The sequence below is a fragment of the Primulina eburnea genome, chromosome 6 (assembly GCF_022965805.1).
Source record: "Primulina eburnea isolate SZY01 chromosome 6, ASM2296580v1, whole genome shotgun sequence".
NCBI classification, from domain to species: Eukaryota; Viridiplantae; Streptophyta; class Magnoliopsida; order Lamiales; family Gesneriaceae; genus Primulina; species Primulina eburnea.
In genome coordinates, this window is record NC_133106.1 from 37,073,522 (window position 1) to 37,134,469 (window position 60,948).

The 60,948-nt window shown below is 32.6% G+C and overlaps 9 protein-coding genes across 19 annotated transcripts; 6 read left to right on the forward strand and 3 right to left on the reverse strand.

Moving 5' to 3' along the window:
- Positions 1-4,773: 4,773 nt before the first annotated feature.
- LOC140834965 (triphosphate tunnel metalloenzyme 3-like) lies at positions 4,774-7,160 on the forward strand. Of its 11 annotated transcripts, none has more exons than XR_012118795.1 (4): positions 4,774-5,451; positions 6,063-6,213; positions 6,750-6,825; positions 6,906-7,159. XR_012118795.1 is itself a non-coding variant. In XM_073200209.1 (3 exons), exon 1 carries the CDS (start codon positions 4,835-4,837, stop codon positions 5,447-5,449), a length of 615 nt encoding a protein of 204 aa, XP_073056310.1. In that variant the 5' UTR covers positions 4,774-4,834; the 3' UTR covers positions 5,450-5,467; positions 5,501-5,522; positions 6,063-6,310. The 11 variants fall into 11 exon arrangements, 3 of the variants coding, with proteins under 3 accessions (XP_073056310.1, XP_073056312.1, XP_073056309.1); XR_012118796.1 differs by having other exon boundaries at positions 6,063-6,209; XR_012118792.1 differs by having other exon boundaries at positions 6,694-7,160.
- Positions 7,161-8,350: 1,190 nt separating this feature from the next.
- On the reverse strand, positions 8,351-15,899 carry LOC140834967 (topless-related protein 1-like). The gene is given in 27 exon segments (XM_073200212.1): positions 8,351-8,904; positions 9,083-9,249; positions 9,331-9,522; positions 9,645-9,740; positions 9,844-9,972; positions 10,149-10,328; positions 10,428-10,538; positions 10,757-10,903; positions 11,011-11,058; positions 11,060-11,098; positions 11,191-11,349; positions 11,432-11,666; positions 11,750-11,877; positions 11,978-12,073; positions 12,151-12,246; positions 12,324-12,397; positions 12,487-12,556; positions 12,668-12,777; positions 12,890-13,058; positions 13,146-13,255; positions 13,523-13,646; positions 13,723-13,900; positions 14,203-14,361; positions 14,442-14,555; positions 14,631-14,810; positions 14,916-15,053; positions 15,725-15,899. Coding segments are annotated over 26 exon segments (3,414 nt in total). The 5' UTR covers positions 14,996-15,053; positions 15,725-15,899; the 3' UTR covers positions 8,351-8,681.
- Positions 15,900-26,316: 10,417 nt separating this feature from the next.
- LOC140834968 (amino acid transporter AVT6E) lies at positions 26,317-28,123 on the forward strand. Its single transcript, XM_073200213.1, has one exon. The coding sequence runs from the start codon at positions 26,619-26,621 to the stop codon at positions 28,050-28,052; it is 1,434 nt and encodes a 477-aa protein (XP_073056314.1). The 5' UTR covers positions 26,317-26,618; the 3' UTR covers positions 28,053-28,123.
- A 2,478-nt stretch (positions 28,124-30,601) lies between these two features.
- Positions 30,602-31,177, forward strand: LOC140835537 (uncharacterized). The gene has a single exon (XM_073201024.1). The coding sequence runs from the start codon at positions 30,602-30,604 to the stop codon at positions 31,175-31,177; it is 576 nt and encodes a 191-aa protein (XP_073057125.1).
- Positions 31,178-32,471: 1,294 nt separating this feature from the next.
- LOC140835538 (uncharacterized) lies at positions 32,472-33,122 on the forward strand. The gene has a single exon (XM_073201025.1). It carries the CDS (start codon positions 32,472-32,474, stop codon positions 33,120-33,122), a length of 651 nt encoding a protein of 216 aa, XP_073057126.1.
- Positions 33,123-34,499: 1,377 nt separating this feature from the next.
- LOC140835539 (uncharacterized) lies at positions 34,500-35,138 on the reverse strand. Its single transcript, XM_073201026.1, has one exon. The coding sequence runs from the start codon at positions 35,136-35,138 to the stop codon at positions 34,500-34,502; it is 639 nt and encodes a 212-aa protein (XP_073057127.1).
- A 9,087-nt stretch (positions 35,139-44,225) lies between these two features.
- On the forward strand, positions 44,226-48,700 carry LOC140834969 (BRAP2 RING ZnF UBP domain-containing protein 2-like). The gene is made up of 12 exons (XM_073200215.1): positions 44,226-44,565; positions 45,055-45,170; positions 45,247-45,355; positions 45,460-45,574; positions 45,986-46,083; positions 46,170-46,276; positions 46,406-46,640; positions 46,711-46,764; positions 46,854-47,003; positions 47,160-47,224; positions 47,928-47,982; positions 48,262-48,700. Exons 1-12 carry the CDS (start codon positions 44,350-44,352, stop codon positions 48,433-48,435), a joined length of 1,494 nt encoding a protein of 497 aa, XP_073056316.1. The 5' UTR covers positions 44,226-44,349; the 3' UTR covers positions 48,436-48,700.
- A 139-nt stretch (positions 48,701-48,839) lies between these two features.
- On the forward strand, positions 48,840-51,826 carry LOC140834970 (acetylornithine aminotransferase, chloroplastic/mitochondrial). Its single transcript, XM_073200216.1, has 3 exons — positions 48,840-49,358; positions 50,372-50,803; positions 51,148-51,826. Exons 1-3 carry the CDS (start codon positions 48,951-48,953, stop codon positions 51,685-51,687), a joined length of 1,380 nt encoding a protein of 459 aa, XP_073056317.1. The 5' UTR covers positions 48,840-48,950; the 3' UTR covers positions 51,688-51,826.
- A 442-nt stretch (positions 51,827-52,268) lies between these two features.
- On the reverse strand, positions 52,269-57,471 carry LOC140834971 (uncharacterized). Its single transcript, XM_073200217.1, has 5 exons — positions 57,013-57,471; positions 54,286-54,336; positions 53,687-53,749; positions 53,522-53,590; positions 52,269-52,757 (listed from the first exon to the last, which is right to left on the reverse strand). The coding sequence occupies exons 1-5, from the start codon at positions 57,361-57,363 to the stop codon at positions 52,494-52,496; spliced, it is 798 nt and encodes a 265-aa protein (XP_073056318.1). The 5' UTR covers positions 57,364-57,471; the 3' UTR covers positions 52,269-52,493.
- Positions 57,472-60,948: the final 3,477 nt, after the last annotated feature.

A 60,948-nucleotide genomic window follows, 5' to 3' on the forward strand; every position in this document is an offset into this window, starting at 1 on the left:
TAAACATGGACCATATATGTAAACCTCGAAAGTCTTTAACCATTAGACTAATTATAGATACTTAAAATTTTGATGGGTTAAATAATATATGTACTAAATAATAAAATATATCTTACATAGTAAAAAAAAAAATTAAAAAAATTCAGGGGGGCCATGGCCCCCTCCGGCCCTACAGTGGATCCGCCCCTGTCTTTGTCGTAGTTTGTTATAATATGCATATAACTATTTTGGTATGCTCAGCAAATATCTGATCGTCTATAGCTATAAGATTAATAAATTTTCAACAATTATTTCTAAATCACTGTGAGAAAAATTACTTGAAATCTCTTCAAATGACTATATATTAGAATTGTGTCCTCATTTAATTTGACAAAATTCAAGAAAATCATCTTTGATCGTCATTTTTTGGAAGCTTTGCAATAATGATTGCGTGCATCATGTCATGAGGATGATATAGTTTCAATCTCATTTGTTGCGTTTAGAACATAATATTATATTATTCATTGAAACAAAACAAATTTTCTTCTAGCGAGTTTATATTTTATTTTATAATATTTTATCTTGTAGAACGACATACAAAATTATTTATTGTATTTTAAAAATCTTGAGAATAGATACGAATAATGTAATTAAAATATGCATATGAGATATCATTCTAATATATGTCAAAGTATTTGTTTTATTCAATATCTCATCTAATAATATAACCATTTAGATTTCATGAGCATTTTACGATAGTCAAAATTAATTTGATGAAATATTGTAGAATTTTATTTGAATTTCAATATTTGGCTAAGTGAATTTATTTGACAAGAGTTTTCTATGCTACATCATATATGTTATAAATTAGCTGGTTAGACACTTTGACTAAAAAAAGAGACAAAAACAATCTTGTATCACCTCGAAATATATTGAGATAATATTGGAGGAAATAAAGTGAAACTGGCTCGATGTCTCAATAAAATGCACAGAATTCATCTATTATATTGTGTCAACAAAGCTTTAGAATTGTTCTCACTTCTCATACCATTATAAATAAAATGAAAATTATGTACAATTTGTTTTTCATGTATTTTTTTTCTGAATGAATAATATTTTTCTTTTTGAAAAACTATTTTATTGAGAAATATTGACATTTATATGTCGCACAACCATGAAGTAGCAACATAATCATTATATAACACTTAATGTACACATACAATTCTTCAATTTCTTCTTCATTGTGCTTCGTTGAAATTTAAATCTGAATCATTCTCGATCTTAAAATTTTGCTTTAAATATGATTTAATATATATGTATATGTTTCATGTTACTTAGTTGGACCTAATTTCAAATATATATAAAAAAATGTGCTTGAATTATATCATACAGAAATTAGGACATAGTATGTAGGACTGAGCACTTGCCGTTTTACCAAAAGTTATAGCTAGTAGTAATGGTACAACTCAAATCTTTTAAACCGCGCAACAGCTCAAGTACCACGGTTCGGCCGCTCAACCAAGTAGGGACAATTATTGCACCCAACAATCTTCCTCCTATAATTGCACTCATTGCAATAAATGAGAATCGAACCCGTGACCTTGGCTCTGATACCAATTTTAAGACTGAGCGTTTGTCGCTTTACCAAAAACTATAGCTAGTAGTAATTGTGCAACTCAAATCTGTTAAACGGCACGACAGCTCAAGCATCACGGTTCGACCGCTCTACCAAACAGGGACAATTATCGCACCCAACATAGTAACACACAACATATTTTTTTTATTTAACATGTCTTTTTTTTCATCCTATATTTGTCGAAACTTTTTTGTTTAAAATTTGACGCATTTCATAGACTATATATATGAAAAACCAAGAAATTATATAATTCACAGAAACCATTTATTATTCTCTTCATAGAACAGAAGACCCAAAATACGTGGTTTGATTGGTGTACTCTCATACTTATTTTTATATAAACAACAAGACACATCATATAATATCAGAAAAATCAATTACCGCCAACAATACTAACCAAAACGAATAAAAAAATCATAACACAAACAATCTCGATAAGGAAAAAAATGATAACTCAAAGTTTAAAAATAATTTATTTAGTACAATAACAAAGAAATTGAAGTATATACGAACAATAAAAAGCATAAATCACTCTCAAATTAAATATTAACCCATATTATTTACAATTTGTATAAATTTTCCAATGTTTTTTTTAAATAAAGAGAAGACGTCTTATTAATGTCATCGTTTTATAGATATTCATTCCACTTCTTTAAAAAACACAAATGAAAAATGGTGTCTTGAAATCATAATAAAACCATTTAGAAAAGCAGCTGTAAAAATATAATACAAAGTCACACAATTTTTCTTAAACCATAGAAAAATATTAGACTATTGACAAAATATATGTAGCAACAACAAAACATGCGTTAACTTGTAATATAATGAAAATTTATAATCATGCATAATCATTGGATTAGAACAAAATCGCATGCCAAAAATCTACTGGATATTATATATTTTAATAATTTATCCATATTTGTCGTTTACGTGAGGACTCTTAGACCTACCAATTTTTGTAGTTCACCTATTATTTTCATAACAAATAATATTACAAAAATAATATAAACAAGAACATAAAAACTCAAATTAAAATGCCTTCTATCAATCTAAGTAAAAAAATTGATTAGATAATATAATAATGTCGTAAAAAATTTAAATATTGATTTATAGACAGAAGTTTGGAAATATATTTGTCCCAATAAATAAAAAATATTATCTCTTGATATTCTGAGACATAAGGTAAAAACGAAGAAATATTTCAATTTTTTAATATTTTTTAAGTCACTTTAAACTAAATAATATAAACAAACAGAAAACATGCATTATGTGTTTAAAAAATAACAAAATATCTTAATAATAAAAAATTGAAAAATAATCATTTTTGTTGGATATTTGATTTTGTTTTCTCTTTTCTTTGTGCAAACAAACAAATAACAAAAACAATCCAAACACAATTACATGATCAATACAAATGACATATAACAATCAAACATGTTAACGCTAGTGTAAAAAAACTCCTCTCATTGCAAGAACAAAAAATGATCAAATAGAGCATATTATTTAGTAATATTTATTTAGCAGCATTTATAAAAAAATTGACTAAATAACTTAAAAACAATGTTTGAAATCTATTACAGAAAAATATTTCTCTCAATCGTATATTTCTATTGACACATGAGGAGTCTGAAAATATTTTTATTCTAAATGAGAGAAAGAAATTTTGTATGACCTTAATATTTATTAATACTTTATTTTTATTCAATCCGACTCATCTCTTTTGTCTTCCTATTATTATTTGACGGCAATGTATAAATTTAAGTATTTAAAAATTAAATTTAAAGTAAATTAAAATAATAGTTAGTTTGATTGAGTTAAATACACTATTAATGATCTTATTAAACTAAAATAAAAAATGACTTAAATAACACCATTAATATGACAAATTGTAATATAAAAAAATAAAGTGATTTTCTGTGAATTTGAAAAAAAAATAAAGTGATTTTGTGTGAATTTGATGTCAATGTAATCACAATTCACATTCATATAAAGATATCAGTATAGATTAGTATAGATAGATAGATTAATTTAATTTTAATTAATTTTAAATTTTAATTAATTAATTTTAATTTTATGAAATAGAAAATGAAAAAGAAAACATGTATTCAATTCACATATTTATATTAGTATGGTATAGATATAGATATAGATAGATTTTAATTAATTAATTTTAATTTTATGAAATAGAAAATGAAAAAGAAAATATTTATTAATGATTAATATGAAAATATGTATTAATGATTAATATTAAATGAAAGTAAGGATATTTTTGTAAATTCACAATTCAATTCATATATTTATATTAGTATAGATTTTTTTAAAAAAATTTCACCCCCCATGATTGAATCTTGACCCTTGATTGGGTGTGGGGCACTGCCCCCACACCCAGGATCGACTTTACCGAGTTGACTATGATAATTGTTGTGATGAGGATGTTGGTGCAAATCAGCATCCTTCACAGGACAAGAGTGAGAGATCAAATACATATTTTTTTTTTATTTTTTGTCACCCCTTAGAATTACAGTTTTTCTTAATTAAAAAAATACTAATGTTTTTCGTGTTGACTTCGTAATTTCTGCAACTATTTTTGTTTAGATTTAGGCTTTAGTTCAACAATTGAATTTTGAAGTCACGCACAGGCCAAAACTCTGCGCAGGGTGGTATTTTCTAAGAACAACTAAACCTTGTTGCATCCTAAATAGCCTAAATCGTCCCAGAAGACTTACAATAACCTACCTGATTAGATTAAAAAGTTCTTATGTAATGACTTTTAATTGTAATTTAAATAATGCTTAACTAAATCAATTAAAAATTAACTAATATAGAATTCTCGACTTTAATTAAATAATAATGAGATTATATAAAAAAAACATTTTTTAGAAAGATTTACATACCGTCTTTTTATATATTTTTAATTTAACCATAATGATATTGTTCATGCCCAAAAGTTTGTGTATTATATTGGAATGATATATACAGGTATATCTAAAGAATAAAAGTTTTATATAATTTTAATTTAAACAGAGGTAATATTCTTGATCTCCATTGTTCGATGTGTTTTATTTATTTTATAATATTAAAAGTTCGTAAGTTCTAATAAGAAAAAAGTTCCGTTCAAAAAAAATAATAATAATAAGAAAAAAGTTTTATATAATATTTCGTTTTTTGGCGTAAAATTTATCATATTATCTATGAGCTGAAAATCAGTCGCCGCCCACAATGGAAGTTGAAGTGAAGCTCCGCCTCCTCTCCTCAGCCGCCCACGAGCACCTCTCCACCGTTCTCTCCCCTCACCACCGCCAAACCCACCTCCAAGAAAACATCTTCTTCGACGGTCCCAACTCCGAGCTCTCCTCCAAACTCGCCGCCCTCCGCCTCCGCTTCTACGACCTCGACTGCCGCTGCATCCTCTCTCTCAAATCCAAACCCAATATATCTGCCGGAATCAGCCGTATAGAAGAACAAGAGGAGCCCTTTGATCCCATCATCGCCCGGCAATGCGCTGCGGAGCCCTGGCGTCTCCTCCGCTTCGACTCATCCTCCGACATTATTCGACTGGTGAAGGAGGAGTTTGAAGTCACGGAAGACCAGGGTCTGGTGTGTTTGGGGGGTTTCAGGAATGTGAGAGCTGTTTATGAGTGGAACGGGTTGAAATTGGAGCTGGATGAAACGCAGTATGATTTCGGGACTTGTTATGAAATTGAATGTGAGACGCCGGAGCCGGAGATTGCTAAGAATTTGCTTGAAGGGTTGTTGAAGAGTAATGGGATTGAGTATAAGTACTCGGAGGTCTCGAAGTTTGCCATATTCCGAGCTCGGAAATTGCCTCTGTGAGGGTAAACTCTGTTTTTTTTTCCTGACCTTAAGCTTTGAAAATTTAGCTGCTTCCTGACCTTCAGCTTTGAAGGTAAGTCATTGATTCTTTCGATGCATTAGCTTGGGAGTTATTGAATTATCAACTTTAAACAATTAAGTAAAAGACTCTGAATATATGTCGTTGCGATGGTAACAGTGTGCACTCACATCTTCCGGTATATACTATATAGGCAAACACAGAGAATGATCGATGCTATTATATAGACAAACGCAGAGAATGATCGATGCTATCTTTGATAATTGTTCCAACTCATGAAACCCCAACACATAACTTTGATTTTGATGGCAATTGTAGAATCGAGATAGTACCTCTCAAAACCTGTAAATCGAAAGCAATCAAAGCAGCACCTTTAATTGAGTTCAATCTCAACATCACATGGACAATCATATAAAACAGAGGACACGAATGTTGCTATCTAACGACATTGTATCTCTAATTTTCCCTCTTATCTGGAGATTAGAAGAATTTGCATGCAAGCATTGGACGTAATTGAGATTGTTGCTGTAAATATTGTCGGTCAGTATCTGTCCATTGCATCATATGAAATTTTGTGTGTCCATGCTATTGCAGGAGGCCGATATACTTTGAGGAATCAGTGCACTGTTCTGTTTCACGTTGGAAATGGCTTCTGTGACATCCAAGAATGTATTTTGACCTGCAAGCAACCCAAGGGATTTGAAATGGTTGGGAAGTGTGAATCCATAGATACATGTTTGTGTAGGTATCCATTTAAGTTTATTGTGTTTGCTGTTGTAAAATTAAATTTTGAGATTAGAACTTTGAAATAAAGTGTGAATGTAGACATGTAGTATACCGTAAACGGTTAATTTTTTCAATAGAAATATCGTTTCTTATTCATATCCTGTATTCTTCCGATCCTCCCATTTGTGTACTTTTCGTAATATGGAATCTGAATCTTGAGATTAATTCGTAGCGGCCAGATTTTGCTCTTCAAGTCTCAAGTTTACTTGTTTATATCTAAATTAATCTTAGTCTTCCAATAGCTTGTTGTAATCTTTGCAACAAATTTTCTATGATATGTAATCATATGCGTTCAAATTGATCTGTCTCTGTATCTGACTAGCATAAAGGGGTTTGGCTGACATTTACAGAAACTCGAAACTTTCTGCACATTTTTGCTGTAATCTTCCCATTTTTTGTAATCTTTGAATGGGATTATATATCTTGCATGTTCTCAAAGTTAGATGAATCTACTTGCTATAAGGGTGTCGTTTTCCACTTTGAATACAAAAACAGAAGAAGCTGATCGATTGTGTGAAGCTGGTCAGCGCTGCTTCCATGAATCTCCTTCCTGTTCTCCTAGTTCTTCCAGGTTAAACCATTCCATTTGTTCAGTTTCTGAATTGCTAATGTCGAAGGTCCAAATAAAATGTTGTTTTCATAAACTTGCAGGTTGGGGGATGCTTTGCCAGGTCAGTACACCATTCAAGTTTCGGATACGAGCCGATTCTGTGACGAAGGAGAATGTGATACGAGGTGCAAACAGATGAAAGGAAGTGCTGCACCTGCGTATACTAAATAGATACATGTTATGTAGGTATCCATGTTGAATATGTTAATGCTGGTGTCTTGTAAAAGTTAAACGAGTTATTTGTTAATGTGATGAAGACTGATATTGGAGCTTTTAAATAAAGTGAAATTAGATTTATATGTATTACAAGAACTTGATTGCATTACAGTATAATTTTCTGATGCACACTCAAAACCCATGAAATAAGTTTTATTTGTTTCAAATAATTTGCTTAAAAAATCTATATGTCGAAAAGTTATTTTCTCCTTGTTACTTGGCAGCCCAACGAATTCGTCCATCACCACATGCTTTCAAACACCAAAATTAAGATAAAATCCTTCTATTTTCTAACAACAATTTAACGAAAAAACTAATTATTTAGACACATTTTATTAAAAAAATGAAAGCTATTTTCTTCAAGAACTTCATCGTCTTCGTCTCATCGAGAATATCAGTCAAGTTCTTGGTATACCGAAGCTAATGGCAAGAAACATAGCATCAACAACAGTCACAGAGGTTGCATCATAATAGACAGGCTTTAAATCCTCTCTTTATCCCTTTTGCATACAGATTATTTCCTATGAACACGACCCCGTTTTGTAATAAACCTTTAAAGTTATGTTTCATATGATATTTTGGTAAATTTAACTAACCATATTTTATGGATAATCTAAATTATTCTGCGAGTCTAAAAAATATTAAAAGAAAGTAGATGAAAAAATTGAAGCATTATGCTTATCTAATATATTAAAACTTACCTAGGGAAATTGTGTGTCCTTTGTAAACAAAGGACGTTTGGCATACCTTCGTCGCAGAATGTACGTAGCTTTGAGTAAATGGTTTGGACAAACGTTAAAAAAAATTCTTACATCAAACTTGCTTACATTCCGATTCCATTATTGTAATAATTTCACTACTTAGACCTTCGAACTTCTCCGATATTGGCAAATATTATCTCCTAATGACTCCAGCAAAGCATCTCTTTTTCTCTCTTCCTCAAAACTTCATGTATTAAACATAACCAACGAAGAAAAAATAAATTTAGTTGCAAACTCTAACTTCATTTCTCTTGTGCCATGGAATATATACATGTTTCATTTCTCTTAATGTTCATGCTGATAAGTCTTCTTTTTCAATGCATGATTCGTAAAAGACTAAAGATTCAGTGGGATGAAACAAATTGTGTGGAATATCTCGACAAGGCATAAAATCTATCGAAAGGCTAAAAAATCAGTTCTCCAGAAACAAATTCTAAGACGGGAATTTGATGCCAAATAAAAAGCAGTAGGTTCAAGAAACATGAAACAAAAATATCTCATCATTGATGTAAAAATAAAAAATCGATCATTGAAGCTACCTGAATGGTTCATCTTACATAACATCTATTCAGTCAAACTGTTAGTAATCAAAATGTTTCGAGTCACAGACCGAATTTAATTACAAGTCCAGCTCCCTAAACTGCATGTCTTCAAAGAGAAGTATAACAGAATGCCAAAAAAAAAACAGTCCGACTAACAGTCGGATGCATGTTTATTTATCAGTTTAATTTGCAAAAAGGAAGCTGTTTACTACCAAATATAGACAATGCAATAGATAAAGAAACACACTGTAGGAAGGGAGGTGGGTGGTGTAAAGCTTGTGCATTGACAGCCAATAGATTATCTTTGTGCCTGATCTGAAGCAGAGACTCCAACTAAAGGCGTATTTGGTACACTACTCGAGGACCCGTTTTCATTGGGTGGTGACACACCCCATTTGCCTTCAGATTCAAGGGGTTCAATAACATGAACTGAACCATCCGACAAACCTAATGCAAATTGGTTCGGTTCTTGTGGATGGGCCGCGACCACAAGTGGGTGCTGGGGGTGCACGCTTGAATTGCTAGATGAAAGAAAAGAATGCTTTGGGTTAGGCATTAAAGATAATAAATTAACAAAATTCAAAATCCAGGTGAAATGTGTAGTTGAAATAATAAATTAATTTGTTATTTTATTCTGAAGATCATCAAGTCGAGACTAGAATGTAAATATTTCGAAATTCGTTAGCTTGACAGACTTGCCTGACACTTGAAGTGAGATAAGCAGTAGGATTTATTCGACATCTTAAGCGGAGGTGTGCAGCGGTGAAAATGCAGACAGTAGAATCTAGGAAACTGGCATATATCAGTTGGCTATCACATGAAAATGTAGCATGAGATATAAGGGCTGCTGATTCACGTGGGATCCACTGAAATGAAAAAAATTACAAATCAAATATTCGCAAGTAAATGTGTTTTCATTGATCAAGTTTTCATGGGGTAAAATATACCTGCTTTATGCATTCTAATTTAGTTGTCTCGTATATAGCAAGCTGAGTCTCATGTATAACCAGAAAGTGCATCTGGTCCTGATGAAACTGGACGCGTGTTTCAGATTGTGACATTGGTGGTGATCTTCCAGAAGGAAGTTGCAAATATTTTGATTTCTGTTTTTCCCATCCATCGGAGTTCCATACAATAAGCTGGAGAGGAACGATGTTAGAAGAATAATTCAATAAAGATGGGCGAATGACTCGCAAAAATCCTCAACACCATTAAGCTTCAGAAAAAAATCAATAAAGGCCAAATAATAAAAGTCGTCCACCTGAGAATCTGCTCCTGACGAAACTAGAACATTCAATGCATGTGAGAAAGCCAGACCTGTAATTCTTTTAGAATGGCCTTTAAGCTTGCTTTTGACCTGTAAAATTTTAGATTAATAAGGCCACTTTGACTCTTAACGTTTAGGCATAAGAATACCATTCACCAGAAAACAAACTATCAAGTGCCCTTATGTTATATACCTCATCTACACGAACATTATATATCTGTATAGTAGAATCATCCATGCCAATAGCAATTATATTATTATCTTGGGGATGAAATGCCAAAAATGTTGCGGCCGGTGGTGGAGGCATAAAAGTTGTCATGGTCTGACCTCGTCCATAAGAAATAGAAAGAAATGAGTATGTGCGCAATGTAAAAAAAATGTGTGTATTTATATATACAGGCTCTTTGTTTGCTACAATGGTGATATACAGCAAGTGACGGATGGCTACATCCAGTGCAATAACCACATATAGCAAAGAAATAATCGATAAAACTTTACCTTGAAAGTCATCATATTGAACAAAGAGATCTTTCCTCCAGATGCTGACATAACATAAGAGTCATTTTTGGACAAAGCAAAACAAGAAACAGCCTCCTCGGGGTTCGTGTCTGTGATATCATTTGTCATCAAAATGCCACTTGATGGTTGCCATAATTGAGGTGAAACACTAGCTGTTGCCTACAGATGAAATGCCCGATATCAAGATGATTTTATATTCCAAATGTGGCTGAATCAACTTTGTGAAATGCTGTGAAGTAAATTTGAACCAACTCCTACCTTTCCACTTGAATTACGATCATTTCGTTGCCATTTCCAAAGTAAATGGATCGCATTTGAAGCTAAGGCTAGTATAGCATTACCTGAATTAGTATATATCAACCTCGATATCTGAGATCAACACAAGAAAAACCTTGTTATACCAAACACATATAAGCTAATCGAGGTACACTAATATGGGTGAAAACAATAAGGGTGGAATTGGTAAATACATACAATTGTTAATGGAAGTGCTTAATGAATATTTATCTTATCGAATAATAATAATATTAATAATAATAAATACATAAATATATCAGATGAAGAAATGCACTTGAAAAAGGATTCACCTTTGTTACTCGTAGATTCTCAGGGAGTCTCAACGACCGACATTGTGAGGGTTCACTAATTTCAGTGAGCTTCCAAATCTTTGATTTGTCATTAGTTTCTTCAGCTATTCTAGGTTTCACGTCTCCAAGAATTTTTGCATCCCCATTCTAACATTAACCCAGACATATTTTATGAATGAAAGACGATAAACAAAATTCTTCAATACAGCTAAAACTGACAAAAATATGCCCGCAGAAAGCAAAACAAGAGATACCATTGCAGGGATACCAGCAGAGGCAACCCTGTCGGCAAGGCTAGCAGCACCAGCTACTGGGAGATGTTAGAATTGGGATTAGCGTAGGCTGCCACACTGATAAACGAGTATGAAAAGCTTTTAATTATTATCAACTCGGTGAGGTGGCTCTGAAGATATTTAAACAATAGAAGCAAATACCCTTGAAGCTTCAGATGATCTGGAAGCATCGAAAGCAAGATTTTCAAACTGGCGTAGTAATCGAAGACCATCAGCGTTTGCCAAAACTTTTATTCCATTTTCATTTGCAGAAACAGCCAACAGGCTACCATCTTTGTTGAAGCGTATTCGAGGACTTGCCTTGAATGTGTACAAGTAAAATCAAGATTTCACGCACACTTACACACAAGCATATAAAATCACATAATCAAAGAAATCTCACAGGAAGACCTCCATCAGCATCAATACTGGTCAACAACTGAGTATTGTCCATATCCCAAATTTTGATGGAAAAATCATCACCAGCAGCCAAGAACCTATTTTTAGTCGTGTCAAACTGCACAACCCCCATAGATCGTTTTCGGAAACCTTGATACGTTCTTTTGACTGCTCCTTCACTTTCATTCCATTCAACAATGTGCGATTCACCTTCTTTACTGGTCCCACAAGAGAACAACCTATACAATAAAGTTGCCAACTTAAAATCTGGTCGTAAGAGAAACAATTCCACATGATATCATCCTTGTAGCAGGTGATCGACCTTGTTCCATCAGCACTATAGGCCATGGTGGTGCAAAAACGACCAGGAGCATCATAATCAACTCGAGATCCCAAATTGTCATACAACCATGCTTTAATCTTTCCATCAGAAGCAGTGGAAAAGATAAACTGAAGATCATGGAAAAACTTCATAATCAATAGGAAACTCAAAAAAGCAAGATGATTATGCCTCATCTTTTTAATAAATGTAATATGATGGATCCATTACCTGAATGCTCTCTTTATGGTGAGGGCAAACAGAATATACAGGAGCTTCATGACCTTCAAAAGTAAATTGTTTTGCACCATTTGTGGCATCCCAAACCTAGAACAAACCGATACATTGTTCCCTAATATCAGTGTATTTTTAAAAAAAAGTATAGAAATTTATCTTTAACCAACCTTGATGAGCTTATCATCCCCACATGTCACCACGGAAAGCTGCTTATTGGGGTGTGAGAATGCAAGATCATTAACTCCACCAACATGAGCATCAATCTACAATAGCAGCAGTTGGTGCCAAAAAATTATAAAAGTGAAACTTCAAGTTAATAAAAAAGAACACTGGACTATACCTCCAAATGCTGACGAACATCATCGTTTCCATTATATGAATAAATATGTACAAGGTGTCTGGAGTATGCAACTCCTATATGGAAGAACAGATAAACAACGATTTACGTCATATTAAGCCATTAATTTTCTAATTATACGCATTCTTTATTTAATCGCAAATACCAAACAAAGAACCATCAGGGCTCCAAATCACACGATTCACCAAGACCCCTGGATCTTTCACGAGAGCAGCCTAAGATAAACAACAAAACTTTGTGTTTCAAAAACAAGTGCCTCAAAGATTTAGTTGGGATGAAATTGTAGTATATCGGAAATTAATTTAATAATGAGAATAGGTGGGCACCTGTAAAGGCATTGTACATGCACTCAAATCCCAAACTTTGAAGTTTTTCTGAACCAGCCTCTCTCTTGAACCAACTTCCCACAATCCAATATCTCCCATATTAGTACCAACTGGATTATAGCACAGCAAACACCGTAAAGAGAATAAAAATCTTTAAACTTTTCACGTCAAAATTTTGTGAAAAAAAAAAGTCCAAGGATGTTGTGTTATCGGAGACCAAACCTAGAAGTAGACTCTGCTGGATAGGATGGAAATCCATGCTTGTGGGAGATGATCCTTGGATCAAATTCCGTGCCACGGTCTTGGGAAGGTCATCTGGCACATTGAAAGACTGGCTATGTGCATGCCCGGGAAATGATACAGGAAGAACATTTACCGGTAGACTTACCTGCTAATCAAAAATAAAGATTACAATATGAAAGCATTATCGGGAAAAAAATTCAGGGCCCAAGATTGTATCTACCACTTATCCAAATACCTCGTCAGAAATTCCCATAGGCCTGATTCTTTTACTTATATGATCAGAATCGCCCAATGGAAAATCAACAGAAGGATTTGCAGATGGAGTTCTTGGATTCTTCATGCCAGCTGCAACAAGAACATAATCATCATTAATAGAACAGCAGGGACCTATAGCAAGAAAATACTTCGACTCACATTATCGCTTGAATATCAGAGCATCGAAAAAAATGTCAAAAGTCCGCATAATAAAAATTCGACTTCTTTCCACAGTTCTAGAGGAAAATTAGTCTACTTCCAAGACAATTTTTCAACAGTACTGCAGTCTAAATGTAATCTTCAACATGTGAAACTCCATGACAAGATTTAGATCTCTAACTTCAAAAGGAAAGCTACCAGCAATTGATGGACCACCAAGACCTAAAGGTCCTCCAGAAACAGACGGATGAGATCCAGTGGGGGGATTCGACATCCAACCAGCAAGAGGGGTCTGAACTGAGGCTGGAGTTGTTTGAAATGGCTGCCGTATCAATCACAGGTCGGTAAGCAAGAAGTAACTATAAGACAAGATAACAACTGCAGAAAATAATCCCAACCACGTGTGCACCCAGAGGAGAAAAGCCTCCGGGTTTTGGTACTGCACCAAGTAGAGGATTGTTAGCTGGAGAAGGAGCATGAACGCCATTTGACTGTCCACATGAGTGATCCACAAATAAAGTTTTGATATCCGGGTTTGGCCGAGGATTCTTACAAAGTTGGTGCTGCCAATTTAAGCTGCAGAATTAGCAGGTGTGAGTTTCTTCTTTGCATAGTAGTGAAAACTAGAAAATATGAGTCCTACAATGTGAATTTATCTGGTATAATATAATATCAACAATTGATGTGACAAGAAACTAAACTCGAGGAGCATTTCAAATCACCGTGTAACTGTTGAGACAGTTTTTTCCAAGTCACGCATATGAAATATATTTCCTCACCACATCAAGAAAATGGGACATAATCAGCAACTAAAAATGTTGTGCAACAAAGAAAAACCAATTTATGACTAATTAAATTTGTCACACATAAAAGTCTACCTTTGGTTGATGAGAGTACGGAGCCTTGAATTCTTGAGGTTTGGGAATTGTAACTTGTCCCGAAACAAGGGATTCGCTTCAATAAGCTTCTTCAGTTCAACCAGCATAATGGCACGGGCAGATTTTGTATCTCCGTATTTTGATAGTTGTTCATTCTCCCTAAGCAACAATGAACTTGCATAAAAGGCATTCCAATAAATGTAATGGCAAACATCAACAAATAACAACTTCATCAATACCTGAAATTTTCTAATGTCAACAGCTGTGTAATCTCCTTGAAAAGGTCTTCATTGAAAGATGCAAAAACTTTAAGATCCTTAACAAGGATTTCAACAGCTTTGGACCGATCCTGCCTGATTATGACAAACTCATGTAAGTTTCTATGTTGCACTCCATTTAAATTCATCAAAATTAAAGTAAAATCTCACTTATCCAAAGCTTCAAGATACTTCTGTTTCCTAATTTCGAAAAATATCTTCATTGAATATCTATTGTCATCCACTTTGGTGAAACCCGAAAGGTATCTTTCAACCTCATCCCAGTTCCCATTGTGCACTTCATCCTCGAAATACTTCATGTTAAAGAAAAATCCAGATTCTTGCTCAAGCCTATAATTAGGAACACTTCTATTTAATAAAAAGCTTATCCATCACAAATAACCAGAGAAGACAAAATACACACATGGGCACATGTATGATAAAAAATCAACCTACTTGTGAACAGTCTCTTTAAATTTCTCCTCATCCAAGAACTGTAGGATCAGGAATACAAGCTCTCTACTGAGAGAAGACATTATACCAAACACTTCTTCAAGCCAGGGGAAATTTTCAAATGCTAATTTAGTCGCAGATCTGTAAAACCCACGAAAAATACTAAATATAAATCAAATAAAATATAAAAGAAGAGGGTCATGTAACCTACCCACTAGACTTATTTAATTTTCAAACAGAGCATCTATTTAATAATTGCTTGACACAAGAATCAAAATATCAAGAAAATATGCAAAGATCAAACAACCACGAAAAAGTACTCAAAAATCAAACCAGGCAAAAAAATCATCAACAAGACTTAACATAGACCTAGATCTTATGTCATCATCGATCGGAAAACTCAAAAAACAAAAAAAATCCTTATTTTCCTTCGGTATCAACACAAGGGTTGGAACATGCACCGACAAAATACGAATAAAAAAGATTTTTAAAGAAAAAATCCGAGGTTAATTGAATGGATCAGAGAAATGAAAGCTACTTTAAAAACAACAAGAGGAATCCGAGATGCACAGAAAAAGGGAAACAAATGGAAAAATGAGAAAAGCAGATACAAACCCCCTAAAAAGCGAAGTCAAGAATCAATATTATGCGTCTACACTTGGAGAAGAAATAAAGTTTTCCACTTTTCAGTGGTAAGAAAAAAAACACCAGAACCCCCTTTGAAAAAAACATACACACACACTCCAACACACGGATACACACATATATATAAATATATATGCAGAGGAAAAAACAAAGGTAAGAGAGTATACTTTCCAAAAGGGAAGTGATAGATCGATCTGTGGAGAGAAACGGCGAACCCGGGGTGAAGATGAGAGGGATCTCTCTTGCTTTCTCTCTCTACATATACTGATTGTATGTATTATACGTACATACATTTACTTACACGGTCTGTCAGTTTCTCTCTACTTTCTCTCTCCATTCTATCGTTGTTGATGGGAAAAAAAACTAAGAGGTTAGGAAATAGTGGAAATGATAAGCAGCTCTACTTATCATTCTGATAACTACGATACGTTATTGTGCTTATTTTTAAGAGGTTCATTGAACGTATCAATCAAGGTGGGGCCTATCAAGCCGGCCCCCTTATTATTGTTTTCGGCTCGGGATTCTCAGCTGGGCTTCGTGGGATTTGCTGAGCGTAAGGTTTTTATTTTTTTATTTGTCTTCTATCCCAATATAATTCAATTAAATAATATTTAATTTAAAAAATTATGATTTATCCTTCTTCTTTTCTACAGTATAGACAGCAAATATTTGGTATATTAACAATTATCGTCACAAATATTTCAATTTAATTTTGATCCGATATGATTTTACAAAAAAATTAATGCTTAAAAAATTATTTATGAACACAAAATTTGACGTGATTCATTTAATGCATGTAATGGTCCATTGGATATTTATATAAATAAGGGTGTCATTAGTGTGCTGCTGGGAATCTGGTCATGAGTTAGTCTTGAAAATAAAATTAAAAGAGTTTAGTTTTGAAATTAAAGAATGTGTTGCCATAAAAGATAAAATTTATTTATTTTATTGATGCTTTTATTTAATAATAATGATATACATCGAAATTGAGTTTTGTTGATGATAATATATCTGAATATAATTTTTTTTATTTAAAAAAAATTATTTCCTTATAAAAATATAGTTTTCATATTTTGTAAGCATCTCTACTAAAAAAATATATATATGTAAGATAAAATTTGTATATATAAAAAAAATTGTGGAAAAGGGTGTGGATAGTAGGGCGAGAGAAATATGTGAACAGGGCGAGAAACATGTGTGTTACATTTGAATCTCGATGTTGTTGTTGTGTTGAAGTTTCAATCTTGTTGTTGTGTTGAAGTCTCAATCACAACATCTAATCAAAATTATTATTAGAGAGTTGTTTATTGAACTTGATTTCGGATTCACAAAAGTTTGCATTAATTGTTATTTAGTTATTTTCAGTGATAAAAGTTCAAGATGAACTATACTCTCTCATGTTAAGGAAATTGGCTTTTTATTATTCATTAGTATTTTTATTATGTGTAAACTGACTATTTATTTTGTGAATTTTTTGTCCCGATGCACCATAATTGTTTGTTTCTTATTTCATTTACATAAAATCTCTGTGTGTTTGGACTATTATGCTGCATGTTGTGTTAGGCGTCACAACACCGCACACAACACTTAAATCTGAAACACACAAATATTTAATTATACAATTATTTTATGTTAAACAATTCTTTTAGTTTTGATGCTGATTTTTTTTTATGGATTGACATATTTGTTTTTTATGTATTGCTTTTTATTTCAAATTATTCCGAAAATAATAATTGTATAATATTTTTTATGTCGATGGAACCCACGGTTGTTACCCTTCAATACGCATTGGATAACCCTTCAATTCAACACAATAGCATGCAAACATATTTGATAATTGATAAAAAATTGTGTGAGACGGCTAACAGATCGTATTTTGTGAGACGTCTCTCTTATTTGGGTCATTCACGAAATTTTTTATTTTTTATGCTAAAACTATTACTTTTTATTATGAATATCGGTAAGGTTTATCCATCTCACAGATAAAGATTCGTGAGATTAGTCTCACAAGAGAGTTAGTCTTGATAATTTAGTCTGAAAAGTTTTGATAAATAAATTAAACTAACGACCATTGGTGTGTGTTGTATGTGTCTATAATGAACCTCTTAAATTTCACAATATATTTGAATACAATAATAGGCATTGAATGTGTCATGTTTTCGAACGTCCTGCTTGGCCACGAGCCGTTGGGACATTTAATATTCCATCTAAACAATTAAATAATCTATAAATTATTTATTGTTCCGTAGCTGTTCTCGTCTAAACATTTTATGCATGCTCTTCTTATTAAATGGGCCATTTCGTACACTAAAAACTTCTATATATTTTTATATTTTAAAAATATGTTTAGATTTTATAAATGCATATCATATCTAAAACCATTAACTGAAAAATTGAAGTTGTTTTAAATGAGTTATGAGAGAATGCCTGCAACATCTTCTTCTTTCAAGTTTTAATATATAAAGTAATTAAATTTACAAGTTATAAAAAAAGCGAGAAAAAAATCATAAGCTAACAATAGTTTTTCAAAACAGAAATAGAAAACTGAAAATCAGATTTTGATCATTGAGTGATTATAATGTTACTTTATTATTATGATTGTAGAAGTCAAATTTTGATCCATCATATTATAGATTTTAATTAAAAAACTAACACATGATCTGAATTTAAGAAACTCACAATATGAATATTTTTGAAACCAAAAATTGATATTTTGTTAAGAATGACAAAAACTTGTGTGAGACGGTTTCACGAGTCGTATTTTGTGAGGTTGATATCTTATTTGAGTCATTCATGAAAAATTATTACTTTTTATGCTAAGAATATTATTTTTTATTGTGAATATCGGTAAGATTCACCCGTCTCACAGATAAAATATTTGTGAGACCGTCTCACAAAAGACATACTATTAAGAATAAAGCTTTTATAAGATGGTTTGACAGATCTTTATTCGTGAGACGCGTCAAAATTATCTATATTTACAATAAAAAAATATATTAATTTTTACAAATAACTCAAATAAAATATTCATCTCACATTTACAAAGGCTCGATAAACAGTATCCACACTCATTCTATCCAAATAATTTAATTAATTTTTATGATATGATTGGTGCGCAATAACTTTATTAGCTGAGCAGATATTTTATCAATATTTTTTACTGTCACTCGTTGGCCCCACCTTACCACTTCGACAATTCAGTTGAGCATTACCCGACAGTCTTTGCTTTCGTGATTATTATAAATAGTAAATTGCAGTACTCTATATTCATATGTATTTAGAGCAATAATATCAAATACCACGATATTTCATATAAAAATATCGCGAGAAAGTGAGCGTTTGGTCTCGGCAGGGAACGAATACAATGTCAAGTTGTCAGCGTCGGATTTGCGTTTTCAATAAAAATATTACGGTTTGTTCATACTTATGGTCGTGTGGTTCTCCCTGCTTCAATATCAAAACTAGCCTATGCCAACCTATCCTATATTTCTTTTTAAATTAAATAAATAAATAAGTATTAGTTTTTTAGAAAAAAAATGGCTTAATTTAATAATAACACTACGTAAAACATGAGATCGAGAAAGAAAATCTGTCCACTAAAATTTACATGACTTTTGCTATTTTTTTTAGTAAACAGTTTTGCTTTGATCGATTCGATATTCGACACACTCAGATCACGTTCGTACGCATGTATACAAGTCGAATTTTTTTCGGTTGATAGATTGTTTACAAGATATATATATAAGAATAGGGACCACGATAATAATGTGAATTGCTTACCAAACGAAATTGGATGGTAGCTGAATTAGAATACCCCCGTGAGGCGAGTCTTGTAATATTGTGGGTCAACTTAAAACACAGCTTCAACACAATTCCAGTCCAATATTATTTTATTTAATTATGTGTGCTTATGGTATATAATAAGGATCTAATTGCATCTACTCTGGGTCTCCAGATAAGACTATTTTTCGAAAGCTACGTTTGATTTTAATATGCTTATAATGGATTAAAATGATTTTTTTCAAAATATGATGGATTATTATATTGATAAAATGCATGTTTATCCAATTTGTGACCGGAAAGTATTTAATTATATGAACCATGTTAGGAGAGTACTGATCGAATAATGATGTTTGAGTCGATGTACGATTTAAAAATAATTTAAGTTTTATTGTTATCGACTTCAATTCGTTTGCGAAATGACACATAAATAAATGTAAATTTTTTATTTAATCAGGTCATTTTTTATATCGTCGAAATAATCAATTACATGATTTTATTTTGGATGGTCGACAATTATACACACATCACCGCGTGGAAAACACTTGTTTACCTTCAGAGTCATAAATTTGGTTTGTGTTCATCGGGTCTGCTCGTCTCACCACACAATTTAAGTGTGTTGGGTTAAAAAAAATTCAACCAATTTAAAGGCGGGCCAACCATTGCAAGTCGTGGGCATAGTCGGGCTTGGGTTTGACTGCGAGTCTGAAATTTTTTTATACTATTGATTTATGTTGAAACATGTATTTTTTTAATGAATTTTTTTTATTAATTACTTTTTAAAAAATGTTGACGTGTGAAATCATTAGTTAGAAATTTCATTGATATTTTTTATAAATATTTATTTATTTATGAAATGAAAATTTTAATTAATTATAATGACCTTTTAAATTTATTATATTTTTTTAGGTTAACTCGCCTAACAACCCACATTGGGGCTGGAGCCACTCCTTACCAAGTCAAATTGTTGGTTTTTCTGTTTGACAACTGTATTTATCTCAAGAAGGAATTCCGTTGATGAAGTAAGTAAGCGTTCGATCAATTACAGTAAATCGACTATCCCTCTTCTCGGACAAGCTTATCACATAGAACTTGCTCGGTGTAGTTTACTTGACTAGCATGATTTACAAGTTATTACGTTAGCACGAGAGTTTATCCAGTGTGAATCATAGAGTAATGACAACGTTTACCAACTTAATTTAAAAAAAAAAACAATTATTTGCCATGGCATTAGAGACCGAATTTAGGGACCACAAATAATTTTGTTCTGTAGTTTGCATGATCTAGATAATTACATGGATTCAACATATGTGGCTAGAAAAAAATCAACTGAATAATAAAGAAACTCGTTTGATTTTTTGTATCTCCTCATCCTACATGTGTTGTTGTGCTTGGAATTTTTATTAATGCCCGTGATTCGTTTCAACATCAAAGAACGCTCACATACTCATCATTCTTGACACGCAAAATGGGATGCTCTATCGAATTATACATACATACATACATACATATATATATATATATATATATATATATATATATATATATATATAATATTAGTTATAAAGAGTTGATATCGGTAGATATATAATTTAAAAAAATTGATATATATAGATAATTTATGTAGCCATAAAAATGCATCTGTTTTTTTTTTTATAATTGAAATTAAGATCATTGTTTGAGAGAACCATGGCTACACTGTAGCATGTGCAGTGAAGATTATGCCCATGCTGAAACAGCAAGTGGTTTCAAATATTGTACAAGTTCGTAGAAACTCCAATAAAGTAGTCCATAATATTGCTCATTTTGCTTATTATTACCCTTAATCTTTTGTTTGAGTTAATGACGAGTTTCCTTCTTGGTTGAGTAGACTTATAATGGATGACTTTAAATAATAAAATTACGAGTTTTCCGTAAAAAAAAACATTATCATTTTTTAAAATATATGTATTTCGATATTTCGCAAAATAATTGTTTTAAAAAGTGGAGTCTAATCAACAGATATATAAAAATAAAAGTCTCGTTAAAGTAAAATCTATCGTATTAAAGAAAGGGTATCAAGGCTCTTTTTCTTTCAAAAAAGAGAAAAAAAGAAGAAGAAAAAAGAGCATAATTGATGGAACCACTAGCTGCCACGTCCTGCTCGTCGTCGTATCAATGCACTGGGAAATGAAAATCCTTTTTTCAGACGAAAAGATATATAAATCCACGATATATTTTTAGACGAGATGATAAAATATCAAAGAATTCAAAAATATTACTTTTTATCTTATAAAAAAATAAATATATTAATAGCCTTTTAAAAATTAAAGATGAATTGGTGGAGGAAAGTGATGGATGGGGCCCACGTATGAATATAATAAAAAAAATATATGCGGTGTAAAATAAAAGAAATAAAATATATATTTTTTATTACTTTTTTAAAAAGGAAGTAAATAAATGAAGAGCGGCTGCTGTCGACTGGTTAAGCTGGCTTGGCCGAGTTCAGTGGAGCCCCCCATTTCGGGTTTGATTCGTTCAGAGACCAAATCCACTTTATAGATGGACATTATATACTAGCATGTAAAATATTAAAAATCTATATAATTTATATTTTATTTTATAAAATTTATCATAAAAATTATGATGTTTATAAAAGATTATGTCATCTATACTATTATATTAATATACTATTATATTAAGTGTGAGAGCACTTAAGGATAAACCAGATTACATCGGATTCTCTGATGACAGTGCAAGCAGTCATTAACCCAGCAGATGACTATGGATACAATGGGGTCTTTGCAACAAAGACTAGGAATTTTTGGCTTCTCATGCCCATTTAAAATTAGAACATGTCTTGCGCACCGCAAATGGTGTTGCGCACTCGTTAGCCTCTTTTGCTGTTTCCTCTCCCTCACCTTTCGTGTGGATTTGTAGAGAGTTTCCTATTTGGTTAGTAAAGCTTGTAATCGAGGATCTTACTCCGATTTGAATAAAATTACATGTTTTTCTGTCAAAAAAAAAAGTGTGAGGGTCTCATAGTAACTACCTAGAGAGGACACCAACCTTTTTTTTCCACTTTTACCCTTATATGATATTAATATTACATTTTTGTTTTTTGTTTTTTGTTTTATTTCAACACACACTTTTATTTTTATTTTTTTCATTTCAACCATTAAATATAAATTTATTCCCTCCATAATTTGTCAAATTTCATTTTAGTACATCGATAATAATAAAAAAGATTGTAAACACACGCAACGCGTGTGCATAATAACTGGTATAAATTAGGATAAAATATTTATTTCCAATGTTTTTTCTTTATCTAGCGATTTACTGTTTATCGTCATCACGAGTTAGGTTTTAAATTTCGAGTTTTTTATGTCTTATATTGACATAATTATCCTTCATATTGACATATGACATCTTATATGAAAAAAAATCAAGATAAATCCACGAAGATACAAAATTGACTTATTTTATTCAAATTTAAACATAAGAAAATTTGTTGACATCGTATCCAACTTTAAACAAGAGGATATAAGAATTTTCAATCATCATTAAATTGGTATTTATTTTTTTTAAAAAAAAACTATTGTCTTCGTTCAAATTTGTGATAAAGATTCTAATCCGACTATACTCATAAAAAAAATTATTTTTTTATCAAACTTATTATTCTTCATGTCCAATATGCATTGAATCGATATTAACTCTTACACACACATATATACTAGTTACTCTGCACACGTGTTTCGTGTGTGTACAATATTTTTTATCATTATTGATGGACTAAAGTGAAATTTGACGAAGTATAGAGGGATTAATTGATATTTGAATGGTTGAAATAAAAAAATAAAAATAAAAAGCGTTTGTTGAAATTTAAAAAAACAAAAACAAAAGTGTAATATTAATATCATATGAGGGTAAAACTGGAAAAAAAGTTGGTGTTAGTTATTATCATATATTCACACTTAATAATATAGTAAATATCCGTGAGACTGTATCATAAAAAAATTAATTTTATTTTATTTTAGAATATATATAAATGGTTAGCAACGACGATATAAAGTTTAGAAACGAATCAAAACACAATCGTCAGTTCAAGATTTTGTTAGATCTTTGAAGAGGTAAAACATACAGACCCAAAATCCCTACCTTCCCAACATTTTCTGAGACCGGATTTCAAATCCTTCTAGTTTATCTATTTAGTTTTCCTCTCACGTCCGCCTAAATCCATCTCATCTCGAGTCACACACATCCTTGAACGATTCAATGAGAATCACCCAAAAAATATTTTACGAGAAAATGTAAGAGATATCGGCTTTCGACATTATGAAGGGATCTCACGAGTTCATCACGCAGCATGAGATCATGACATGAAGTCATTTTCTTGACTAACATATCCTAATAAAATCAATGAGTTTAACACACGTTAAGTTTTAATTATAAGTGCAATTTTATTTTTTATTATGAAAGCAATAGCTTCGCCAACTTTTCCCGATAAATTAAGTGAATCCGATATGAAACATTGGAATTATTCGCGACTGATTTAGTACCTGAAACCAATTAAAATACTTCTGATTGGTTATAATTTGAATCATTCGTTTATATCGTACGAATATTATTGGTAGGAATATATATACTTTTAAATTACTTCTATTTTTTCTTTCTTTCTTTTTTAGATTAAAAACGCGTGAATTTTAATGTAAAATACCTATGGATCAACTTTTTTTTTACCAGGATAATAAAAAATTCGTAAGAAGAAAATAAATAACTATGTAACAATAAAGACCTCAATTTATTATATCTGTCTGTATTTTTTTTCTTCAAAAGGTGAAATCGTTCACTTTAAGCGTCCCTCACCTCCGACCCGACAGAATTATGAGAAGCTACTCGTTGAGAGCATTGGCGGAGCCACATGCCCATGTACCCGGGCTAGCTCGGGTGACCTAATTTTTTTTAAAAATTTATATGTAACTTTTGTATAATTTTGGAATAATATGATATTAGTTCAGATAGATTAATTTAAAATAATAAAAAATTTTAGAGTTTAAAATTCTAGTATGGACATAACTATATTTATAGCTATGTCACTGGTTGAGAGCATTTATGATATCATATTCTTTTTAAAGTTTATGTTACATTTTAATTATAATAAAAATTGTTTAGGAGTATTTTGTCATTTTGTACGTCTAGCCCCCTCTCCCTCTTTATATATAGTACAAATAACATCAACATTATATGACTGATATGCATATTCCAAATAAGTACGTGTCTGATTTTATTTTATTTTTAAAAATATTTGATTATTTATCTTTTCATCCCAAAAGAATATTTATATTATATTTTATGGAAAGAAACTACAACTTAAGATGTTTTTATATGCAATCTTTAAGCAATACAAACTTTAACATGTATACTAAGTCACCGATTATTAAAAGTAGCTCAATACTTTTTTGGACCGTCCCGTCGTTTATATAATGTTATTTACTTGATTAACATGATTTGCAAGTTTTTGTGTCGAAAAATATTGATAGCGAGTTTTTATATCATTAAAAAAATCGATACCTTTCATTTGAAGTTAAAAATTCGGGGCCGGCAAGGTTGTAGCCTGTAATTGGTACGGATTAAGCCCAGTTTCCATTCTATAACTAATTGGAGTGGCAGCCTAAGGAGAGTGATAAGACCTAAGGAGAGTGACAAGAGTAGATACCCTATGACCCAAACAGTATCCAATCAAAATTGTAACAAAAAAGAAATCATATACAATGGTCCTATCTCACTATATATTGTTATGTTATTTATATGTAGAACCGTAAATTCGAATTTGGCCTATTGCGTCAACATGTCCTGCCATTAAAAAATCGGATTGACTTGTGATTTTTATTGCTCGTTTTGAGGTGACCGACACGAGTCAATGTGAGGTTTTGAATTTTGAAAGCGTCTTCAATTGAATGTTTATGTGATGTCGAAAAATATTGATGTAGAATCAAAAATACTATTCACATCAATATTTTCCAATTCTACGTTATCATTCCGTGAAAAAGACTAAAAATCAAATCATAACTTACATTATATTACTGAAACACAAAATTGAATACTAACAAGATCAAAACACAAAACAAGCTAACTTAGCTAACATTTTGATTATTTTCCTATATTTAATGTTGATTTTGTTTACGGTAATAATTTTGTAGTTTTAGTTCATGTTTTTTTGTCATAATTAATCGTAGTCTATAACTTTCTTTCATACACTTATTTATTTTATTACACGATATTGGATCTATGATCTTTTTATAATAATATTTATAAAAATGGTATGTTTTTATTATTTTGTTTAACGTATATTACTAGACATCGGTAATTCTATTTAACAATATTATACCATCGAGAGAAAGGAACCAATTTTTAACTTTTGACTAGATCTCTTGTGATATGGTCTCACGAATTTTTATCTGTGAGTAATACTTTTTCATGGATGACTCTAATAAGAGATACTGTCTTCCAAAATACTTTTTACAATAAAAAGTATCGATATTTACAATAAAAAATTTGAGTAGGTCTCTTGTGATACGGTTAACCCTATCGATATTTACAATAAAAAGTAATACTTTTTTATGGATGACTCAAATAAGATATCTGTCTTCCAAAATACGACCTGTGAAAACGTCTCACACAGTTTTTACATTAACTTTTATCTCAAAGTATATCTTAATAGGATCTCATAATGTCAAGCTCAATGATGATAATCCGAGAGGTGAAAGCAAAAATTTGCATTTTAAAAACTTCTCCGTTTTTTAAAAAAAAATATTACATAATTATATAAATCTTTATTTAAATAATAACTCTTGATGTAATAATAATTTAATATTTTAAATGTTTTTTTTTCATTAATCAAAAAACACCCTTTTATTATTTATCTGTTTGTTCAAAAACGATAAAACTATTTATCCAAAAGATAATATATTTAAATAAAAGATGTGATTTTTCCCAACTATCAAGAAGTATAAACAAAAGTTCGCAAAACGCAAATTCATAGCTGAGACGTCGTAAATTCATTATTTCGTAGATTAATATCCTCAAATGAGGAACCATAGAACCCCAGTTATATGGATTTCGTGTTTTATACGGATTTGGTCTACCATACAAAGGATGAAAGTCAACAATTAACCTGAGATCTAGAGCCCCTTCAGAAAATGCAATAGATTACAGAAATCCCATATCGAACTTGTCATCGATTCTTCCGTGAGTATCTCCTTCTCTCTATTGATTTTGTGTGCATATAGCGGAAAACAATAGATGGATAGCAATTACGCGAGATTAGATGTGAAAGATGGAAACTTCAGATTCAAGAATCCATTGGGATTAGGTTCTTTAGATGAAGAAAAACATGGGTATTTACATCCCAATACAGGGGATGATTTAGATGTTGATGATGTGCTAGACTTTGATGATTTACCCCTTATATTTGGGGAAAGAAAATCTGGGTCGGATATTTATGGGGCTGTTTTTAATCTCACCACTTCTATTATTGGGGCTGGAATTATGGCTTTGCCTGCCACAATGAAAGTCTTGGGCTTGGTTTTGGGTGTGATCTTGATTGTCTTAATGGGTATTTTGTCGGAAATTAGTGTCGAAATGCTGGTACGTTTTTCAGTTCAATGTAAGGCTTCGTCATATGGTGAAGTTGTTCAGGCTGCATTGGGTAGGACAGCAAGAGTTTTATCTGAAATTTGCATTATTGTTAATAATGCTGGAGTTTTAGTCGTTTATTTGATCATCATTGGTGATGTTATGTCGGGTTCGATTCGGCATATCGGTGTTTTTGATCAATGGCTGGGACATGGTGTTTGGGATCACAGGAAGCTAGTTATTCTTATAGTGTTGGTGCTTTTTCTTGCTCCCCTTTGTACTTTAGACAAGATCGATTCATTGAGCATGACATCGGCTGCTTCTGTGGCACTCGCAGTGGTGTTTGTTATTGTCGCATTTGTAATTGCTTTCATTAAACTCGTACAAGGGAAAATCGAGCCTCCAAGGATGTCACCCGACTTTGGATCCAAGAAAGCTATTCTTGATTTACTTGTTGTGATTCCCATCATGTCAAATGCTTATGTATGTCACTTTAATGTGCAACCTATTTATAACGAGCTTGAAGGGCGCACCCCTCACAAAATGTATCGTGTAGGAAGGATCACAACGGTTATTTGTGTTCTGGTTTATGTTTCAACTGCTATTGCCGGTTACTTACTTTTCGGAAAGGATACCGAATCTGATGTGCTCACCAACTTTGACAAGGATCTTGGAATTCGGTTTAGCACAGCTTTGAGTTACATTGTACGCATTGGGTATGTTTTTCATTTGATTTTGGTGTTCCCCGTGATTCATTTCTCGTTAAGGCAAACGGTAGACACAGTATTGTTTGAGGGACTAAATCCGCTTTCTGAGAGCAGGAAAAGGTGTTTGGTTCTTACTGTAGTTCTCTTGGCACTTGTGTATTTAGGTTCGACTATGATTCCAAATATTTGGACTGCTTTTAAGTTTACGGGAGCAACAACAGCAGTCTCGTTGGGTTTCACTTTCCCGGCTCTAATTGCGTTAAGGTTAAGCAGAGAAGGGAATGGGTTGAGCCGCAAGGAGGTGGTGTTATCTTGGTTTATGTTAACATTGGCAACCATAGTTAGCATTGCCGGAGTTATTGGCAATATCTATGGCCTTAAAAGCGAATCATAACGGCCCTTTTTTTTTTGGTTTCTGTTTGTTAAAGGTCCATCTTCTGTCGAAATGCAATGATTATTTCCTGATGCATGCTCTACATTTTCGTTTCCGCCACAATGATATTTGGTCGGGTCAAGATATACAGCAATACAGCTTTTTGTTGTAATTATTTAAAGCGAGGAACAAAGAAAAGAAATTTTGGTTATTTTAAGATAATGTCGAGACACGAAAACCAAAAATTGTTTCTTAAAGTAACAGCTCTAATGGCAAGGTACGAGGATTGAGGAGCCAAGAAAGTCGATTTCTTGTTTCAGTGACGGGTATGTGACAAGAAACTCTTTCATTAACCCTTTATACTAGAGTAAATTGCAAAAAATTCACCCTTTTGTGAATTATATAAGTAAACTTATTAAAATATGGGAGTTTCAGCTTCAAATTTTAAAATACAAACGAAACATTTAACTTGTTTATTGTAGATCTTAACATATTTAAAAAAGCACAGAGTTGATTTTTGCAAGATACTCCCTTTTATTCCCTTTCTTTAGTGTCTACGCTACGTTCTACTATGCGTGTCGAGGTTTACTTTCAAGAAACTATTTTCCATGAAATTTTAGTATGCTTTTGGACATTTTTGTGTTTTTTGGAGCTGGTAGAGGAAATTTGTTACTTGAGTATCGAACCATAGATTTCGTCTCAAATTTAGGATATCGGTGTCAAATGTTAAACGACAATTGATTTTGGATGATTTTCATTGTGAAAGAGGTGTGCTTTGTTTTACCTCAATTCCTGGTACACTTGGGGGGGTCGAGCCTAAATCATGCGAGTTAATAGCGATTCAAAGCTGCTTAAAACTGGCGGGCACCAAATTTTGGTTTACTCGAAATAATCAATCAAAATAAATATAGTCATAGCGTAGGCTTGTTTTATCGGTAAATTATTAATATTTATTTGAATATCCAACGCCTTTGGTTAGTTTGATTTGATTCAATTTCAATCATTTTTCCTTTTTAAAAAGAAATCTAATATATAAGTGGAATAGATCAATAAATTGATTTTAAAATTTGAATTTTATGGAAATTTGGCTTAACTAGTTTGAATATTTTGAAAAATCGGTTTATATATTATTTAATGTCAAGTAACCAAAATTAGATAAGGACAGTCTCTCTAATTTCACATCCCTTATCAAATTTTCACTTCACGATCATTTTTAAGACAAAAATTTGTGTGAGACGGTTTCACGGGTCGTATCTGTGAGATATATTTTATTTGGGTCATCAATTAAAAAGTATTATTTTTTATACTAAGAGTATTATTTTTTATTGTGAAAGGTATGGTTGACCCGTCTCACAAATTAAGATCCGTAAGACGGTCTCACATGAGACCCACTCCATTTTTAATATCACAATTTGCAGTCTCGGATCTCCAAATTATTATATCTCGACTTATCTCTTTTATTCTCCTTTATTTACTAACGAATTTGATACAAAAATTTTGATCTCGAATGGTTGCGCTAAATTTCAATAATTAAGAGAGTGTTTGCATCTAGAAAAGATATCAAATATATGGATACTGAAGAAGTGAAGAAAAACCATAAATGAGTAATATTTGAAAACAAAAGTGAAAAAAATCATAAACGACTAGTGTTCGATAAAAAAATGTTTCTAATATTAATTTTTTTACAGAACCATTTTTGTTGAAGTAGAATAAATATCCTACAGTTTTCATATTTCAACTAAATTAAGCTGAAGTAATGCATAATATGAATTTAAAACACACAATCTGAATTTTTAAGTGAAAAACGAATAATTTGAAATTGTGATTAAAATAAACTTAAAAGAGAGAAGGAAAGGCAAAAAAGATTGCTGGACGGCGTGCAGCGAATCTAGTTGGGCCCGCGCACTTTGTATCGCCCATAATTTTTCGGCCCAAGAACAAAAGTTATATTTCTATGTTTATTATTGTTTTCCCCTCCAAATGTTACCATGAAAATGGCCAAATCAATTGCTTTATTTGCTGTCTTTCGCCTTTCCCACGGAATGCGCTTCCCGAAAGCGTGATTGATGGTGATGAAATCCAATACTTGTTTTTGCTCGATCATACGAAAAGGGGCAAATAAATTATTGGTTAAGGTATGGGTTTTTTTAGCCTAATTCAAAGTTGTAAAACAGTTTTTAATTTATTATTTTTTTCAAAAAAAATCCACAGACTAAAGTAACCCCCTTCTTATATTGATATACTACCATCATAGTGTAAAACAAATCAAATATATTTGGAAGAGTTTTTTTTTAAACATTTTTTTGACAAGAATCGGTTCCAAAATCCCCCTATAGTTTTGTAACAACATGTATCATTAGCCTCGAAATCCCCGAATCTCAGTTGAGCACTAAAATACAGACTCCCACCCATTAAAGCAAAATCGCACTTTGAGAAAAAGAAAGTGAGTGGATGTAACTATCAAATCCGTCTTGTGCAGTTCTCTACATCCATATATGATGGTTCCAACCCATACTCTAAAGCATACCCTCAATATTACAAAGGCACGCACAAACCCCATTAATTAGGCCATGGATTGGTTCTCTTGGCTGTCAAAGACAAGCTTAGACCCCTTTCTTGTCTACGAATATGCCCTGGCTTTCGCACAAAATGAGCTTGAAAAAGAAGACATTTTTTACTTCAACCACGACTTCCTCCAAAGCATGGGGATTTCCATAGCAAAACATAGGCTAGAAATCCTAAAACTTGCTACAAAAGAAAAAGAAAGCCCCCCACATCTCGTGTCAAGGTTACTCATCGCGATCAAGCAAAAGAAGTCCAAGTTTTCAACAAATTTTCAATCTTGGGCGTGTCGTGATGTGTCGGCACTAGCCGTCATGCCTAGTTTAAGATACAAGAATGCTAAGGCAAAGAAAAGCAAGAGGCTGATTGAGCCTAATAAGATCAGCGAAGCTCCACTTTTGATCACGAATGGTAGATGCCCTACACTTTTGCCTAGTTCGATGATGGACAAGTCTCTGCACAATGCTTTGCAAGATATCGAAAGGGATGATGAGAAATTGAGTGAAGATTATGATGATTATTGGTCTTGTGTTGTTGAAGATATCAAGTGGGATTCAATGTTTCAAAACTTGAAACCAACTTGAAATTAGCCTGATTTTTTTTCCTTATTTTTTCCCTCGTGGCCTGTCTTCTTGTGTGATGAAAGATTGCTCATAGGTTCTTATGCCGATGTTAAAATTACATCGCGTACTTATTGAAGATCATGTTAAAACTTGTATATTTATATATTGTTTTGGTAGTGTTGTTTGTAGGATGCTTGCATTGTGCTAGTTTCCATTGATTTCATCCTTGGCCAGTTAGTAAGCAAGCCCGTGTGAAATAAAATAGGCCCAACTATTCTCGAAATTTCATCGACTGTTTTACTCCATGGCTACCTAAATTACTCACGGAAGTTCATTTTTCAAAGTTTGAGAATAAAATTTAAACGAATTTCGTCTGTTAGATCACTAGAATTTTAGATGAACATCGATATATGTCGAAAATACAGTGATTCTCAAAAAATATTAGTAGTTGATTGACAACACTGGATATGAAACCAAATGCATAGAGGTGCACCTTTTTCGAAAACGAACACCCATGGGATCCTTGCCCAACTGCGCGATGGTGAAAAACCCAGAGTCATCCATCTTGCTATGAAAAAAGGACTTTATTTTAACATATACATAATACACAAATAATTTTCATATCACAAAGTATATTTTATTAGATATATTTCAAACACGACTCCATTCATTAAAAAATAGTACTTTTAATTAGATATATGGAGAGAGACAAACCGTCACTCTACATAGTAGATCTTTTTCTCTCAAAACCAAATTCTGGTCGAAAACTATTATACAAAACTTATAAGACATAAAATACTATGTTTGGATTTGTAAAAAGTAACATTTAAAACCACATCCCTTTTATTTTGGAAACAAATTGCCTTATAAACAACAATTTGAGACAATATTGTTTTTCTCTCTCTGTCATATTCTACAATGAATGATTCACATATTATTATTACAGATATGCCAAGAATGTATATATTTTACCTTAAAAGTTGCGATTATGTTTTTATTAATTAAGCAATACATGACTCCAATCTAAATAAAAGCAGTTGCGCAGAAGTTGCCAATTTTCCATACGGGGACATTGCATTAATTAGGCCAAAGCATACAGTTTGATTTGTCACTCTCAATTCCAACTACCAACCAATTTTATTCGGGCCAATTAATTACTAAGTGATCTGATCTACTTCCCAAAACACATCAAATAGCACACAGTATGAGCAGTCCTCGACCCTTTTGGAAATGAATATTTTTTGTAATTTTTTGGTTCTGTGTACTCTCAGAATGCTCTAAATCACCCCTGCATTTGCAAAAATCAAACCAAGTCATGGATTGGTTCGATTGGCTATCGAAAACCAGCCTCGATCCATCTCATGTCTATGACTACGCTGTGATTTTCACTTACAACGAGCTTGAAGAAGACGACATGCTCTATTTCAACCATGAATTTCTTCAGAGCATGGGCATTGCCGTAGCCAAACATCGACTCGAGATTCTCAAGGTAGCGAGAAAAGAAAAGGGAGGAAAAATAATCCACCCAATGCTGTGGATCATTCTCGCGATCAAGAAAACCAAGAATTACGTATTCAAGAAAGTCGAAGCTCTAACTCATCGCAACGATTCGTCTCTCTCACTTGTTAAAGTCCGAAACAACAGTTTGAGGTGGAAGGTATCGATGTTACAAAGGAACAAAAGGTTCTTGAGGGCAGGTATGGAAGAAACCAGGCCAACTAGGGAAAGAAATGAAAGCCACAAAATTGGGTTTGGTCAAAAGATTTTGATGCTTGGATACAAGGATATGCACGAGACAGATCACGAAAGCTCGAGCTCGATTCGAACTCCCAGCAGTACCGCTGAAACTAAGGTGAATAGTAGCTTTTCAAGCACATTGGGTCAGTCCGTAGATGGTGATTACTGGTCTAGTTGTATGGAAGAAAGCAAGTGGGATTCAATGTTTACAGACTTGAAACCTACATGATAAGGAGCAAAAATGGTCACAGTTTACCAAAGTGGTCTGCAAGTTAGTCCAAGAACGTATAAGTACGCGTCGAAAGATAACGACAACAACATTTATGGAAACAAGAAAAAGTGGTCACAGATTTCTTGGGGTTCTTTATTTAATTTAATTTATATTGTTTTGTTATTTTCGTAATAATCTTGTGATGGCTCGTACACAAATAATTATATCAGTAGTAATAGGCATCACATGTAAGTGTCAAATCATAGGTCTCGAGCAACATTTGGTGAGAGTGACCTTTTAAATATTTATCTTTTTATAGACAAAAATTTGTGTTAGACGGTCTTACGATCATATTTATTAAACGGATTTTTTATTCGGATTATCCACGAAAAAGTATTATTTTTTAATCTAAGAATACTACTTTTTATTGTAAATATGAGTAAGATTGACCCGTCTCACATGAAACTCACTCTTTCATATATCTCGTGACTGGCTTGTGAGGACATATATAATGAATTATGTGTAGTAATTATGATAATTTTCTTGGTTTATGCGATATTCACAAACAAATTGGTTAGATCTGATAATATTCGACAAATAATGAAAAAAACAGTTGTTAAAACTTAATTTAATTGTTAATCATTTGGAAAAAAGATATTGGTTAGGGCCATGGTGAATATTTAGGAATTTGGACTAGTGGCCAACTAAAAGCTAGCATATAAAAATTTAATATGTCAGACAAGGGAAAAATAGTATTTTTAAAGTACAAAAGGTTTTACCGGCTCTTTTTATTTCAAGCTCACACTAATATATGTTTCTATCATTTAAATTGTATCTAAAAAACATTCTCACATAAAAAGATGAACTAACACCCAATTTTTTTCAAAATAATCAAAATGTAGAAATTTAATCATATAATCTGAACGAATGGAAAACCAAATAACTTACGAAAATAAAACAATTTACAATATTTCATAATTCTTGCGATCAATAATCATATACCATCCGTCATAGCCAACCCGTGAACTGATCATAAATATACTAATCATATTTCCGTAAAACTGAATAAAAAATATCTTACAAGCAGAAGAATATAATAAATACCCAGTTGTGCAATTTAAGCAGTCAATTTTTTTGTCAATCTAGAAGATCAAATTGAGGAAATCAAAATGACAATCAAAATTTACCTTCTAAATAGAAATAAACACAACTAATCATCGACAGATTTCGGTTTACAAATAACGAAACTTGAAATTTCCCACTTAAAAATTGAGGAAATAAAACAAAGACTCTCCACGAAATATTTATATCTACAATAAAAAATTAATTCCTCATATCGTAAAAAGAAAATAATAATGCGAGCCCTTCACTAAAACGCAGAACTCTATATTCCACTCAGCGAGTCAACGCACTGAGTTCATACTCACTCAGAACTGTACAGAATTCCGAAACCTTCACGCTTCCAGATTCTTCGTTCCTAGAGAGTGTGGATAACCGGCTCGGCCGCGGCTTGAAATTCTCACGGCGGCGCTGACTATGCGAGGACGGACGAATCAAAGATGCCAGAGCTCTCTTTACCAAATCGCCTTCAACGGTTCCGATTCGAACCAAGGAATTCGTCATCGCAGATCTCCGCATATTCAATTGATGATTAGTGGACCTATACGACTGTGTCTGGTTATTGACATGCCCCGGGGAAAGGCTTTTCTTGTGTAAACTGCACCTGAAGGATCCAGGATGCGTCGTAGGAGAGCACGCACACGTCTTCCTCGGAGCTGATCCTAGCGGCCTGGGGTTCGACTTCTGGTTGTGCTGGCGGTGGTTGGAGGTGGGAAATCGAACAGTCGGGGAATCTGATCGGCCTAGACTGATACGGGTGGGGCTGGTGGAGCGGGCGAGGACTGGAGAGGGTCGGGAAACGAAATTGGATCCGGAGATGGAGGAGTAGCAGTAGCGGTTGGGCGAAAGGGATCGGTGGAAGTGGCTGTAGAGTGTGGTACCGTGAGAGGTCCTTGATTTCGCAGACGATGCCATTGATTACGACTTTTCGATTGTAGAAACTAAAGAACGTTTGTATCAAGGGACAATTTATAGGAGGAGGAGGAGATGGCAGTTGCGTAAATATTACGCGAGGGAGATTCCATTGCAGTTGGTTAAGGATTTGTAAGGGGTTTGGTTTCCTGTGGGCACCCACAACAAAAGTATGGGATTGTGGAATAATCAGTTTAGGATTCTCACGTCTCCAACAGCGCGTTACTGCGACGTGTTCCGTGGAAAAAACTGGTGGGCTGTGCGTGTTCCTCACGGAATGATGGCCCCTGGGGTGGGACATGTATTTATAGACTGACACGTGCGACGATAATGCTTGTGCTGGTGAAACTAGAGGCGGCGATTTGCTGGTTTCGATACATTGGCCAGCGTTCCACGACTCTTAACACTTGGACAGAGTCTTATACACCCAAGCAATTCTATCATCAATCGACAGATGCCGAATTTCTAAAATAAAAACAAATGTGAAAATTTGTGTGAGACGATTTAATGAGTTGTATTTTGTGAGACATATATCTTATTTGGGTCATCTATAAAAAAATATTACTTTTTATGCTGAAAATCGGTAGGGTTGATCCGTCACAGATAAAGATTCGTGATATTGTCTCACAAAAACTACTCAAAACAAATTTACCAATGACGTTAGAACAGGAAAACACATTAAAATTTCGGGATATACCTCAAAATATTTATTCTCAATTTGAATATCCAGTGCTGCCTAAAATGCAAAAAAATAAAATAAAATAATTCAGTGGTTCATCAATCTTTTTATAGATAATAAAGTGGACCGAAGGACTAAACCTTTGAATCGAAAGAGACAATTCAAGACAAACCGAAATGATATCACACGTTGATTTTATTGCCATAATTTCATATTCTTCGCCTTTATTTCTTGCAACGCCGGGAGAGAGTTGCGGGCTTTTTTCGATTGGAACTCGATCGGATGGGCCTCCACAAATATCCTTTGTGTTTTCTAAAATACATCATTCATCTAATTATTGGAATAGTTTTTTATAAACTGAAAAGAAATGGGATTACCTTGATAAGTTCCTATTATACCTGTTTCATCAACATGAGTTAAAGGATAAATTTGATAAATAAAAGGAAGACCAAGTATTAGTTGGCTAGAAATGTCTTTAGCTAATAAAAAACTGGTTTGAATACAGTTTTTATCTTTGCAAATATAAGCTTTAGGTAATTTGTAATTAATTTCTAAAGGTTCTCCTCCTGCATGAGAAAGAGAATGAGTAGTTTTATGAAAATATTTTGTAGGAATTAATCCTTCCTGTATAACATTTAAATCTGCACCACTATCTATCATAGCAATAAATTCTTTTTATAAGAATTATCAATTAATAAAGTAATATTAGTATACCATTTTTGAGATATAATCATACTCAAAACAGATAAATGTTTCTGATTATTATCAGGAAATGAAATATCTTGAATATTTTCAAAACTTTCAGAAATTGAATTATTATGATTTTCAATGACTGAAATACGATAATTTAAACTATTATTATTATCATGTAAAAATTTTATTTGTTGTTTAAGATTATCAATCTCTTTAACTAAATCATGTATAGTAACTGGATTTTGTTGACTATATTTTTTCTGTAAAAGATTTTTAATTTCTTTCATAGAATAAGGTTGTTCTTGTTTAACAAGAATGTTATTATCATTATTGCTTGTTGAAGCAGTATTCTCCATTTGATCTATGATAGTGGATTTTAATATTGGATCCTTAATCATCTTAAGGAATTCTAGAATATTATTGTTAGTTAAAACATTAATATTTAAATCTTGAAATTGAGACATAAGTTTATAAAACTCATCATTTTTATTATTATCCTCTATAGGATTAATACAAGATTTTCCTTGTATACAATTATTGCATTCTTCTAAATCAGAAATGTCTGATTCATTATCCAGAATTTCTTCTGAATTATAGGATTCTGAGGAATTCTCAGTTTCACTATCAGAATTATTATTAGAATCCATTATTATTTTAAATAATGTTTCTTTTAGATTATCATTTATTTCTAAATTATTAATTTTGTTTTTAGCCCAACATTGATTAGCATAATGTCCTGGCTTTTTACATTTTCTACAAATTATTAATTTGTTTTTGTATTTATCTTTTTTCCTATCAGCTTTAGCTGATTCACGAATTTCTTTTCTTTTCATTTTTCTTTCTTTTTGTCTTTCAGACAAATGTCTTTTCTTATAAATCTTATCATCCTTATCTTTAATTTTCTTCTTACCTTTATTAGGTAAGTCCATACCAAATTGATCACAAAATTTTCCTAACTGTTTTTTCTCTAGTAAATTTTGTCTCTTAATTTGATTATTTAATTTTAATTCATTACAGAGAGCTAAACCCTCTTGAATACAAGTATTAATCAAATTACCATAAGTATAATTATCATAAGAGATATTTATATCATCTTTTCTTAATACTTTTCTAACCCTTTCAGCAAATAAGAAAGGTAAGCCATCTATGAATTTAGCTTTCCACAGACTATTATTACAGTCTGGAATCTCATAAATTCGAGATAAGAAAGTATCTTTATACCATCTAAAATCAGTAAGTGTTTTACATTTTAGATTACTTAATAAAGTTCTAATTTGTTCACTATTATCAGTGAATTTTCCTGTGAAATGTTCAATCATAGTTAATATTAATGTATACACTACATTTTCTAATTGAATATTATTTTCCATTTTTATGGAATTAAAGATTTCATCTTTTTGAGAATAATTTAAATAATTATCCCACCAACCTTTAAGTTGGCCAGTAAATCCTGCTGTTATCATTTTAGCAATATTCTTATCAGTATTACCTGATGATTTACACACAGTACTATACATTAACATTCTGTGAGCAGTATTATAAATTTGCCTATCACTATAACCATCAATATTCCATTCATAAATATTTTTCCCATTATAACTATTAGAATAAATATATTCATTTTCTTCAATGAGAACATCCATGGGAGTAGGTTTATTATAGTAATATTTGGATGTAGTAGGTCTATCAGCCCATTTGATTTTATTAATTTCATTATCAGAATGATTATTAATCTTATCTAAATCTTCAGACTCTTCATTAAGAGTATTTAAATTAAGATTTCTAAATTTTTCTTCTAATAATTTTTCTATATCAGAAACAGAAGATTTAAATTTAAAATCTTTAATATCAGGAGGGGATTGAATGGATGATGTAGCAACAGAAACAATATTATTTTCTGGTTCTTCTATATGAACATCAGGTTTAATTTTATTAATAGCTAAAATAATTTTATCAATACGATCTTTAAGAGAATTAATCTCTTCTTCTATAATCGTAAGATATAAATTTGTGTAATTCTGTTTTTCTATTATCTGATTAATATGTTTAACAGTGATTTGTAACATATCATTCTCAAATAATTTTGAAAAAGCAGTAAAATTTAAAATTTTATTATTCTTTTCTATAATAAAAGATTGTTGAGGAGGATAAACAGATTTTTGAATCTGTCCTGAAGAAAGTTTATAATTTCTTTCAAGAATAGAAATATAATCTATAATAAATGTTTTAAAAAACCAAGGAACAAAATGTATAAGTTTATTCTGGTTTTCACAATATTTATAAAATGTTGAAACAATATATTCAAACTCTTCTTCAGAAAAACTTTTAAAGTACCAATTTCTGAAAGATTCCCATTTGGGTAAATAAAATTCTGCATTGATCTTTGCTCTAGCAGAAGATCCTTTAGTAAAATCAATCTTTGATTTACTATCCATTAAATACTAAAATTCATTTCTGAAACTGTATCAGTTTCTCTAACTTTTTGAAAGTTACTTTTATGAACTATATTGTTTTGATTTATGATTAAATCATCTACTGTATTAGTAGATTCTAATTCTTCTCTAATTTGAGAAGTAGAAGCTCTAGAAGTTTGTGGTATATCTACCATATAATCTAGAGGAGAAATAAAAGAGTGACTAGATCTTGATCTAGCATAAACAGAAGAGGGTAATAATCTTCTTTGTTCATTATTAAACTGTATTTGAACAGTTCCTTCATTAGTTTGTATAACTTGTTCTAAATCTCTATTTATTATAGGATTTTTAGGAACAGCTTGTTCAATTATCCAATTTTCTGGAAATTCTATTTCTTCCCATTTTATAGATCTACGAGTTGTAATGTTAGATCTATTAAAATTAGTTTCTATAAGAATAGTTTCATTTAATTTTTTATCTATTCTTTTACACATATGATTCAGTGTAAATAATGGTTTATAGTATATACTATAACAGATACATATAACTTCTGTTCCAGGAGTATAATTATAACCATGAGTTTTAACATTTAATGTTAAAGAATCTAATATATTAATATCAGACAAAGATAAAGATAAATTTGGATAAATATCAAAATAAACTGGACCATGTGCCAGACTAGATTGAATTATTCCCATAAGGGATTGTTTCCAATTCAAATTTCTCCCATCTCTTAAAGCTGCTATGAAGCTTTCTGGTAAACCTTCTAATGTTAAAGGTCTAAAAGCAATTTGAATTAATCCTATATGAATAAATTTATAATTTTTCATATAAGGCATAATATCTTTATTATTTAATAATCTTATTACCATTTCATTATTATGAAGAGGTACAGATGATTCTGTAGTTTTAACTACTTGTTTAAAACCAATTTTTTCAAAAGTTCCTAACTTATAGATCATTTTAGAATCTATCTTAGGAATAGTCCATTTATTCAATAAATCTAAATTTTCAGGATAATCATATTCTTCATTTAAACTGTTATGAACAGTTTCTTTCATACTGAAAATATTCATTTGAATAAAAAGTGCTAAATTATTAACCAGACTATTTCCATGGCTCTGATACCATCTGAGGCTTGGAATCAAAGAGGAATCTGATATGTGGCATTGTTTTACCAAACTTTTCCTTAGTGGCTTTCGCACACATGGAAGTTATTGGTTTCCAGCCTATATACCATTTTCAACTCAAATTGAGCTAAGAAAAGGAGAAATTTAAACTCCAGAATAATAATGAATATAAGATTCTTGTTTGGAATTTTACGAAACATAAAAGGATTTACGAAAGATATACCAGAGAAATTAAACAACAGAGGATTTATCGAGGGCCCAAAGAATCATAAATTCATAAAAAATCACCCATAAACGCCTTAAACGCCATTTCTCGGCTAAGCAGGCTGAAGGGCTACAACATGAATTTATTCTTCCCGGATAAACTCGAACCTTGTGTTAATCATTTCCTGGTTCATCTTCTTACCTTATGTTTTAACCAAAGACTCTTATATTACATTAGATTCCAGAAATTTAAATAAATCTTTTATTATATCAATCTGATTCCAAGTTACAAATAAATATAGATCATGTCATAGTAAGGAAAATAATTTAGCACGAATACTTTAGCCTGTCATTCAGGCTAATCACTGAAATATTTAAATTAAAAAAATAAAAACAGAAAATAAAAACAATAAACTTACAAGGTTGTAAGCAGAACTTCAAACTTTTATTGATAACTTCAGAAGGGTTGTATACAAGAGAGAGTAGAGAGGGGAGCAAACTCGACCGTGTTCCTCTAAGAACACAGAAATAGCCTATATATAGATAGAAGAGCCGGACATCAAACCCCGGATTCCATCTTAAAATAAAAATAGTAAATGCTTTATTAAAGCAAAAGTAACATGGTTACAAAATTCAAAAAGTAAATAGTGATATGCCACCCACTTTTTGTCATGATATGCCATGATGATGTGTTATTCCACCAACTCTTGAATAGTGAGATTCCACTTTCAACGATTCTAATCATCTTTGGTATTATCTTTGAAAGATTTCTTCAAACTTTCAAATATATCCTCAATTTGAGATAATTGAGGAATATCCTCATCTGGATCCTGTGCATCATGCATCTTCATTAGATGTATGAATTGATTATCACTGGAATCTGAAGCCATTGATTGATCTGATTTTGAATCGGAGCATCCTATATTCTTATAAAGATCTTTTTTCATTTCATCAATGTAGATTTCTACCATCTTTTCTTTAGAATAGATCTCTGAATATTTTTGAGTCAGAATTTTAAATGGACTCATTGCATCTTTTTCTTTTTGTTGTTGATTCAACAAATCTTTCTGATATGAAGAAATTTTTTCTTCCATTTGAAGTAAGGTGTCATGACCATGAAGTTTTCCAGATACTGGATCTTCTCGTAACATTTTATCCCAAAATTTTGTAGAGCTAGTTCTCCATAGACAAGGGATACCTTCATCTGTATAACCAAATTCTGGCTGCCATTTCCAGATCCATGGAATACCGAATTCCGTGAAGAATAGACATAAAGTCTTTCCATCAATCCAATGTTCAGAAAAACTTTTTGTAATAATTGGTGCAACATTCAACCAAGTATCGAATGGTTTTATAAAAACCTCTGGCAAAATCTTTGCTGATGGACCAAATATTTTCCACCAAATAAAAAACCAATTTGGAATAGGATAATGGAAAACATTTTCACAAATCTTAAGAAACCATGTATGTTTCCTTTTTTCATTTTCATACAATAAAGTTTTATTAAAACTTTCAATATAATCCCAGAAATTGAATTTAAAACTGGTTTTATGATTTTCTGAGTAAAACTCTTTTTCAACCAATGGAGATATACCCCATTCTTCAATAGATATAATCTTTTTGATAATAAACTTAGAGAAGTTATAACTTCCTTTTTGTTGAGTATTACTGAAAAAGTGAGTAATATCAACACTTTTTGTAGATATGAGAAGATTCTCATAATATCCTCTTTGCTTATAAGCACCATATACATATGATGTATTGGTAAAATATCTTTCCATAATAATCCAAGGAGTTTTTTCCCATTGGATATCTTTTTCTTCTATAAGAAGAATTAATTCTTTATGTTTTGACTCTGTATAAAGAGCTGTATCATTATCATCTTCTTTGATGATATTAGCATATGATGCTGAAGACTGAGAATCAGAATTATTTTTCTGCTTTTGTTTCAAGAATTCTTGAAATTCATTGTATAACTCATTCTGCTCAGTATTACTGGCTGATGACGAATTAGATAAATTCTGGGCTATTAGCCTCTGTTTACCATGTTGAGCAATAATATTAGGGGGTTTTCCCCTGCCACCTCGCCCTCTATAAGAGGACTCTCCTCTGCCTCGAGAGTACATATCTGTAGATGAAAACATTTAAGATAAATATTCTCGAGTTAAGAAATCTGGTAGATGATTATCTTCACCTTTTTTATAAATGATCTCAAAATCAAAAGGAGCTAAATGAGCCTGCCATCTAGCAAACATTTGCTTAGACACATCATGTTTAAAATCTTTATTAAACATAAATTTTGCAGATTTGCAATCAGTTTTTATAATAAACTTTTGATTATATAAATCATCTTGAAATTTTAAAATACATCTAACAATAGCTAAGATTTCTTTTGCTACTGTGGAGTAATTTTTCTGAGCATTATTCCACTTTCCAGAATAAAATCTTATAAGATATTCTTGTTTTGTTTGAGGATCTTTTTGTTTTAAAATTCCTCCAAAACCTATATCTGAGGCATCAGTTTCTACAATTTTATCACATAAAAGATTTGCCAGCATAAGACAAGGAAGATTTTTAACTTTATCTTTAATAATTTGAACAGCTTTAGTATGCTTATCTGTCCAAGGTAAAGGATTTTTCTTCAGTCTATCATATAAGATAGCAGAATCTTTAGTAAGATTTTGAATATAAGGAGAAATATAATTTAAACTCCCTAAAAATCTTTGTAACTGAGTTTTATCAGTTATTATATCTGGAAATTTTGAACCAAATTCAATACTTCTTTGGATAAGAATTATTTTCCCTTTTTCAATCATATGACCAAGAAAACGAATATTAGTTTGGAATAAAATCATTTTAGATTTTGAAATAACTAATCCATTTTGAATAACAATATTTTTAAACATTTCTAAATGTTTAAAATGTGTTTTAATATCATTAGAAAATACTAAGATATCATCTATATAAACAATTATAAAATTGCTATAGTTATAAAAAATATCATTCATAATTTGTTGAAATTCTGAAGGGGCATTTTTAAGGCCAAATGGCATTACTGTCCATTCATAATGTCCTATTGGAACATTAAAAGCAGTTTTATATCTATCAGATTCTTGTATTTGAATCTGCCAAAATCCTGATTTTAAATCAAATTTGGAAAATATAATTGCATGAACTAATCTGTCTAATAAATCTTTTTTATTAGGAATAGGATGCCTAATCCATTTCAAAACCTTATTAAGAGGTTTATAATTTATAACTAATCTAGGAACTCCTCTTTCCTGCTCTGAATGTTTATTAACATAAAAAGCAGTACAAGACCAAGGAGATTGAGAAGGTTTTATTAAACCTTTATCTAACAAAGAATGAATTTCATTCTTGCATAATTCTAGATATTCAGAATTCATTTGACAAGGACGAGCCTTGGTTGGAATATTTCTTTCATTAAAATCTTCTTCATATGGAAGAGAGATAATATGCTTCTTACGATTCCAAAAAGCATTTGGTAAATCATTACATATTTCTAATGAAAATTTATTATAAATAATTTTTATTTTTTCCTGTAATTTAGGATTCTGTAATTTTTCATCAATTGTGAGAAATTTTATTTCTTCTTTTAAAGAGTTAATTTGAAAGGTTTTTCTTTCAATCTGTTCTTGTAGTTCATTTAAAATTCTATGAACAGGTTTAGTTATAAACTGAAAAGAAATGGGATTACCTTGATAAGTTCCTATAGTTTTTTATTTTTAATTTAATATATATACTCGTACGAAATTAATTAGTTAATTCATAAGTCAATTCATTTTTATTATATAAATAATAAAATATTTCATTGATTATGTAAGTTGAGCATTAATTTACAATTAAATAAAAGATATTGATTATTAAATATTAATAACGAGGAGTGAATTATTAGAAAATTTGGAATTTTCAAAATATTTGCCATAGGAAGATTGACTCGTGAGTTAGTTAACCAGACTTCGAACTCCTTTATTACGGGATCGAAGCGACGGATGTAAAACATATAAATACTTGCTCAGGTCTTTGCACAAGAGAAACTAGAGATTTGCGTAGCACTTCAACCACTATCAACAATGTTGGAAGAGACTTCAACTAGTGCGAGCGCCGCTGCCTCGGCGGAGGATTTGTTCTGGTCTAAAACCGCCGGAAATCCTTCTGTAGACGTATCCTCGCCATCTAATGCGCCGTCGGAAATCCATTTTTCTTCTGGAAACCCTAGAATCGAGGAAACCAGAGGCCTCATGCATCTGTACCGCGACGCCGCCGCTCCATCCTCTTTCCGTCTTCCTGTAAAATAATTTGACTTGATCGTTATTTCATCGAATTACCGCTCTGTAACAGTAGTTAAGAAATCTGTAGATGATATATTCGAACCTGATTTTTTCTTCCTCTGTGCTGAGCGATTTAGTTTTTCTATCCATATAAATAAGCGATTCGGTTTCTTTTCTTGAATATTACGTGTATTCAAGAAGCCGAAGATACTTGCGTTAATATAACCGTTTTTATTGCTGCTGGTACCATTCCATGTGATCTGCATCTGCACGTTCACGAAAAAAGGTTTCAATTTTGTTAATTAAACAGTTAATTAAAAAAATTAAGATTATATATCATATGACCAAAATTGATCGGTGACTTGCATAACATACATTGGATACGTGTAAACACGAATAGAATATATATGTTTGTTTGATTGACTCTTTAATTTTGCTTAAACTGCTAAATAAATGACTCTCCCAAGCGTTCAGCTTTTCTTCTTGTTTTTTGTGTGTGTGTTTTAGGATGATCGGAAGCCGCTTATTTGCGTTCTAGGGGTGCCTAATCACATGACGTATTCAGACTTTTGTAAGTTCTGTGGTTCATTCATTCAGCACATGTTGGAAATGCGAATCGTCAGGTCGATACAAGAACTTTGTAGCAGCTAGTTTAATATTCCACTGTAGAAATGATTTTTCTTACACATGAAAGTTTAGGACCGAGGGGTTGGAGGATCGCTACAGTATTTTAATCAGACTCGATTATCAGAATTCAGCTGATTCTTTTTACAAACATTTCCATGGAAAATGCTTTTCATCACTTGAGGTATTTTTTCCTTGGCTGGTTATTTTCTTTCTGAATTACTAAAACTTTTATGCAGGAATGCACTTCTTATTTATTACTCTATATATGCTTCACTCTGAACACAGGAGGAGACCTGCCACGTGTTTTTTACTGCTGATATACAGTATACTGGATCTATTGAGCACTCACAGCCTTCCACCGGAAGCTCTGGAGAGCAGCCTTCTTGTCCGGTTTGTCTTGGTACTGCATATTAGATGTTAGTTGTAATACGTTCTGTGCTTGACTAACTTTTGTAACGTAAGAAATATGCAGCTTATGTTATGCAGAGGTTATTGCGTTTTTGGCTTTTGACATCACCAAAGCTTGTGGTAGTGTTATAATTGTTGCTGGAACTTTGATCGTTATAGCTGAAACAAAATTGTTGCTACCATGAACTCAAGTATAATTTTGCACGATAACAACGAAAATATAGGTTACTCAAAAATGAGTTGATAAGCTGTTGATCTTAGTTACAAATCGGATTCCAATTACAAGTATTTGAGCTTTCTTAGTCTTCTGTTCTATATCTTTCACTGTGTAATACTGATAGTATTATTCTACAGTTCCAAGAAAAAAATTGAACTGCTGAACCAAATTAGTTGCCTATTGCAGAGAAATTAGACCAACATTCAGGTGGAATTCTTACTACTATCTGCAATCACTCCTTTCACTGCTCTTGTATTTCTAGATGGACAGATTCTTCCTGCCCGGTAGGTATTATTTCACCACTCTTGGAATTATTTCAGCTACGATGAAGGCTACCTTAGGTATTTTACTAATGATGTTGATTACCTAGGTATGTCGTTACTGCCAGCAACAGCCTGAGAAATCAATTTGTTATGTTTGTCAAACTACAGACAACCTCTGGATGTGCGTCATTTGTGGTTTTGTAGGTTGTGGGAGGTAAAACATCTGGTCTGCCCCATCTGAGTTACATAATAATTTCTGATTTATCAGGAATTATTGTGGAGTGATGATTCGTAAAACAGAGGAAATTTTTATTGGTTTCTAATTATGTTATTTGGGGTATAGAAACAAGGATGGACATGCTGTTAGCCATTGGAAAGAAACACAGCATTGCTATTCCCTTGAGCTTGAAACTCAAAGGGTGTGGGACTATGTCGGAGACAACTACGTTCATCGTTTGATCCAATCTAAAACTGATGGAAAGTTGGTTGAGCTAAACAGCCATTGCACACATAAAGATGATGGATGTGGTGATTGTTTTGGATATGGTGACACTGTTCCAGACGGCGGAGTTGAATCTGTACATTTTTAACTGACTATTTTTTTTCTCTCACCGGCTTCATTCATGATTTGAAATTTCTTCCTTGCAGATTGTTAACGAGTACAACGAGCTTCTTACTTCTCAACTTGAAAATCAGAAAAATGTTAGTTCCTCTGTCTATTATCATCATCTAATGTTGATGGTATCTTTGTTTATTATGTGAGTATTCTCTACTTTGGAATTTGGATACAGTATTTTGAGTCTTTACTACAAGAAGTTGAAGAAGACACCGAAAGAGAATCTTCTGCTGCTGTCGAGAAAGCTTTGAGTCAAAATTCAAAGTTGCTGAAACTACAGGCCAAGCTGGACAAATTCTCTGAAGAAAAGAAATTTCTCGATGATGTGACTAACTTTTTGAATTTTCTCTAGATTTTCACATCTTAATTTAGTAGCATTGTCACATCGCTGTCCAAATTGGATTGAAAAGTGTAAAGAAGATATGGTCTAACATGAGCTATTTTACTATGTTTTGAAACTGTGTCATATTTACTTTTGTAGATCAATGACAATCTTTTGAGGAACCAGAGCATATGGGAATCAAAGATAGATAAAATCGAAGAAAGGTAATACTCTTCAGCCTAGAGATATGGACAGACAAAATGTACCTATGTTGATATTGTTAGATTTTAACGTCCCAGCAATTCAGCTGGATTTGTAAGGTCCAGCATAATCTTTTTTATATTTACTTTTGCCTGTATGAAAATGAGACTCCCTTTATCTTAAAAATTGCTAATCTTTAGTTCTACGTCTGTGGTGCTTTAATTGTTTGCTCTGCTTTCCTTAGAAACATCTGTAAATTGAGCTAGCAGCAAGAGATCTATTATACATAGTTACATTCGCCGATCTAAAACCTCCTCTTTTAACTCTTTTTTTTCAATTTGAAGGGTTTGTGCCAGGTGTGTTTTGCGCTTGATGTTATATGTTCTCGTTCCGTTAGTGTCGTGACAGTAATTTTTTTTCCGTGGAACCAATTAATTTAATGCACGTATTTTGCAAAAACTGACCTTTAACGAAGTGGTGCGGTGCAAACAGTTTAGTATTTACGACTTTACGTTTAAGGTGTTCGTACCATTTTGAGCATCCAACTACGTCGAAAGCTTCAATTGTTCTATTCCAAATTTTCGTAATATGCTCATTTCTTATTCGAATACATGATAGATTGTTGTAGTCGAATCTTGGTTTGGTGTTAATTCCTGCTGTACGATGACTGGCGTAAATTTGTTTATTTTGAGCTTTTTCTGAGGTTTTGATCTTTTTCTATGCTAGGGAGAAGAAACTTCTAAAACTCAAGGATAAGAAAATTGAGGAGTTGGAAGAACGGGTAATGCCGAATAGATTTTCTCATCCAACTGAGCTTTTCCCTCTATCTATGGCCTGCATTAATTTTTTTTTTGCTATATTTATTTTCCAAAAAAAAAAACAACTCTGCTATATTTTGTGGTATTGTTACATTGAAATGGGCTTTGGCCATGTGTTTCATGGTTTACAAGTTTTTGTCAGCGTAAATTTTTGTAAAGGATTATAATTTATACCCAAGAAAATCTGCAAACTCTGCTGCTGTATTATGTATGGAGTAACCGATTCTTACAAGTATGTGCAGCTAAGAACTTTGATGGAATCCCTCGAGGCTGCGAACGCGAAAGAGCAAAAGAGTACAGAACAACATCCAACAACTTCAACTGTGCTCAAGGACGAAATTATGCCCGGACCTATAGACTCGTCCACTAAAGGAGCCACAAAAACGACTGCCCGGGGAAAAGCAAGGGATAAATAAACGGAGGCTGCTTATAGTTTTCGAGCTTTCAGGGACCATGCTATTGTTGAATAATTGAAGTTTTTTGTTCATAACTGTGGTCTGTGGGGGAGACATGGGTGATGCCGGAATAGACACACGCGTCCTTTTTGCCAAATATATCAAATTTCTTTCTCAACCCAGCTCGCCACATAATATTTTTATTTATATCTAAAAAGTAAAGTATATATAAAACGAAATAAAGATGAAATTATTATTCTAAACATAATTAAATTTTATATAAAAATTCAGTATATTTAAAAGCAAACTATTAAATTTTAATATATAGAAGATATAGACACGTATCACTATCACCTGCCAGAAAAACAACACATAAATTTATTAAAAAAATAAAATAAGATATAATATAAATAAATTAATTTAATAAACAAAAAATTTAAACACCAAAGCCACTTGACAACCGAAACCTCCATTCCACAAGAAGCCCCCTTCGAAACTCCTCCTCACACGGCAGCGCCGCCCCTACCGAGCAAAAGATGAACTTCACATCTCTGCTGTCCCCCAACTCTTCAAGTTCGCTTTCCCTCCGCATTTCACTACCCGTTCGGCCCTCCAATTATCACTCGCCGCCATCAGCATGCCTTAACGTGGACTTGCGAACACCCGATTTCAATCCAAATCCATTGATCCAAGCGAACAAGAGTGCAGAAATAATTGCCGAAGATAAGAAATTTATCGTGGGGACATATGCTAGGGCGCCGCTGGTGTTGTCAAGTGGTAAAGGGTGTAAGCTGTACGATGTTGAGGGACGAGAGTATCTAGACTTAACTTCTGGGATTGCTGTGAATGCCCTCGGTCATGGGGACCCGGATTGGGTGGCTGTGGTCACGCGGCAAGCTTCTATTCTAACTCATGTCAGCAATAATTATTACTCTGAACCACAGGTAATGTTTTTTTCCCGGTGTTTTTTGTTTAGTGTTTCATTCTGAGATAACGGGCTGCTTTATTTCTGGGAAAAAATTGAATTTGTGCTGTAGAATTTACTTTCAGTTGAAACTATCCAAATGTAAACATATCAAGTCTTGTGCAGTTTGTATCCAAAATTTTCTGAAAGCAAAATGTCATTTGATACTCTTTCCCCTTTTGATTTATATAATATAATAAAGTTGGGAGGATAAAAGGATAAATGCATTTGAATGTCTTATTCTACAAAGATTACCTTTTTTTTTATGATGATTACCTTTTACAACTATTACTTTGAGGAAGTGTTTGACCTAAAATTATGCAAGCCAAGTCCAAGAAGATGTATAAGCCGATATGATAGGAAAACAATTAATTATTCAAAATAATTTGAATGGGTCTGGTAGCGAGTAGTTCCGAGGAGAAGATCGTGAGAGGAGGTGTGGATAGTGACAGAAAGTGGAGAAACTCCCCGGAAGTTGAAACAAAAAAACAATTGACATACAGAGGATACACAACTCAACATCCAAACACTTGAAAAACTCTTCGCAAAATTTCAATTTCATACTCATGCATTCTAGTCTTTTTATTAGATTTCTAAGTATTTTAGGACATCTTCATTTCACATTTCAGCAAGTTTTATTATAATTTTTATGTCTTGTGAATTCTTACTGATTTGTACATAATTATGTCAGGTGTTTATCAAAGTTATTTTACATTATTTCTCTTTGTTTTTGGGATATTATTTTCTTAGAATATTAGAACTTACAATCAAATTTGGTTCCTGCCGTTTGTATTCTTAGAATTTAAATTTTCATTATTTTTCCTTCAAATCTATGCACTTATACCTTGCACACCCGCATCTACAAATTTTGTGCAAATAGGAAGCTGATTGTTTAATTGATGGCATAATGGATTTTGATATGTCGGAGTTATTAGTTTGTTTCTATTACTTTTTATTTGTTACCAGAATGTTAACTGATAGTTGTAACTTCAGATAGAACTTGCGAAACATTTGGTTTCCGGCTCTTTCGCCGATCGAGTCTTCTTCTGCAATTCTGGAACTGAAGCTAATGAAGCTGCAGTTAAGTTTGCTAGAAAATTTCAAAAAACTCTGCGCCATGATAAGGAACCACCGACGGGGTTTATTGCCTTCACAAATTGCTTCCATGGAAGAACAATGGGTGCTCTTGCATTGACAAGCAAAGAGCATTATCGAACTCCGTTTGAACCTGTAATGCCTGGAGTCACTTTCTTGGAATATGGTGATATTCAAGCAGCTACAGAAGCAATTCAAAGTGGAAAGATTGCTGCAGTGTTTGTGGAACCACTTCAAGGAGAAGGCGGTATACATAGCGCGACAAAGGAATTTATCTCGTCACTCCGTGTGGCTTGTGATAATGTTGGGTGCCTTCTTGTATTTGATGAGGTAAAAGATTAATTTTAAAGATTTTATCATCACCCGTGCTTGATTAACCTCAATAATGCATTCTTGTGACCATTTATTTGTTAGAATTAAGATGTAGTTGTGTTGTTGTCACCGTGTTTTTCAATTGCTTGAATAGAACATGAGAGCAAAATACATATAGGGAGTAGAAAACAATTCATTTTTTAAAAAGCGTTTATTCATGTGTCTCAGATACTCTATATGATATTGTCCGGCATTAAAGTAGGAAATATGGCGTGGGTCATGAAAAAAGAAGTGATCTTGAAGTATGCTCACAATGAACGACCGTTACTATGTCCTGGGTCATCTTGTGTTAATGCTCGCAGGTACAATGTGGCTTGGGCCGAACGGGGTATCTCTGGGCACACGAAACTTATGGCGTATACCCAGACATAATGACCCTTGCCAAGCCTCTTGCTGGAGGTCTTCCCATTGGCGCAGTTCTGATGACTGAAAAAGTTGCTGCAGCTATAAACCACGGTGACCATGGTAGCACATTTGCTGGTAGCCCGCTTGTCTGTACTGCTGCAATTACAGTGCTGGACAAAATATCAAATCCTAGCTTTTTATCTAGTGTCCGGGATAAAGGCAAGTATTTTAAAGATTCGTTAATCCAAAAGTTGGGAAAAAACTCACTCGTGAAAGAAATAAGAGGTTTAGGTCTCATCGTGGGTATGGAACTTGATGTATCTGCATCCCCTTTGGTCGATGCATGCCAACAATCGGGACTCCTTGTCCTGACTGCAGGGAAAGGAAATGTGGTTAGGATGGTCCCACCTTTAATTATCACGAAGCAGGAACTTGATCAAGCTATTGAGATCTTGGTCAGATGTATGCCTGTGCTCGATCAGCCTGTTAATCCTTAGTTTCTAGCGTGTCTCACTGGAATTTGAGAGTTCACGTGGTATCTGGTATATCAAATAATTAATGTAAAAGTGTTATTTGCGTTTCTTTCAGTTGTAAAAAGATGATGGTCAAATTTAATCTGTGTTTTTTCAAAAATCATGTCCTAAAATGGTCATTAGGTACCTTACATTGGCCCCGTTTCTCGAATGTGTCAATTTTTTTTATACGAAGTGTAGAGCGAGTGTGCATAGAACTTCTTGGAGCAAGTCCAGTTAGTTTACATGCTTACATCCCAATCATTTGGCAGTTTGTGTTCATCATTTTCGAAATTAAAAATTTTTGAAAATACCAAAAGCCTCTCTGCGATATTTTTTGCGTATATTATTGATTGCCGCAGAGATTCCAATGCCTAATTACTCTTGTTCTAGTTGCCAAATAACACGATTTGAATAACAAATTTTAAATCTATATACCATCAAGAAGATGCACAGGGATACACACGGTTGATTCACAGATTGACGCATGCACGAAGCATTATCTAAAAAGGGAAACAATCTACATCTAGCCTCGAAACATTTCCAGAAAGGAAGTAGACATTGAAGAAAATAATATGACGTCATTTAACAGTTGATCCGTTTGACAATTCCCTGGAACTTTCGTTCGCAACTAAATAAAAAGAATATATCCCAACTACAGGCAGTACTTTCATGTTGTAACATGTAATTGACTCTCATCAGATAGTTACAGCAGTTTCGTTCTAAATCAAGGTTAGCCCTTATTCCACATCGGGATTCTGTCGTTATATTTGTTATTTCGTTTACTTATTCTAGCTAACCTCACAAGCAACTTCTAGGTTGTGATCTTCCTCAAACGGCATGTTCAGGTCAGGAACCAGAAATTTAGGATTAAATGCAGCAATTTCCTTCTGTTTTAGAGCGGTACAATGGAGAAGAGCATCGCTGTTTAAGATTGGTGCTGCTACCATAGCAGGGATGGAATCAAAAGCTGTTTGCTTTTGCTGAAGTTGAACTGAAATCATTCCCTTGGTTACGGATGCCATTCCTCTATCATTATGGAGTTGCAGTTCAATCTGTGAAAAAGATCGTTCCAAGATGAGAAATGAGGGAAGGGAACAAAGGACCAAATTTTTTTATGTTTATGCTAAGCAGTCGTCATAGCTTTCCGGTGATAAAACCTTCTGCAAGACACCCTGATGATTACTTATAGCATAAGCTTTATGTACAACTAGAGATAGCAGAAAAGTATGTGAATGAATATAATCATTAAAACTGAGAAAACCGGGAGTTCTAAAGTGACATTCAACAAGCATAATAATATTCCAATACCAAGATATGGAAATGACAGAGAAGCACAAGAAATGAAGCATTCAGAGCTTAGCTATTTATGCAACTTACACTTCAAATCTTCCACACGTCAGGAAAAAACAGTGAAGTCTATATTGAATCCAATTTGGAATTTTACATGATTTAGCAACTTTACAGGTAGATTTTGAAAAATGTCTCATATCAGATGTATATTTATGCAAAGTTTACTTTATCCAAGTATACTTCAGGAGAAGACCACTGCCAAAACCTAGGCATATTTCTAAAAAGTCGCTACTAAATTTCCAGTGCATATCCCGACCACCATGCATTATCTACTTGAGATCACATCCACTATCTGTACAATATAATACCATATAAATATTCATGAAAAGAAAGTACATCACATCATTTACATGAAGTAGTTTTGACAAAAGTCTAGTTTCTGAACCAAATGGAGCATTGATAAGAAAAAAAACCAAATGGAATAAACATAATAATTGGAAAAATGAGGGAGTTCAGGCAATTGCACCTTCGTCCTCTTCAAGCTTTCATTTGTAGCCCATTGTTTCTCCAATCTTAGGCGCAAGGATGCTATATCCTGAATAGTAAGAGGGTTCGTGCTTCAATATTTTTAGTTTTGAATGTGCATAAAATTTATGTTGGGGCATAAAAGCGACAAAAGTAGGTATCCTACTCTTTTCAACTCCCTTCTTTCTTTAACAAGCAAGTTTTCCTCTTCTTTGAGTTCAACCAATGTCTGCACATAAACACCATATACAGTAAAATCGTAAGAAGTCAACTCCTGAAGGTTAATGCTGCTTCTTTTGTTATTCACCACTTTCTCAAATATTAAAGAGTACCACATTTTTTCGAGAACTATTAAAGAATCACTTTTGCATGCATAAGCTATATAAATTTTAGCTTTCAGTCGACATGTAAACTTCACTTTGACAAAGAAATCCCGGTTCCTAAAAGCCGAATCAAGATCATGACTAATTACACAAGCAAGGCAAGGCGTTCTTTTCAGCTCCGGGACCGGAACTGACATCACCAACTCAGTTATTTTTCTCAAAGTTGGAATAATTCACCTTTGTAATCAGCATCATACAGGTATTTCTAGAGTACATGACATCCAAAAAACATAACGACGGTGGTCAATGATTAAAGAAACTCTAAAACAGCAACTATTGTTTCTTACGACTTAGTAACTGCATCGGTTATATTGAATGTTTGAGCTACCAAAGCATTTCTCGACATAAAATCTAAGCAAGCTTAATAACCAAATAGATTCACCTTCTTTTTTCGTGACCTCTTGAAGGAGGATTTCTCGCCGTCACCATTAGCCTGTAAGATAAAACACAATCCGTGAGTGATTCAGTGTATATCCAGTTTGTAGAGCTATTTTAACCATGGTGAAGTGTAATAGAAAGAACAATTTAATGTTCCTACATATGCGCCACGGGTGGCAATGTAACAAAAACCATTATAGACTTGTCCGTTTCTATAATTTTTGACAATTTTCTTACATATAAGTTGAAGTGAAAGAAAGTAGAGAAATGGTTGTTTGTTCATGGCCGGGACTTTTTATTTCTTTATGGTAACCAAAGGAGAAAAAAAGAATAGTACTCAAGGATATATTATTCATGAATAAACAGCCTACACAACTCAAGTTCCTGTTATGTACCAAGAATATTTAGAAAAAGATGTCTTGAGCAGATATAGGTATGTTTTGAAAGATGAATTGCCCTCATTTCTTGAGACGAGGAAACTGATCTAGCCCCAAATAAAGTACAAGGATTAAACAAAGACGTGGAAATGCAAATTAATCTAGGAACTCAAAGTTAGTTGAACTGTTGAAAACGTTGATTTGGCAACTCATTAGCAGCTTACAACCCATAGTTTGGTGACAAAAAGTGGACCCCCCCTCCGACTACAGAGCTAAACCCGCACCATGCACTTTTTCACACGTTTGCATCAAATCATATTCTACTCATTCTATTATCCAAAAACATTCATATACAACTAACCTTTATTTGAAGAAATATCTAGTTTCCAGGAACTCAAAAAAAAAAGATACAGATCAAACAGGCGAAAAGAAAAATAGCCCACCATAATCAACCCTTCTCAGATAATTTAAAAGTAATATCTTAATCTGCGACTGCGTCGGAAAATCCAAGAAAAACGACTCAACCCATATTCCTTACTGGAAAATGTATGGTTTCTAACTTCCAAATCCTATTCGCTCCACTTGTCCATACATATACCTAAAATCTACACTGCTACGCCTAAGTATTTAACTTGATGCGACTTAATACACAATCAAACGCATTTACAGTCGATCCATATCGGGAAGCCTTAAAAAGTAAAGACACTCGTTCGTATCTCCTAAAACGAAACGAAATTTTAAATCACATATATAATATAATATAATATAATTATTGAAAAAAAGTGTGAATTGAACCAGATAAAAAAATCGAATCATCCTCTAGATTAAATTCCCATGTTGACCAAATGCTTACAAGAAGTCCTTTTTCCCCCTTTTCCAAGCCTGTTTAGAACAAGTATTTTTTCTCTCTTTTTGAAGCGACAAGTCTTTTTTATTTCATTTACATTTCAACGGTGCCTCGGATTGTTCGCTTCGAGTGTACACACGTGGCACATGATGGTTAGATGATACAGACAAGCACAAACAGATAGATACATACATACATACATACATAATAACTAGACTGGATATATACTTGCTTATATGTTTGCCGAAAAATTAATAAAAAAAAAAAAGACTCGGGGTTCATGCTTCAGGCACATTGGATTTATCCCCTAATTTAATACTAACGAGACTTGAATTTCTTTATCTTTAAAAATAAAGAGTTCAACCACTAACAACACTCCACCAAACAAAACGCAGACCTATGTCCCCACCACCGCTTAAACAGGGCACCATACCCCCTCCTCCATTGATCCCTATACTCAAAAAACCTTTCGAGTCAAATTATAATACTACTATACTATTAAAATAAAAATAAAAATAAAAATTAAATAAAAAAACCCACCTTCCACATATTATTCTTGTTCTGTTTTCTTGGGCAGTAAGCTCAGAAATTAGAAATTTATGGTCCAACAATTAGGGTTTAGGAACAAAGTTTGACTTAGCTGGCTTTCAGCCTAATCTAAGCTAATCTATATATATATATTTATACTGAATCCACGAATTCTTAGTTAGATCCACTGTTTGGGTATCGGATCAGAGCGAGGCTAGAAACTTTCCAATATGTATGGTAGGAAAAATGAAACGACGCGAATGCCCTTCGATTCTGTCAACGGAAGATTAAATAAGGCGCATATTATTAATGGGAAGAAGATGTGCTGCTGATTGCTCAGCTAAAAAATTAAAGTGAAACGATCACACCATATATTTCGTCATATATACCATAAATCGATAAATATATCATCATAAATAGCAAAATATTAGTAGATTGTATATTTGTTTACGTGCGTTAAATTCCAAAAATTACTGCATATAAATAATAATTATATTGATATTAACGTTATTAATAAATGGAAGTGGTGGGATGGAAACGTGAAGGGGGGCATTTCGGTCAATCAGCCCGGAGCAGATTCCGCGAGACTGAAACTGTCCCGGGAGCCCGCCCGCTGCGGAGGAGGGTTTTATTGGAAAGTGACAAAAACGGCAAGCAGGTGGAGAACAGAAGACAAAAAGGTAAAGGTTTGGAATGGCTGAATCTGGCTTCTTCCTGCGTCAGCGTGGCAGTAAATACGAACGATACGCAAGGGTATTTTCGTCAATTAATAGCAGATCATGGATTGACAACTGACACGAGGCTATGTTGAGGAAAGACTCGGAGAAAAAGACAATCTCCTCCAACGATAACAGTTCCGCCGGCGGACGCCTGGAATCGACTTTTCGCTCCGTAGAAGAACACGCGTACGTGAGTAATTACTTAAACACGAAACAGAGTACATGTATGCTGCATGTGTAAATTTTTTGTGTGTACAAACCTTAGATCTCGCGGAGGTAGAGGGTTTAGATGGTCGGCTGGACTCTTCCAGACATCCCTCGAGAGAGGTTGCGCCGCCACCTCCCCCACCACATCCTCCGCTGTAGGATGTGGCACCACTCCATGACAACGGGGTGGTGGGGCTGGCCCTGGGAGCCTGTTTCTTCGAGCTACTGCTGACGGAAACAGGCTTTGACCTGCGTTGACGCACCGTCCACTCTAGCGGGAACTCCGCCGGCTTGAGATGACGTATCGGCGTCGACGACGCGTGGTGTAGGCGCACCAGAAGCTCCACCACCATGGTTTCGTCGGTCATAGCGGCTTTTACCCAGTCATCATCACCGGGATTCATGACTGCTTAGAGACAGAGAGAGAGAGAGAGAAAAGGGAGATGGGAAAATGGAATGTGGTGGCAAAGAAAATCTAAAGGAGAAGTTATACATAAATTTAATGTCTCTGTGTGTGTGTATATATATATATTGAGAGAGAAGTGTGTTTTATATGTATGCGTGCGTGTGTGGTGAAGATGCTTGTTTGTTGACAACTCCTTGGTGGGTTGGGGCCGACGATTATGAGGTGGCCAAGACCAATCTTTTTTTCCCTCATGGATAAAGCGTTAATTTGTTTCATAAATCGTATTTTACAATTGTGTTTGATTTTTTAAGAGTATTAATATTTGTATGAAGTTTTCTAGATTTTTCAAATGGAAGTTGATGTAATTAATCTCTCGTTGTGACTTATGATACATGAATCTTTATTATCTCTTGCTATTTTGTTGAAAAAAAAGTTTCAAATAATTTTGAAGAATGCATGTGAAACTTCTTTACAAATTTGAACAAGTCATCAAATCAAACATGGACACAAAGTAACTCTATTTTTTCCATAAAGTATTTGCAATGAATGCGTTATTCCAAACCAAAAGGTACTTAAGCCGCATGCCACCATCTCTTTAGGTTTACAGCACATATCCCATGAGATATACTTGTATTTTGTAGGTAAGTACAACCGAGCTCGTCTTTTAGGAGCCAAGAAAATAAGAAATATGATCTATATTTCTTTGTTATAAATTCAACAACTACATATAAAATAGCAAATGATAACATGATACATAAATCTTAATGTCAAATCATATTTATCACAATTCGAGTTCGAATATTCTCCGACCTCAAATAAAAAAAATCATATATATCGATATTTTAATTTGTCAAATTTATTTTAAGACATCCACATTACGCTTGACCCAAACGCGAACATGATAACACTTGAAAAGCAACTATTTAACCTTTTAATTTTTCTAAATGGAACAGATTTTCATTTGAAATTTAAGAAAATCTGAGGAAAATATGAACAGGCCTAGATTTTCACTTTGTACATTGACTAAAGAACACACACAGATATAAACAATTTTAAATGCGGGTGAAGACTGAAGAGAACACTTCATTTCTCTTTTTATATATATACTTCAAAAAATATTTTTCATTTCATAGGTGTAACCCCTAAACTCTATGGCATAGTTTGGTACACATGATAGGATAAACATGTGATATATAATATAAGGATAAGTTAATGATAAATAATATGTAAGATATCATATTTATTGTTTGGTATGATTTTGATAAGAGTGATTAAATTTATATATTAGATTGTAATGACAAAATTAACCTTATCATAATAAATTTTATAATTTCGAAGTTGTTGCTTGACTTCATATTTTTTATTTGTTAATGCGTCGATAATGCTTGCATGATTTATTTATTTTTCTAATTTTATATATTATATAATATGATAATTGAGCCTTTGATTTTGTAAGTCAAGTCAAATATCAATTTTTAAGGTTAATCGGATGATACTAATAATTTTTTTGAGATTTATAATAACTATTTATATAATTATCATTTTATATAATATATAAAAATAAATAAAAATATTTATTTGATTTTAATTTCTACCTACTAGCATAGATTTATAGAAATCATTTATAAATTGAGGGTAATTAAGTTATTGTAGTATATTTTATCCTTAAATTAAAACTATCACACCTAATAGAAGGGATATTTTATCCTTCAAAAAAATTATTTATCAAGGGCCTATGATATTATCACGAGTTTTTTAAAAATGTACAAAACATAGGATAAGGAGGATTATTTATCAATCCCTCTCTTATCCCATGTACCAAACTATGCCTAAAAGTTCTACTAATAAAACAGGCAATAAATATAAAAAAGTCCTTGCTTTGAATATTATTAATGGAACTTGTACTTTCATTTTTAATTTCTTCAATGTAATTTTGCTCCAAAGTGGGACAATCACATGAAAATTAATCTATGAAGGAGATGAATGTACTACAAATCCTGGATCAGACACTTGAAACTAATCCCACTAAGTTTAGTTTATGTTATGAATGGATGAAAGATGATATCATGTGCTAAGTAGACGAAGACAGTACCCATATAAAAAACATCTATCAAGCTCAAAATATCTATGTTACATCTTATTTTATATTATTTAAATTTGATTGCACATGATTATATGAGTAATTGTTAAATGTTAATGTCTAAGATAAAAATATAAAATAACAACAAAGAAAGAAAGAAAGAAACAAGGCTTAGATGTGCCCACAAAGAGATGCAGAAAAGAGAAATTAGAAGGACAAATGGATGAGGTTATGGGGGACCTGTGAGCATTAATGATTTGGCATGTGATATTATTTGGAGTTCAAATTGGAGCGTCTTCACTCACACTGAATATCCACAATGGTATATATATGTTGGCGCCAAAGTACAGATATCTAACTCTCCATTTCTGAGATTTCGTTTATGATATTGGCAAGCCAAAATGACAATATCGAAACAACACCGTGCATAAAATTTTGTTAGTCATCTTTTTTCAGTCTTTTGCATGTTTATCTGATGTATATTTGATTTGCGACTTACTGTATATATTTGATGTTTATCCAGTTTATATCCGAAAGACAATGGTTACACACTTATGTCATCTAAGTTCTTTTCATTAAAATAAAAAAAATTTATATGAAAATAAAAATTCAAAGTTATAGTTAGAGATAAAGCACATATTTTGAAAAAATTTAATTATATGCATGGTGGTGCGTGTCGACCACGCGCGTCTCTGAGCATACACGTGTACCTTTGAGTCCTTATGGTAAGCAGCGTGACTTGCATTGCATGCCCCACCCACCCCACCCCACACCCCTCTTGAATAATAATACTTTTATATAAATTACAATATACTATCTTCAAAATTTTACAATCAGAGTCTCTACATAAGAATTCATTTCAAACTTGACGATACATTGTTGTCAGATAAGTCAGTTTTAAGAGACAAAACAACACAAAAATTCCTCTATTTTTTAAAATTTTCGTGTATACGAACCAAATCAAATAATAATTATGGGTAGTGGGAAATGTTTATTTTCGTTTAAATATTGCATAAACGAATACATATACTATACTGTTTTGTTATTGAGGAATCGCTAAAAAATATTTGTTAACTGAAATAATTGAAATATATCAATAATTAGTATTTTGTTTTTTTTTTTTTGGACGGCACTTTTAAATTAAATTATATGAAAGTTATTTTTTGAGAACGTAAGTTAGTTTCTTTTAAATAAATAAAAAAACAGCCTTGTAAATAAGCCACGACATACGAGGAATTCAAATGTTATTAGGATTTAATACAAACTTTGGAGCCCATTAGGTTTTTGTTTATCACAAAAAATATGTTTTATCAGCATTTTGACTTTTTAATGGTATTGATTCAAAAGTGAGAAATTTTTTTAGGAAAAAAAATAAAATAAAAAGTAAAAGTCAATTTCCACCTTATTTCTTGTTCTCTAGTTTACAAACTCGTTGGAAGAGGAGTGGTTTGACCTGTTCCTACAATACAATTTGTTGGGCCATCCCATGATTTGGTTTTTTCC

Coding starts and splice junctions, on each gene's coding strand:
- LOC140834965 (XM_073200211.1), top strand. CDS start 4,835: ATGGAAGTTGAAGTGAAGCTCCGCCTCCTCTCCTCAGCCGCCCACGAG.
- LOC140834968 (XM_073200213.1), top strand. CDS start 26,619: ATGGATAGCAATTACGCGAGATTAGATGTGAAAGATGGAAACTTCAGA.
- LOC140835537 (XM_073201024.1), top strand. CDS start 30,602: ATGGATTGGTTCTCTTGGCTGTCAAAGACAAGCTTAGACCCCTTTCTT.
- LOC140835538 (XM_073201025.1), top strand. CDS start 32,472: ATGGATTGGTTCGATTGGCTATCGAAAACCAGCCTCGATCCATCTCAT.
- LOC140835539 (XM_073201026.1), bottom strand. CDS start 35,138: ATGGCATCGTCTGCGAAATCAAGGACCTCTCACGGTACCACACTCTAC.
- LOC140834969 (XM_073200215.1), top strand. CDS start 44,350: ATGTTGGAAGAGACTTCAACTAGTGCGAGCGCCGCTGCCTCGGCGGAG. Junction 45,356..45,459: donor AATGCTTTTCATCACTTGAG/GTATTTTTTCCT, acceptor CTCTGAACACAG/GAGGAGACCTGCCACGTGTT. Junction 46,765..46,853: donor AACTTGAAAATCAGAAAAAT/GTTAGTTCCTCT, acceptor ATTTGGATACAG/TATTTTGAGTCTTTACTACA.
- LOC140834970 (XM_073200216.1), top strand. CDS start 48,951: ATGAACTTCACATCTCTGCTGTCCCCCAACTCTTCAAGTTCGCTTTCC. Junction 49,359..50,371: donor ATTATTACTCTGAACCACAG/GTAATGTTTTTT, acceptor TTGTAACTTCAG/ATAGAACTTGCGAAACATTT. Junction 50,804..51,147: donor GCCTTCTTGTATTTGATGAG/GTAAAAGATTAA, acceptor TAATGCTCGCAG/GTACAATGTGGCTTGGGCCG.
- LOC140834971 (XM_073200217.1), bottom strand. CDS start 57,363: ATGAATCCCGGTGATGATGACTGGGTAAAAGCCGCTATGACCGACGAA. Junction 54,337..57,012: donor CTACCTCCGCGAGATCTAAG/GTTTGTACACAC, acceptor TTTATCTTACAG/GCTAATGGTGACGGCGAGAA. Junction 53,750..54,285: donor AGAGGTCACGAAAAAAGAAG/GTGAATCTATTT, acceptor GTTTATGTGCAG/ACATTGGTTGAACTCAAAGA.